At 36.0% G+C, this 72089-nt stretch overlaps 1 long non-coding RNA gene and 1 pseudogene across 2 annotated transcripts; both read right to left on the bottom strand.

The window, feature by feature from the left end:
• Window positions 1–40937: 40937 nt before the first annotated feature.
• On the bottom strand, window positions 40938–41060 carry LOC128593091 (uncharacterized; annotated as a pseudogene).
• Window positions 41061–56723: 15663 nt separating this feature from the next.
• On the bottom strand, window positions 56724–69952 carry LOC128592010 (uncharacterized). Of its 2 annotated transcripts, none has more exons than XR_008381739.1 (3): window positions 67688–69952; window positions 58682–58892; window positions 56724–56945 (listed from the first exon to the last, which is right to left on the bottom strand). It is a non-coding gene; the product is annotated as an uncharacterized LOC128592010 (long non-coding RNA). The 2 variants fall into 2 exon arrangements; XR_008381740.1 differs by lacking the exon at window positions 56724–56945 and adding an exon at window positions 58203–58581.
• Between the last annotated feature and the right edge of the window lie 2137 nt (window positions 69953–72089).

The raw sequence follows: 72089 nt of genomic DNA, 5'->3' as shown, positions 1-72089 counted from the left end.
CATTTACTTAGAATGTTATGTGTGTAAATAAAAAAATTAATGTGCAATAAGCCAGAATGTCAGGGAGTTCTAATCTATCTAGGAGTGACTATAGGGGCAAGATTTACCATAATCATGATTTATAGTCAGAGGCCTGAGAGATGAAAAGGAAAAATGTGCCAAGAGAAAAGGAAGGATCAGTTGATATTGCATGGAGACTTTAGAAGAAGAAGGGCAGAAGTAGGATCAGAGGGGAGAAGTAGGCAAGCATCATATCATGGAAGACTTAGGTGGGAAAATGAAAAGAAAAATACATAAAAACATTGGGAGAGGGCAATCACAAAAACCAGTTTTGAGCAGTATTAAATAGGATATAGTTGTCTTATAAAATAAAAGGAAGTCCTGATAAGGAGTAACCGCTTGAATAAAGATGGTAGATTAGGGGATCTTCAGAAATTAGCACATACAGAGCACAGGGAATCTGGGGAAAGATGGGGAGAAGTTCTGGAGGGAGAGGGAGGAAAGGTTGCTTGGGTAAAATGGCTTTGCATTACACCTGGAGGAATTGGAATGCAATCCTCATGGCAATAGGGGGCCACATATGATCAGATCTATTTCAGAGAGGCCACTCTTTTAATTTGGATCAGATGCTGGAAAAGAATTAGCAGGTAGTGGTAGTCACAGTCAAGAATGGAGATGATAATAGTAGAGCACAGGCAGTGGAGATAAATGGGCAAAAACCTATTTGTGGGCAATTTTAATATTTGGAGTTGTAAAACTTTGTAATGGCTTGCATTTGAAGGAATGATGAAGTTATATTAACTTTGTTTTGTTCGTCTTTCTTTTCCAGGAAATGGTGATCCTGGAAAAATAATTTTTTTTTTTTTTTTTTTTCAGTTTTTGGCTAGGGCTGGATTTGAACCCGCCACCTCTGGCATATAGGGCCGGTGCCCTAGTCCTTTGAGCCACAGGCGCCACCGAAAAATAAAATTTTTTAAAAGCCTCTCTGTACCCCTAAAGGGTCAATTTTGAGAGTAAGAAACAAATGATTATTTGCTACAACCCATATCAGCATTTGCGCATTCACAAATAGAATATTGGAGAAGCATCTGGGAACTGGGTGAAGCCAAGTTCCTGACTCTATGAATAATTGATTTGTGTTACAGACAAGTGAGCATAAAAATTGCAACACTGACCTTGGTCAAATGGAAGCAGCCCTAGTTGTTGAACCTTCTGTCATCATGAGCCTTTGTGATCACAGATAGGAAAAAAGAATTCCAGCTTATTGCCTACACATTCCTCTCCATCCAGCAAGGGGCCCTACAATCAGCCAAATATTCATATGCTAATATGTGCCATTTCCTAGCAATATTTATTGGCTTTGGAACCCAACTGAAAAGTATACCTATTTGCTGTCAGATATTCTCAAGATTTCTTATTGCCTAATACACCATTGTACTTGTTTGGTTTTTATTTTCTTCTGAGATGAAAACTACCAAATTTCCATGTTCTCTGAAAAAGCTGCCACTGCACAAATATCATGAGAAGAAACTTCACTTGCCATTTTTCTTTAACTAAAATGAGGCATTTATCTCTGAGAATGTACATACTAAGTGAATGAGACAATAGCTTGAAACCATGCAATTTGGAACAGGAGAGGAAAGACCTTCTTGTTATCAACTCATAAGACCAATTCTAAAGTTATATTCAAAATCAATAGCAGGGCTGGTGAACAGAGAAATAAAGAACAAAGAGTAAGGAAAGATTTGAAAGAAGAAGAATGCAAGAATTTTCCTTAGTAACAGCAAGGAGAACATTTGGAAAAGAAGTGTGATAAGGGGAGACATTATCTTTTATGGTTATGGTATAATAACCGTAACTTACACTCTAAGTGTGTAAGTTAGAGGGTAAGTTTTTGTGGGGAAGCTCCAGATCTCTCTCATCTTTAAATTCCATTAGTACCATTCACAATTCAATGAATAAATAAAAAAAATCAACTAACAAGTAAAGCAAATGAAACAGATCCAAAATATGAGTACTATAGAGCATTCTACTTGAAATTAAAAGTAGAACCTGGCTTACTTCTGCAGCAAATGCAAAGTTATTTTGTACTAAGCTAAGTCTACTGAGATCAGCCTTGAGCAACCCTAGAAATTCAGTCTTATAGTTTTCCATTTATATATACATAAAAAGTAATCGGCACTTTGCTATATTGTGTATCTATTGTAAGTTTGTAGTGATGATGCCATTTTGTTTCTAGAAATTTCTATGAGTAGATTTCTATTAACTCACCAGTTGAGAAATGAACACAAAATTAATGCTCAATTACCAACTCTATTCTGTTTGGTTCCTGAAGTCTAATCTAGGAATTCAGGAGCAGAGATATCTAAAGCTACGTATTTAAGTGTATATTTCAGAGCCTTCTGCTCCTTCTTACCAGCCACACCCAATTAGCTAAGAATTCGTATATTCTCATATTTATGTTACCTTATGTTTAGATTTGGAAACTTTTTGATTCATACTTTCATTAATTTTGTATATTTTATATTTATATTTCAGATGAATTTTATACATCACTGACAGTTTAACAAAGTTAACAGAGTTTCCCTCTGATTATGACATGTACTTGCTCAGCATCTGCTGACAGTTGCCACAGTGCTTCATGTAATGTAACATTCTTTTTCGCATCTGAGCCTGTTGGTCATGGAGGAATTCTTTCATATCCCCAGGTAAACTCCCCTTTGTGTTTTAACCAATGCACTGTTCATGGCTTTTCTTCATGTACTATTATTTTTTTCAATTTATTTTATTTTTAAATTTTTTATTGTGGTAAAATACACATAACTATAAAGTTAACCATTCTAACCATGTTTTGGTGTACAGTTCAGTGGGACATTAACCTTGTACAACCATCACTGCTATCTATCTTCAATGCAAATGGAAACCAAAAGTGAGCAGGAGTAGCTATATTTATATCCGATAACAGAAACATTAAGTCAAAAACAGTAAAGAGACAAAGAACATCATTATTTAACTATAAAGGGATACATTTACCAAGAGGACATAATAATTCTACACATATTTGCACCCAACATCAGAGCATTCAGACACATAAAGCAAATATTATTAAATCTGAAGGGAGAGATAGACTCCAATACTATAGTAGTTAGGGACTTCAACACTGCACTCTCAGCTTTGGGCAGATCATCTAGACAGAAGATCAATAACAAAAGTATCAAATTTAAGCTTCAGTTTAGACCAAATGTACTCAACAGACATATACAGAACATTTTATCCAATGCTACAGAATACACATTCTTCCCATCAGCACATGGAACTTTCTCTAGTATAGACCATATGCCAATCCACAAAACAAGTCTCAAAAATTTAAAAAACATTGACATTATACTATCTATTTTCTCATATCACAATAGAATAAAACTATAAATCAATAACAAGACAAATTTTGCAATCTATATAAACACATGGAAATTAAACATGTTTCTGAATGACTATTGGGTCAATGAAGAAATTAAGAAAGAAACAAAAAATATTCTTCAAATAGATGGGAATGGAAACATAACATATCAAACTTATGTAATATAGAAAAAGCAGTTCCAAGAGGGCAGTTTATAGCAATAAATGCCTACATCAAAAAAAAAAAAAAAGGCAGGAAAATTTCTCTTACATTTTGATACTTTAAGGTTTGGTTAATACAAATTCTGATTTTTTTATGCAATACAATTGACGATCCTTTTTGTAATGGCTATTTTTTGGTCCTATTACAATGTGAATATATTCCCCTGTGTTATCGCTTTATAAAAGTTATTGTTTTACTTTTCACATTTAAGTGTGTACTCTATAATCTACCAGAAATTATTTTTCTAGAGGTATGAAGCAAGAGTAAAGGTTTTTTTCTCCACATATATCTCTCTGTCCAACATTATATAGGGTGGCCATTAAAAAAATTGCACACAAACTTCATGACCACATTGTATATTAAAAATGGTGTTTGTTTTCCCATTATTTTATAGTATTGCGTTTGTCATAAATTAAATGGTTACCCGTGTTTTATCTGTTTTTGAACTCTCAATTCTGGTGAACCCTCTATTTACCCATCTTTGAATAATGCCTTACTGCTTTAATTACTGAAGCTTTACAATAGTTTTGATATTGTTGGGGAAACATAATTGAAAACAAAAGTTTTTCCCAGACAGAAAGTCATCACCACAATGGTAGTGGAGAAAGAAATTAGTTTTCTTATCAAATACAAATTTAACGAGACTGTGTTGTGAATCATAGACAGTTCTCTATGAGACAGCAAAGACAGAAAGAAATCTCATCCTTTTACATAGTCAAGTAAATACAATGCACTGTGTGCATGTTTTCTAGATAAATAATAACTAGTCCTCAAGTAGAAGTCTTAAAAGCACCATTTGTCACACATGGTTCAAATTTTACCTGGTACTTGGTGTGACCATCTTGTAAATTCATTTGCTTTATGCAAAGGAAAAATGATCTTCTTATGTTTTTATGACAGAGCTCACAGAAGTTAGGGTCCTATTTTTCCAGGTAAAAATAGGGGTACTATCTCCTTTGATGTTTGCATTTCAAAAAATGGCTTCCTATTCCTTGATAGAGACATTCCTGTTTGTAAAATTGGCAAGAGGCTTTTTAAAAAAAATAGATCTGCCATTCAATCCTGTAATTCCTCTACTGGGCACATACCCAGAAGACCAAAAATCACATCATAACAAAGATATTTGTACCAGAATGTTTATTGCAGCCCAATTCATAATTGCTAAGTCATGGAAGAAGCCCAGGTGCCCATTGATCCACAAATGGGTTAATAAATTGTGGTATATGTACACCATGGAATATTATGCAGCCTTAAAGAAAGATGGAGACTTTACCTCTTTCATGTTTACATGGATGGAGCTGGAACATATTCTTCTTAGTAAAGTATCTCAAGAATGGAAGAGAAAGTACCCAATGTACTCAGCCCTACTATGAGACTAATTTAGGGTTTTCACATGAAAGCTATAACCCAGTTACAACGTAAGAATAGGGGGAAGGGGGAAAGGGAGGGGAGGGAGGAGGGATTTGGGTAGAGGGAAGGGGATTGGTGGGATTACACCAGCGGTGCATCTTACAAGGGTATATGTGAAACTTGGTAAACGGTCTGTGAAGCTAGTGAATGATGCCCCATGATCATATCAATGTACACAGCTATGATTTAATAAAAAAAAGAAGTAGAAAAAAACAAAAGTTAAAAAAAATTGTTTACATGCATTTATAATTACAAAAGAAAATGCTTTTAAAAAAGTGAGGCAGGAAAATTTCCCTCCCTTGTTTTTTTTTTAGTTATTAGGGATTTTTTGAGGGTACAAAGAACCAGGTTACACTGATCGATTGTGTCAGATAAAGACCCTTCCATAATAGTGTTCTGGCCCTAAAAGGTGTACCACCCCCATGATCCTCTACCCCTCCCTTCTTCCCTCTTTCTGCTCTCCCTACCCCCACCACCCACCATGTGCTAAGTCATTAATTGTTCTCATATCAGAATTGAGTACATAGGATTCTTGCTTCTCCATTCTTGTGATGCTTTGCTAAAAATCATGTGTTCCACTTCCATCCAGTTAATACAAAAGATGTAAAGTTTCTGTCTTTTGTAGGAGCTTAGTATTCCATGGTATACATATACCACAGCTTGTTAATCCATTCCTGGTTTGGTGGGCATTTAGGCTGTTTCCACATTTTGGCAATTGTAAATTGAGTTGCAATAAACAGCCTAGTGCAAGTGTCTTATGGTAAAAGGATTTTTTTTTCTTTCTGAGTAGATGTCCAGTAATGGGATTGCAGGATCAAATGGGAGGTCTAGCTTGAGTGCTTTGAGGTTTCTCCATACTTCCTTCCAAAAAGGTTGTGTTAGTTTGCCATCTCACCAGTAGTGTAAAAGTGTTCCCTTCTCTCCACATCCACGCCAGCATCTGCAGTTTTGAGATTTTGTGATGTGGGCCGTTCTCACTGGAGTCAGATAATATCTCAGGGTGGTTTTGATTTGAATTTCTCCAATAATTAGGGACGATGAGCATTTTTCATATGTTTGTTAACCATTCGTCTGCCTTCTTTTGAGAAGGTTCTATTCATCTCTCTTGCCCAGTGGTATAACGAATTGTTGGCTCTTTTTAAGTTGATTAATTTGAATTCTCTGTAGATCCTAGTTATTAAGCTTTTATCTCATTCAAAATATGCAAATATCCTTTCCCATTGTGTAGGTTATCTGTTTGCTTTGGTTGTTTTCTCCTTAGCTGTACAGAAGCTTTCCAGTTTCATTAAGTCTCATTTGTTTATTTTTGTTGTTGTTGCAAATGCAATGGGAGGCTTCCTCATAAAGTCTTTCCCCAGGTTGATAGTGTCCAGTGTTTTCCCTATACAACAAATGGAAGAACATACCATGCTTATGGCTAGGAAGAATCAACATTGTCAAAATGTCTATACTTCCCAAGCAGTCTACAGATTCAATGTCATCCCTATTAAAATACCACCATCATACTTTCAAGACTTGGAAAAAATAATTCTTTGTCTTGTATGGAATCACAAAAAGCCTCATATAGCCAAGGCAATTCTTAGTAATAAAAAGAAAGCTAGGGGCATTAGCCTACCAGAGTTTAGGCTGTGCTACAACGCCATAGTGATTAAAACAGCATGGTATTGGCACAAAAAAATAGAGAGATAGACATCTGGAGTCGAATAGAAAATACGGATATAAAGCTAACATCTTACAGCCACCTAATCTTTAATAAACCAATCAAGGACATACACTGGGGGAAAGAATCCCTATTTAATAAATGGTGCTCAGAGAACTGGATATCCACCCATGAAAGACTGAAATGGGATCCACACCTTTCTCCACTCACAAAAATTGATTCAAGATGGATGAAAGACCTAAATCTAAAGCATGAAATGATAAAAATCCTTCCCTTATTTTTAACAAGGAGAATTAAACTTCTTATGTTTAATTTGTATTTGCATTTACAATATCCAGCAGAGTGAAAATATTTTTAAGTCTATTTTTTATCTTTTAAAAGAACATTTTTTTTATTATTATTTGCAATTACCCATAAAATTTAGGATCACTTTATCAGTTTTCAAAATGTGGGCTGAGATTATGAGTTGGAATTTAATTGAAAAAATATATTGAATGCGCAGCTTTCCAATATAGACTTATTTTAACAGCACCTTTTTATCTCCCTCCAATTATTTGTCTTCTTTAACAGCTCTCAGTAATTTGTATGCATCTCTGTGCTGCTTAATTATAAGTCTTTTTGTTAGATTTATGCCTACATATATATGTTTTTCTCATTTAAATAGCCCTTTTGGATGTTATTTTTAATTATTTATTACTGGTTTGTAGAAGAACAATTATTTTTATTTCATTTAACTCACGTTAACAATTCTATTAAAGCACTAGATTTCCTAGTGCATGTAATAATGATAGCACAAATGAATAAGGATCAATTTATCTGTTTGCTTTGGTTGTTTTCTCCTTAACTCCTTTCTGACCCTTGCACATGCACATTTTCTTTATCTTATTTTATTTATCAGCTAAGACCTCTAGATATTATAAAATGTGATCTCTTTCTTAATTTCTGTGAAACTTACAAATGTCTTAGAATCTGCCACTACAATTGTGGAAATGTCAATATTTTCCCTTTAAATTTTATAAATACTTTCCTTTACAAAATGTGAGAATTTACAAATTTAGATTTGCTATATCTTCCCAGTGAATTGAAATTCTGTTTTATCAAATATGATGTTTGATCTATAAATAGGCATCTAGTAAGATACCAAGTGTACTACCAATTCCAGTTTACCACAAGAGGGTCTGCTCATCCCTTACCTTGTTTCTCTGTAGGGCCCTTTCTTAAAGACCTTCAAGAATAGATTTTCTTTTTTTTCAATTTTAGATTAATATAAGGGTACAAATTATTAGGTTATGTTATTTGTATTTGTTAGGTAAAATCCAAGTTGTAGTTGAGCTCTTCACTTAAGAACACTGTATACCCCTATATTATATCCATTAGGTGACAGGCTTACCAAACCCTCTTTTTTGTCCTTTCTGACCCCTTCTTCCTCCCTGCAACTTGAATTTAATTATTCTTTTTCTCTTACATGGGCATGTAGATTACTGGTTTCATAAGCCATAAAGAAAGACCAAGACTTTACTTTTGTATCTACCTGGATGGATTTGAAGAAGAACAGAATTTTCTACTTGAGTGTTTGTTTCTGTTGGTTTCTTGGTATTTGTTTTTTCCTTTTCTCTTTTTTCTTCTCTTTTAAATTTTTCTTTCTTATTCTTCTCAAACATTGTCTCGTGTATCGTTTTTTTCTCACATGTCAAAGAATCTCAAGTGTTTAGGTAAGACTCTTTCTGCTAGAGCTCCTGCTTGAGTATTCTAATTGGGTGGGTGCTGCATGGAACAGGAATGTAATTTCAATTGGCAGGCTCAGTTTTAAAGTGAGAAGACATACAGCTAAATATCATAATGTAAATCCACTCAATGCAAAGTGAGGTTCCCCCCACCCAGAGGCACTGACATCCCTAGCTTTCTATAGTGAATTTTACCATTTTTATTCAGTTTCATTCTAGAACTTTACATTTCCCCCCCCCCCAGATACTCACTGTTCTATGGTAGTAGTAGGGAACACCAAGGTTGCTAACACAGTGTACTCTGTAAAATTTTTGCAGTGTTCTCTGCAAATATTATCTGTGTCGCAGCCGTGTTGTACCTGCCACCTTTAAGTTCTGAGCTCCTCTACAACAGATATATTCTCATCTTTTCTGGTGGCTCCTCCTATGCACTGCAGGCCATCTTACTCAGTCTATCATATGTATCAACTCTACAACTGTTTTTAATCTTAAAAAAGTTTATCCCTTCAAGAGCTTTCCCTGCACTTTCTTCAAGTATTTTTATAGTTTCATGTCTTAAGTTTAAATCTTTTATCCAGTGAGAGTCTACCTTAGTTAATGGTGAAAGGTGTGGGTCCAGTTTCAATCTTCTACAGGTTGCCAGCCAGTTCACCCAGCACCATTTGTTAAATAGAGAATCTTTTCCCCACTGAATGTTTTTAATTGTCTTGTCGAAGATCAAATAACGGTAAGTAGCTGGATTCATCTCTTGGTTCTCTATTCTGTTCCAGACATCTACTTCTCTGCTTTTGTGCCAGTACCATGCTGTTTTGATCACTATTGATTTATAGTACAGTCTCAGGTCTGGTAGCATGATTCCTCCTGCTTTGTTTTTATTGCAAAGTAATGTTTTGGCTATTCGAGGTTTTTTCTGATTCCATGTAAAATAAAGTATTATTTTTCCAAGATTTTTAAAATATGATAATGGAGCTTTAATAGGAATTACATTAAAATTATATATTGCTTTGGGTAGTATGGACAATTTAACAATGTTGATTCTTCCCAGCCATGAGCATGGTATGTTTTTCCATCTGTTAACATCTTCAGCTATTTCTTTTCTTTAAGTTTCATAGTTCTCTTTGTAGAGATCTTTCACATCCTTTGTTAGGTATACTCCCAAATATTTCATCTTCTTTGGCACTACTGTGAAAGGAATAGAGTCCTTGACTGTTTTTTCAGCTTGGTTATTGTTGGTATATACAAAGGCTACAGAAAACTCTTGAAGGAATTGGCCTGGGTGAATATTTTATGAGGAGGACTTCCCAGGCCATTGAAGCAGTATCAAAAATACACTACTGGGATCAAACTAAAAAGCTTCTGCACAGCCAAGAACATAGTAAGTAAAGCAAGCAGACAGCCCTCAGAATGGGCTCCGATAAAGGTCCAATAACCAGAATCCACAGAGAACTCAAACATATTAGCAAGAAAAGAACATGTGACCTCATCTCAGGGTGGGCAAGGGACTTGAAGAGAAACTTCTCTAAAGAAGACAGACGCACGATCTACAAACACATGAAAAAAAGCTCATCATCCTTAATCATCAGAGAAATGCAAATCAGAACTACTTTGAGATACCACCTCACCCCAGTAAGAGTAGCCCACATAACAAAATCCCCAAACCAGAGATGTTGGCGTGGATGTGGAGAAAAGGGCACACTTCTACACTGCTGGTAGGAATGCACACTAATACGTTCCTTCTGGAAGGATGTTTGGAGAATACTTAGAGACCTGAAAATAGATCTGCTATTCAATCCTATAATTCCTTTACTAGGTTTATATACCCAGAAGACCAAAAGTCATAATATAACAAAGACATCTGTACCAGAATGTTTATTGCAGCCCAATTCATAATTGCTAAGTCATAGAAGAAGCCCAAGTGCCCATCGACCCACGAATGGACTAGCAAATTGTGGCATATGTACACCATGGAATATTATGCAGCCTTAAAGAAAGATGGAGACTTTACCTCTTTCATATTTACATGGATGGAGCTGGAACATATTCTTCTTAGCAAAGTATCTCAGGAATGGAAGAAAAAGTATCCAATGTACTCAGCCCTACTATGAAGCTAAATTATAGCTTTCACATGAAGGCTACAACCCAACTATAGCACAAGAATATGGGGAAAGGGACAAGGAAGGGGAAGGGAGTGGGAGGTTTTGGTGAAGAGAGGGTAATAGGTGGGGCCACACCTACGGTGCATCCTAGAATAGGTAGAGGCGAAACTTACTAAAGGCAGAATACAAATGTCTACATACAGTAACTAAGAAAATGCCATGAAGGCTATGTTGAACAGTTTGATGAGAATATTTCAGATTGTATATGAAACCCACACATTGTACCCCTTGATTGCACCAATGTACACAGCTATGATTTAACAATAAAAATAAATTTTAAAAAAAGTTTATTACAATTGCTGACACATTGATAGCTTCTCCAGCATCCTCCATTCTCATAGCAATTATTAGTTTATTTTTAAATTTATTCCTGCATTTCTATTTCAGTGGAGTCTAAAATAACACAAGGGGGAGTTTGTATGCTCAATTTTCCTTCTTGAAGCTATAGCCTTTTTGGAAATTTTTCTATTATTACAATTGTAAAGTTAATACCTAATATTACTGTGTAAGGTAAGGCTCTTTGTTTCTGCACCTAACCCTTGTATTACTGGTCTTGGACTGAATGTGTACCCACCTTTCTCATGTAGGGACTACATTTCCATCTTGGCATTTTACAAAGAGAATAGCTTTTAGCATAAGTTTATGTATCAGATTCTATTTCCAGCAAAGTATATATGGTTGAACCTCCCCATAATTATTTTACACTATTGTCAAATAAATCCTTCACAGAGTTCCACAGGCAGTTGGGCCTTCAGGATCATGTTCTTGCATGTGGAAGAGAGGCCTTGAAGAGATAATCCAGCCCTATGATCTAGGACTATGTATTTCTATAGTAAATTGACAAAGGAAAAATAAATAGGCTTTGAGTAAGTTAAACCTGTGTAACAAATCTTGACTCTGCCATTCTTTGGGCAAATATACTTGAGAGGTTCTTTTTTCTGTTTCTTTAAAAAATGAGAGGATACCTGACCTGACAAAAGAAAGAATAATTTATATAAAAATCATGGTCAAAAAATGCCTTTAACATTCAAATAGTGTCATGCCTACCTTTGAGACAGGTATGACTTGGATTGAGAGACTAGTTAGGCCAGGCCCTGCTATAAATGATTTTCCATCCCTCTTTCTGCTTCCCCCCCCATGGAGGGAGGGGGGTGGGGCCTTGGTGTGTGTCACACTTTATGGGGGCAAGACATGATTGCAGGAGGAACTTTACCTAACAATTGCAATCAGTGTAACTGGCTTATTGTACCCTCAATGAATCCCCAACAATTAAAAAAAATAAATAAATAAATAAATTGTCGCGGACCGCCAGTCGATGGGCCTCAGTCCGAGGGTGCTCAGGGTGAACGACACAGGTTGGTTGAAAGGTCGACGCAGGATGAAATGACAAACTGTCACACACCACGAGTGATGATGAGAACAGTTGTACTTTACTGATTTTTAAGTCTGGTATTTATACATTTTCTTCCCAGGGTTTAAACAATGTAATCATTATTTTGCTTATGCTTGTAAATTATCTTTGTGTCTCCATATGTGGTTTATCATGCACTATATATTTTCAAGGTTTTGCTCTCTGGAGGGAGGTGGTTTTATCAGCAACACCTGGTTGCTTCCCCTTATCTAGGAATGTCAAGGTTTGTGACTTCTCTTAGTTCTGTAATTGGTCTCAGTTTCTTATGATCTCTTTTAAAAACAGCTGAACATATTCTTTTATGTATAATGTTTGACTACTTCTATATATATTCTATGTATTTTTACTCTAATTAGTAACTATATTTTGATTCATTGTTTGTTAAACATTAAACTACTCTATTGATTTGTGTTACATATGAAAATTAGTGAAGTAAGATGTTTTTCTAAGTAAAGTTTTACTAATTAGTGAAGTAAGATGTTTTTCTAAGTAAAGTTTTACTGCAGGAGGTGATAGTGTATGTCATGTTGGAACATCTTGTTTGCCGTGCCTGCATTGTCTCAAGTCACTGACATTTATGGTAGGGACGTGCTGTTGTGCAGGCTCTCTTGGAGCCACTGAGTTCAGCACAGCCATTCTTGCTGTGTTTAATTGTGGATCAGTAAGTCATTATGTTTATTCTTAGTTTCACAAAACAAGCAAGCATTCAACTGAACAAACAGGTTTCAGAGCAAAGGTTTCTTGGCTTTTATGCCGCATCTCGTGAGTCATTACGTTCAAACAAAGGCATGCTAGGCAACTTATGCGCTGCTGTCGCAAACCAGGGGTGCTGGGGGTTTCGCTCCGGGGAGCACATACCACCTACTCACGCATTTTATAATGCGGACAGCGCCACCTCACCGCTGCTTGATGCCGGGGGTGCGGCAATGAATAAATAAAATCTTTGAATTATCACTTTGACTGAAAGAAAAAAAAAAAAGACTTTCTCCAGATCCCAAATTGGGGGGATAGATTTGAGTTGTAAAAATAATAAATAAATAAATAAATGATTTTCCAGTATTTGTTTATTTAATCCCCACAAAACTATAAAAGGGACATACTAATATGATCTACATTTTGAAAAATTAAAACCATAAAAATCAAGGCACAGAAAGATTAAATCTCTTGACTACATATAGGTAGAAGGGTGGCAGAGCAGGGATTCCTACAAAAAGCCCTGCCCTCACCCTGGTCCTCTCACCCTCCATACTACATGGCCACTAGAAACACCCCACAAGAATCCTGGGAAAGGGCTGGGCTTGGCAATAGGCAAACATACAGATTGATTATCTGTTTTTTATCCCAAGTGCTTGGGACCAGAAGTTTCATATGTTGGATTTTGGGGGTGGGGAATTTTGAAATATTTCCATATACATAATGAAATATCTTGGTGATCTGACCCAAATCTAAACACAAAACTTATGTTTCATATACACCTTATACACATAGTTCGAAGGTAACTTTGTACAACATTTTAAACAATTTGTGCATGAAACAGAGTTTGTGTACATTAAACCTTCAAAAAAATCAAAGATGTCTCTCACTATCTTAGTTACTCTGTGGCCAATCTGTGGTTATTTGGCATGGCTATTATTCCTGATTATGAATTTATATGCTACTGATAAGCAATAATTTTCTTACACTTTTCATGTGTAAGAACTTAACAGAAAAAATATGACATACCATTAACACAGTGACAAAATAATGTGGTTTGGGTAGCTCAGAAGCAGAGCAACATCACCAGAACACCTGTGTTACCTGTTAAACAACAGCAAAATTAGTAAACAGTGGCAGACTTTCAGTCTCTACCTACGATGCTGTGCTTTTATTAAACAATAACTGTACACTGAATTTCATCTTTTTAGATAGGAAGAGACATCAATTACGGGATCAGAAACAATTTTTTTTATTCATGATACCATGTTGGCACTCAAAAAGTTTCATATTTTGAGGAATTCTGAATTTCAGGCTTTTTAATTAGGGTATTCGTGTGTAGTCATTGCCAAAGGCCTTAACAATGATACTCTGAACTCTGTTTTTTGTTTGTATTTTTCTTCGTAAAAGGAGACAACAGGGAGTGGACCAAATGTGTGACACATTTGGGTAGCTCTGATTAGTGCTACTCAAGGTGGGATCTGTAGACCTCATCATCAGCATCACCTGAAGTTTATTAGAAATGCAAATGTGTAGACCCTTTCCCAGCCCTTCTGAATCAGCATCTATAGAGGTAATTGCTAGACGTAGGAATTTCACAAGTTCTCTGAGTGATTCTGATGCTAATGTGCTGTGGTATTTGAGGGTTATAAAGTTTGCAGCTACTCCCACATACATTATAAGAACCTTACCTCTGACTTACAAAGTAGACATGATTTGACCCATTTTAGACTGGGAGTAAAAGAAGGCACAGAGAAGTACATAAGGTAAAAGGTGAAGTTCTAATTTATCACTACCCAAAATTCTTTTATCTCTACCTTCTGGTGGAGAATTCTCAGTCTCATGTTCAATTTCCACTTACGGTCGTAACATTTTTGTTTGTTTGTTTGTTTGTTTCTGGAAGGGAAAGAGGGTATATCAAAGAATTGAATAATAGGATGAAATAGTTGAGGGCAGAAGAAAGACAGCCCTGTATGAATATTGTTTATTTGGAACACAGTGGTTCCCTCTCTCTCAAGACTTGCTAATGTGTCATTACTGATGAGTGTTCCCTACGTTGCCCCTCACTTCTAAAGTCATTATTTTTAGAGACTGTAGAAACACGGGCTTTTGGTTAAACTAAAAAAACTGTTTTAAGATTTTACCTTTTCTGTCTTTTTCCTCCTTTGAGATGCACCGATGTGGAGGTAGTCCAGTTGAGCACCTTTGTGTTGCTAGATCGCAGATAATTTGCACAAAGACAAGCACATTTTCCACTTTGGCCCACTTTTGAAAGCTGCAAACCTCTAAGAAGAAAACATCCTCGGTAGAAAAGTGAAATAATCTCACAGCTGCATTAAGAGGAAAGGGAAGGGTTTAGGATTTTAGTGGACAGAGATGCCTTTGGGAGAGTCTGTGTGTTCCTAAAGAGAACTAGGCCAGGAGAAAGAAAGCAGAGGGCCCTGAAGCAATTATAATCAAGGGATAATCTAGGGATAATCAAGGCCTGCAGGTCTCTGGGTTTAATTATGCTTTCCCAAATCATGCTATCAGTATCAACACCTTCCAATCATAGTAATATTGAAAGTGGAATTATATTGAGGGCTTATTGCAGGCAACTGACTTTAAGCTCAGAATATGTATCGCAATCCTAAATTGTAAACTTACCTCAGGGCACACAACTGGTGAAGGCAGATCAATGTAGTGTTGAACCCTCGCACTAACATACATAACATAATCCTCGCATGTGCCCTTTTCCTCCTCTCAGTGCTGTGTTTAGACCTCAGATGGCTTTGGGCAGACTTCTTTTTTATCAACTCAGCATCATTTCTTGTTTCTCTTTCTTTTTTTTTGTAGAGACAGTCTCAATTTATCGCCCTTGGTAGAGTGTCGTGGCATCACAGCTCACAGCAACCTCCAGCTCCTGGGTTTAGGTGATTCTCTTGCCTCAGCCTCCCCAGTAGCTAGGACTACAGTGATTATTGTACATGTATATCTATGAAAGTAGATTCTGTTCAGTGGCTCTGGAGTGAGGCACAAGGAACTGCAATCTACCAAGCTCCCTGGTGTTGCTGCTGCTGACACAGGCCCATGCTTTGAGAAAGTAGGAAGGCTTTCCCGTTAGTAACGCTTGTGAAGTTGGGCTGCAGTCCAGAAGGTTGCATCTATACCTCCTTGCCTGGAGTGGCTGGACACTTTCAGGTCAGTGCATTACCCTTCAGGGGTCAGCTCGATTAAAGAGCTACATAAGCTGTTTCATCAATTTGCCAGCAATGAACAGAATTACAAAAAACCCAAATCTGCCTCTCCTTTGATTTCTTTCATGCTCTGGAGAAGGCTGTGAAATAGGTAATTTGTGCCAGCAATTACAGATTACACGTTTATTTAGCTGACTTAATGGTAAGACCCCATAGGGGGTGAAATGATTTTTTTTTGTGTTTTATTTTTTTGTCTTTGGAATGTTGAAAATCTGTCTTAATGTAGCAATTATGTTGTTTTCTTTTGTCACCTTATATTATACAGTATCAGGAAAAAAAAGCAATCAATCCGTCTGATATTAAATGGGGATCTGGCAGTGACCTGTTGGCATCCTCTTCAAAGACTGTGGATCTTTTAGATTTTATTTATAGGCACACCAAAGAAGTTGAACCTTGTAATTAATACAATAAGTTACATGCTAGAGAGGCGATGACACCCCTGACTATCTCCTTAACTCTGCGTGGGATTCAGGATGGAGGCAACATTGTCTTCATCGTCTGCAAGGCTCTGTTGGCTACTTTTTCTTTTCTTAAAATTAAAAAAAAATTATAGGTACATAATGATTGGATATTTTTGTAGCGTACACGTGATGTTTTCATACAGGCATACAATGTGAATTAATCAAATCAGGGTAATGAGAGCATCTGTCACTTCAGGCATGTATCATTTCCTTGTGTTAGGAACACTCCAATTCTAATCCTTTATTTATTTTAAATTATACCTATTGTTGACTATAGTCACTTTGTTGTGTGATCAAATATTGTTCATCCTATCTATATTTTTGCACCCATTATCTACCCCTATTTTATTCCTGCCCCCCTCACCATTATCCTTCCCAGATTTTGGAACTGTTATTCTATTTTCTGTCTCCAGGATATCAATTGTTCCTAATATTTACCTTCTGCATATGAGTGGAAACATGTGAGATTTGTCTTTCTGTGCTTGCTTTATTTCACTTAATATGATGTTCTGTGGTTCCACCCATGTCGTTGCTAATGGCAGAATTTTATTCAATTGTGGCTATATAATATTCCACTGTGTACATGTACCAAGATTTCTTTATCTAAACATCCACTGATGGGCACTTAGGTTGATTTCAAATCTTGGCTGTTGTGAATAGTGCTGCATTAAACATGGGAGTACAGATATCTTTTTGATATGTGGATTTCATCTCTTTTGGATATATACCGGGAAGTGGGATTGCTGGGTCAATTACTTCTATTTTTAGTGTCCTGAGGAACTTCCACAATGTTCCTCATAGTGATTGCACTAATTTACATTCCCACCAACAGGGACAAGTGTTCCCTTTTCTCCACATCCTAACCAGTTTTCATTATTGCCTCACTTGAGGCATATTGCTAAAATTTATTCATTTTGATAAAAAGCATTTTTAACTGGAATCATGTAAAATAACACTTTAGTTTTGATTAGCATTTCTCTGATGACAATGATGTTGAGTATTTTTCATATACCTGTTGGGCATGCATACGTCTTCTTTTGAGAAATGTTTATTCAGATTTTAAATCAGATTACTTGATTTTTTTCCTAGTGAAGTGTTAGAGCTCTTTATATATTCTAGTTACTAATCTGATGATAGATGAGTGGTTTGCAAATATTTTCTCACTTTATGTGGGGTTGTCTGTTCACCCTGATGATTGTTTCCTTTGTTGTGAAGACGCTGTTTCCCTTGATGTGACCCCCCTTGTCCAATTTTGCTTTAGTTGCCTGTACTTTGGGGATATTACTCAAGAAATCATTTTCCAGACAAACCAATGTCTTGACACATTTCTTCACTCTCTTCTTTTAGTAGTTTCATTGTGTCAGCTCTTAGATCTAAGTCTTTGATCCATTTTGATTTCATTGTTGTATGTGGTGAGAGATAAAGGTTATTACTTCTTCTGCATATGGATATCCAATTTTCCCAGCACCGTTTATTGAAGAGTTGTCCTTTACCCACTGTATGTTTTTGGCAACTTTGTTGAAGATAAGTTCACCATAGATGAGTGGGTTTACTTCCAAGTTCTCTGTTCTGTTCCATTGTTCTATGTGTCTGTTTTTATGTCAGGACCATGCTGTTTTGATTACTACAGCTCCTTAGAATAATTTGAAGTCAAGCAACATGTTTCCTTCAGTTTTGTTCTTTTTGCTCAGGATTGCTTTGGTTATTCTGGGTCTTTTGTGGTGCCATATTCATTTTAGAATTATCTTTTCTATTTCTATAAAGAATGTCATTGGTATTTTGATGGAGAATGCATTGAATCTATGGAATACTTTGGATAATATAAACATTTTAGCAATAGCAATTCCTCAAATTCATAAGCATGAAATTTCATTTCATTTGGTATGGGACTTCTTTATTTTTTTCCAGCTATGTTTCATAGTTTTAATTATAGAAATCTTTCACTTCTTTGTTTAAATTTATTTATATGGATTTTATTTTATTTGTAGCTATTGTAAATGGGATTACTATCTTTTTTTTTTCAGATTATTTATTGTTGGTATATAAAAATGTTACTGAGGTTTTTGTTGATTTTTTATTCCACACTTTACTGAATTTGACTTCTTCCTTCCAGTTCATATGCCCTGTATTTTTTTCTCTTTTCTGATTGCTGTAGCTAGAATTTTCAGTACTATGTTGAATAAAAGTGGGCATTTTTGTCTTGTGCCAGGTTCTGGGGAAAAGGCTTTCATTTTCCCCCCATTTAGTATGTTAACTAGCTGCAGCTTTGTCACATAAGGTTGTACTGTGTTGAGGTAAGTTCCTTCTATTCCCAGGTTTTTTCTGAGAGTTTTATATTGGACACAGATGTTGAATTGTATTGAATGATTTTTAAGCATAAATTGAAATGATTATATAGTTCTGTACTTTCGGTTGATATGATGTATCATGTTATGTATTTTTTTTTTTGAAAATTTCATGTATTTCTTCTCTGATATTTATTATGTCTTTTCTTCTAGTACCTTTGTGTTTGGTTTGCTTTTCTTTTTCCAGTTTTTTGGATGCATCATTAGGCTATTTGAAGCTTTTCTACTTTTTTGATGTAGCCATTTATTGCTATAAACTTTCCTCTTACTACTGCTTTTTCTGTATACCATAGGTATTGATAAGTTACATTTCCATTTTTATTGAATTCTGGAATTTTTAAAATTTGTTTCTTAGTCTCTTCATGGATCCACTAGTCATTCAGGAGCATACTGTTTAATTTTCATGTGCTTATATAATTTCCAGTGTTTTCCTTGTTATTGATTTCTCATTTTATTCCATTGTGGCCAGAGAAAATACTTGGCATGACCTCTTTTTTTTTTTTTTTTCCTGAGACAGAGTCTCACTCAGTGGCCCTGGGGTACAGTGCAGTGGCATCACAGCTCACAGAAACCTCTGACTCTTGGGCTCAAGTGATTCTCTTGCTTCAGCCTCCAGAGTACCTGGGACTACAGTCACACACCACAAGCCTGGCTATTTTTAGAGATGGGGTCTCACTCTGGCTCAGGCTGGTCTCAAACTCCTGAGCTCAGGCAATCTGCCTGCTTCAGCCTCCCGTAGTCCTGGGATCACAGGCGTGAGCCACCACATTGGCCATTTTTTTTAACTTTTAAGACTTGTTTTGTGGCCTAACATAAGGTCTATCCTTCAAAATGATCCATGAGCTGAGAAGAAGCATGAGTATTCTGCAGCCATTGAATGAAATGTCCTGTAAATATCTATCAGGTTCATATGGTTTATTGTGCAGATTAAATCCAATGTTTCTTTGTTGATATTCTGCCTGGATGATCTTTCCCATGAAAAGTGAATAGTTGAGGTCTCTGATAAGTATTGTTTTGGAGTCTCTCTCTCTCTTTAGCTCTAATAATATTTGCTTTATATTATATGTGAGTGCTCCAGTGTTGAGTGTATGTATATTTAGAATTATTATTGTCATCTTTCAGAATTGGCATATATATGTACATGTGTGTATAATGACCTTCTTTGTCTCTTTTTACAGTTTTTGTCTTGAATCTATTTTATTTGATTGAATTATAGGCCACTCTTGCTGTTTTTTGGTCTCCATTTGCTTAAATATTTTTTTCCATCAGTCTACATGTGTATTTATAAGTAAAGTTTGTTTCTTTCAGGCAATATATAGTTGGATATTGCCTGTTTAATCCATTCAGTCACTTCGTCTTTTGATTAGAGAGTTTAGTTTATTCAAATTCCATGTTATTATTAATAGCTAAGGCATTACTATTTCTTTTTCTGATTCTTCTGTAGTAGTCATCTCTTTTTTCATTTTTTCTTCTTTCCTATCTTCCTTTGTTAAAACTGATTTTTTATGAGTGGAGAAAGGTGAGAGTCCAGTTTCAGTCTTATACTTGTAGATATCCAGTTCTCCCAGAACCATTTATTGAATAGTGATTCTTTCTTCCAGTGTATGTTCTTGTTTGGTTTATCAAAGATTAGGAGACTGTGAAATGTTAGTTTTATTTCCTGGTTTGCTATTTAATTCCAAATGTGTATGACTCTATTTTTATGCCAATACTATGCTGTTTTGACCACTATGGCCTTTTAGTGCAGCCTAAAGTCTGGTAGGCTGATGCCCCCAGCTTTGTTTTTATTACTAAGAATCGCTTTAACTATGCCGGTGTTTTTTTTTTTGTTTTTTTTTTGTTTGTTTGTTTTTTCTGGTCTATACAAAACGAGAAATTATTTTTTCCAAGTCTTGAAAGTATGATGTTGATATTTTAATAGGGATGGCATTGAATCTGTATATTGCTTTGGGAATATAAACATTTTAACAGTATTGATTCTTCCCAGCTATGAGCATGGCATGTTCTTCCATTTGTTAATATCCTCTGCTATTTCTTTTCTTAGGGTTTTGTAATTTTCTTTATAGAGGTCCTTCACCTATTTTGTTAGGTATATTCCTAGGTATTTAATTTTCTTTGGAGCTATGGTGAAGGGGGTAGTGTCCTTAATTAGCCTCTCATCCTGGCTGTTATTGCTGTGTACAAAGCTACTGACTTGTGGCCATTGATTTTATATCCTGAGACATTACTGTATTTTTTGATGAATTCCAGGAGTCTTGTGGTTGAGTCTTTGGGGTTCTTTAAGTATAAGATCATATTGTCAGCAAAGAGGGAGAGTTTGACCTCCTCTGCTCCCATTTGGATACCCTTATTTCCTTCTCTTGCCTGATTGTATTGGCTAGAACTTCCAGCACTACGTTGAATAGTAGTGATAACAGAGGAAAACCTTGTCTGGTTCCAATTCTATGTGGAAAAGCTTTCAGTTTTACTCCATTCAGTAAAATATTAACTGTGGGTTTGTCACAGTTAACTTCGATCAGTTTAAGAAATGTGCCACCTATGCCAATTCAAGATGTATAAAAGATCTAAATTTAAGGCATGAAATGATAAAAATCCTCAAAGAAAGCATAGGAAAAACACTGGAAGATAATCACCTTGGGGAAAGACTTTATGAAGAAGACTTTCGTGGCAATTGTAACAACAACAAAAATAAACAAATGGGACTTCATTAAACTGAAAAGCTTCTGTATAGTTAAGGAGACAATAACCAAAGCAAATAGACAACCTACACAATGGGAAAGGATATTTGCATATTTTCAATCAGATAAAAGCTTGATAACTAGGATCTATAGAGAACTCAAATTAATCCACATGAAAAAAGCCAACAATCCCATATATCAATGGGCAAGAGACATGAATAGAACCTTCACTAAAGAAGACAGGTGAATGGCTAATAAACATATGACAAAATGTTCATCATCCCTATCTATTAGAGAAATGCAAATCAAAACCACCCTGAGATACCATCTAACTCCAGCGAGAATGGCCCACATCACAAAATCTCAAAACTGCAGATACTGGCGTGGATGTGGAAAGAAGGGAACACTTTTACACTGCTGGTGGGACTGCAAACTAGTACAACCTTTCTGGAAGGAAGTATGGAGAAACCTCAAAGCACTCAACCTAGACCTCCCATTTGATCCTGCAATCCCATTACTGGGCATCTACCCAGAAGGAAAAAAATCCTTTTATCATAAGGATACTTGCACTAGACTATTTATCGCAGCTCAATTTACAGTTACCAAAATGTGAAAATAGCCTACATGCCCACCAGTATAGGAATGGATTAATAACCATAGTATATGTATGCCATGGAATACTATTCAGCCATTAAAAAAGATGGAGATGTATTGACATGAATGGCAGTGGAACACATCATTCTTAGTAAAGCACCACAGGTATGGAGAAACAAGAATCCTATGTACTCAATTCTGATATGAGGGCAATTAATGACTTAGTACACAGTGGGAGGTGGGGGAAGGGGAGAGCAGAGAGAGGGAAGGATGGAGGGGGCTGGGGGATCAGGGTATGACACACATTTGGGGGGGTGGGACACAAGTGTAAGAGTGACTTTACCTAACAAATGCAATCAATGTAATCTGGTTCTTTGTACCCTCAATAAATCCCAAACAAAAACAAACAACAACAACAACAAAAAAACAATTTTTCCCTGGTAGTTTTAGTTTCTTGCTTTTTATTTATTTATTTGTATCTATTATAGGCTTTTTAGATTTGAGGTTACCAGGAAGCTTGCAAAAACCATTTTGTAACCAATTATTTTAAACATATAACAACTCTGCTTACAAACAGACAAATAACCAAGCAAAGAGAAATCTAACAGAAATTCTACACTACAACTCCACCCCTACCATTAAAGTTTTTGTTTTTTCCATTTATATTTCTTTATACTATCAATCTCACACAAGCTTGCTGTGGTTATTTTTCATGGGTTTGTCTTTTAGACTTCCAACTGAAGATACAGTGTTTCATTCACTGCAAATTATAGCAATAGAGTTATTCTGCCTCTGCACTTACAGTTAGCTGTGAATTATATAGCTTCACATGAATTCTTATTGTTTGTAATTTACTCCACTTTCATTTTGAAGAACTACTTTTAGTATTTCTTATAGGACAAGTCTGGTGTTGGTGAAACCCTTCAGCATTTATTTATTTATTTATTTATTTATTGGTGGGGGTGGTTTGTGAAGGTCTTTATTTTTAATTCATGACTGAAAGGTATTTTCACAGGATAGAATATTCAAGAGTTAAGGTTTTTTCCTTCAGCACTTTGAATATGTTATGCTACTCTCTCCTGGCCTGTAAGCTTTGCACTGAGAAATCTGCTGCCAGATTTATCAGAGGCTCTGTTATATGTTATTATTTTTCCCTTTTCTTGCTTCACTTAGTACCTTTATTTATCTGTGATATGTGGGAGCTTGACTATTAATTGATGTGAGGTACTCCTGTTTGGGTTAAATCTACTTGATATTATTCTATGGCCTACTTGTACCTGAATAATTAATATCTTTCTCTAGATTTGAAAAAAGTTCTCTGTTGTTTCTTTGAATAAACTATCTACCCCAAACTTCTCTGTTTCTCTTAGATTTGCCTTTTTGAGGCTATTTGTTGGTGTGCTATGCTTTATTTTTTTTGCTTTTTCTTTCCATGAATTTTCAAATAGCTTGTCTTCAGGCCCATTAATTCTTTCTTCTGCTTCGTCAGTTGTCCTATTGAGAGATTCTGATGCATTTCTAAGTTTGTCAATTGATATCTTCAGGTCCAGAATTTCTGCTTGATATTTTAAAACTTATTTTCAATCTCTGTTAAATTTCTCTGGTACTCTGGTAATAATAGAGGAGAAACCTGGAGAATTTCTGAATTCCTTTTCTGTGGTGTCTTGAAGTTCACTGAGCTTCTTCAGGAGAGCTATTTTTAATTCTTTGTCTGAAATGTAACCTATTTACATTGCCCTGAGATTTATCACTGGTATCTTATTTATTTTATTTTGTGAGCTCATGTGTTCCTGGATGTTCTTGATGCTTGTGGGTATTCATCAATGTCTGGACATTGAAGAATTAAGTATTTATTTTAATCTTTGCATTTGGGGTTTATTTGAACCCATCCTTCTTGAGAACTTTTCAGATATTCAAGGGGCATTGAGTGTTGTGATCTAAGTCTTTGATCACTGTGGCCATATCAGCGCTGTGGGTGACCCAAGCCCAGTAATGCTATGACTCTTGCAGACTTCCTGTGGTACCACTTTTGTGAAATTAGATAAGAAACTGAGTAATTTTCTGGAAAACTAGGCAAATTCTTTGACTCTCTTCCTTCACTCTCTGAACTGAGATGCTGGACTTGGGGGAAGAGTGATGTGAGTACACCACTGGCTTGCAGCCACCTCAGCTAGGACTGTGCAATTTCAGACCTAAAGCTACCCTAGTTTCACTCGACATCTTTGGTGACTGTTGCCTGGCTACCTCTGATGCTTGTTTAAAGCTCAAGGGCTCTTTAGTCAGGAAGTGATGAATCCTGCCAAGAATGGGTCTTTCCCTTTAGGGTAGCATGTTTCCTTCTGGCCCAGCTTGGGTCTAGAAATGCCCTGTAGGAACCAAGACCTGTTTGTACTTTATTTTTACCATGGATAAAGTGCACTGTTTGGTACTTTATTTTACTGAGAGTCTATTCAATAATTTATTTTACTATGGCCGAAGTGGTACTCAAGTTTCAAAACAAAGTACTCTGAACTATTTGCTTTCCTTTCCCCATGTGGAAGAAGACTCCTTGAGCTACACTGTCTATAAGTGGTGCAGGGAGTGGTGACATGGTCACTGGCTTGGTTGCCACTGCTGGCATCTCTTTGGCTCACCTACACCCCAAGTCCATTGGCTCTAAGGCAGCATAGGCACAGTAATGGCCAGAGGACGGCAGCCTTGTGGCCCGACTGTCTTACAAATTTGTTCTAAGGTGCCTTTTTCATATGGTGGTGTGGCTAGGTGGAGTTCAGGTTTGGGGGTAGATAGGGTGGACAATTTCTCTCTAGCTAGGCTGGTCCAAATGCTCCCTCCATGGGCACTGTGCTGTGTTCCCTTGTGCCAGGATGTCTCTGAGTTTTAATGTAGAGTCCCACAATCACTTTACTCTCCCTCCTAGGCACACAGATTCTTTCTTCAGTATCCTGGCATGGCCCTGCTGGAGTATCCTGGCATGGCCCTGCTGGAGTCTGTGGGAGGGGTGGTGTAGGTAACGCAGGACTGTCTTTTCTGCCCTCTTCAGTGACTCTTTTCTTGACATAACATTTAAACCATTATGCTTGCTCTTCTAATTTTCCAATTCCTGGTTCTTCTGAAGTTGCTTGCTTGTGTGGATAGTTGTTGAATTTTGCATTCATGTGGAGGGAAAATCACTGAAAGTTTCTATTCCACCCTGTTGCTCCACCTGCCACACCCCCACCCAGTTTTGGCTGTTTCTTTTGTAAATGTATTTTCTCACAATCCCTGAAACAGCCTTTATTTTGTACTGACAAAAAGCGGGGGGGGGGGTGTGTGTGTGTAAATGAAACTATGGGAGCAATATGTGAACCATGGGACATAGAGAGATTCTATGATCTCTCTAGGTAATGCCCTAGGGGAGACAAAACTAAATAGAGGGCGCATGTAATGCCCTTGCTTTCAACATAAACAGGACAAAAAAATTTAAAAGGGAAAAAGAAAAAGACATGCCTAGAGTGGAGAATAGACATAGGGCTTCTCTGTTAGGTTTATAAAATTTGGGGAGGTTACCTTTATGAAGAAGAATACAAAAACTGGCACAGATCCTTTGATGGGTTTGTGCATGGGGGAGTGTCATCTGAAGATTAAATGTCATTAGCTCCCCAGTCAATTCACTTCTACCTGTACTATTTCTCTTTGATTTCTCTCCACCTTCCTGGCCTTATTCTTTTGTGACCCTCTGCCACTCCCAGTGTTAGCTAAATGTACTTTCTTTGCTTGTTCTGTCTCTTCATGAATCCTGTCTTCTTCAGCAGTTTTTTAGAACTTCATCATCTGAGGCCATTGGATGGCTTTCTGAGATTTTCTGTGGCTCTAGAGACCATTAAAAAACCTGAATTTTCTCAGGCTTCATTACCACTGCAAATGCACTTCCCGTTGTACCAAGATATGTTTTTGTTTTATCCCCCCCCCCCCACTGCCTTTTATTCACAAGCTGAGGAATCAAGGAAAAAATATTTTATTTACTCATAAACGTGGATATAGTGGAGCAATATTTAATTTTTTTTTACTTTAGTTGTTTCTGTGTTCCATCTTGCACCCAGCAAGGTGCCTTCCATCTCCATCCTCTGCTTCTCCCATTAGTTAACAGATATGTAGTCCACAATAGGGGAAAGGAACTAATTATCCCAGGGATTCATGTGCAGTATCTCATTTGATTCTGTTTTATCAGATTCAAAGAATGGTTATTCATGCTGACTATCTTCTTTATGTTCCCTTGTGGACCTAAATTGGAATTTCTTGGTATCTTCCCAGGAGAGGAATTGCTGTGTCTCAGTGTTTGAACATTCTCATTTCAACTGAAGAGGGACAGATTTTTTTTCTTTCTTTCTTTCTTTTTTTTTTTTTTTGAGTTTTTGGCTAGTGCTGGGTTTGAACCCACCACCTCTGGCATAAGGGGCTGGCGCCCTACTCCTTTGAGCCATAGAATTTTTTTTTTTCCAGTAGATTAGTACCAGCTTATAGTCCCATTAAGGGTGCAGAAGTATCATATTTTTTATAACTCTGATAGGATCTGATATCATTTCAGTTGTTTAAATCTTTGCCAATTTCTAAGTACATAAATTGCCACCTTTTTTCTTAGTCTACTTCTTTTACTTTTCAATCCCTTTTAAACTTCTTATTGAAACATAATGAATATAAGGAAAGCATACATAAGTGTACAGCTCAATATATGTTTACAAATAACACACTGAGTAACCTATCCAGACCAATATAGTTTTGTGTTTCTTGGCCTCCTGATAACTCTGAATCTTCTCATTCTCATTAGCCACTTGAATCCCTTTCCTATTTCATATCCTTTGCCCATTGTTCTATTGAGCTATTTTCATCTTTCTGCTGTGCAAGGGATTCTTTTACATTCTAGAACTTAGTTATTAATATTTTGTTTAGATATGACAAATGTCACCAGCTTGGTCTGCCTTGGGTCTTTAGTGGTTTTTAATATAAACTTGGGATGTAATATGTGGAGAACAAAAGACATTTGTGTTTCAAAACAGTGTGTACAGATAAAGAGCCAGGGGCCTGGTAGAATTTTTTTTTTCACTCCATCATAATAAAGAAGAGCATAAACTCTTGCCAGTGGACAGAGATTACATAGTGTCGTATTTGGTCTTAAAAGTAAAAAAGAACATCTCTATAGACTTTTTAAGAAAAGTTACAGGAAAAAATATATATCCAAACACAAACTTCAGCTGATCTATTGGTATTGCTGTTTCTTTTCATAAAATAAAGTCTTCTGATTGGCAAATATAATTACTTCTCTTTAATCCTATTGCTTTGCCTTTTCTTCACTCAGGGTCTCTGATTGACAGCTTTATGTGTCTTCTTGGGATTAGATTCAAGCGAGTGCACCAAATTAATTGAAAGGGCTATGCATTTTACACCACCTGTTCCTCAGCTGTCATAGTGCTATATGCATGTCAGATAGTCAACAGAGTATAATTTGCTGTATTTCTTAAAACTAAGCTATCAATCAAATCTGCAGAACATAGTAAAAGAAATACAACATTTAATTGGAAACTGAGTGAAGACAAACCTCTTGGATTCCAGTGTAATTTTTATTCTGAAACTTACAATCAGATATTAACCAACAAAAAACAATTATTTCAAAGAACAGCTAACAATTACTAAGAAACCTCTGCCTAAGAACACACAAATAGTTTTGGCAGGCTCTAACAACCAGGGCTTGAGTAGCACTTGAGCATTTCTAACGTATTTGCATATGGAAGGCTGTTGGCAGATAGATGCACACTGCACCAGGGAGGCAAGAGATCCCACAGTTGCCAAAGAGTAAAACTATTTCTGATGTTAAGGTCTATGTGAGTCCTTGGGTTGGGCTCCCATTTGTTTCAGACATACCCATAGACATAGGTACACCTGCCTTATAAAGTGCCAGTGACATGGGGCTCCAAGAAATGAAGGGAATTGAAATAATTAAATAAACTGCAAGAGAAAGAACAGAATTTCAAGGGATCCTTGACGTTTGAGGCTACTAATGTTCCATGTTCCTGACATTGAAAGAAGACAGTGATAAAGGTTTAGGTGGGTTCCCCGTCCCCCATTCTCATACCTTTTAATTCCATAGAGGCAAAATTAACCTTCTAAGGGTAATCATAAATGAACCATTATAGGCAAAAAATAAATGTTTGTTGAATAAGTCAATAGAATATTTCTTTTAATAAAACTATATACACAAGTAATATACACAGAATATCTGTTTTATTCATAGGCATATTGATAGGATTGAAAGCAAGAGAGATCTTCTGTTCATTATTCTTCACCTAAATAGCACTAATTATTTTCCATGACTTTTAGAACACCTTAGTACTGGAATATGAGAAAATAAATTTCTGTAATTATGTTATAGACTGAGAGTTACCTAGCTTTCTGAATTTGTAAATTGGAGACTGGGTGTTGTGATGATTTTTGTGTTATGTTATCTCTTTGGACTCTTCAAATGGAAAACTCTGAAAATAATAAAGGAACTAATGCAACATTCATGGCCCTCAAGAACACATATGTATTCCAGTTTAGAGATCCCTGGCTTCACCTGCCAAAGGGTCTTCCACTTGTGATTGTGATTAGTTCCAGTGGAATTACCCAGGAATTAAAAACTTGTCTGGCTAGAAATAGTCAGAATAAGAAATTAAAGAGGACCTAATTTCCTTCTTCTTCTTCTTTTTTTTTTTATTATTTTTTTCTTTTTGAAACAGAGTTTCACTATGTCACCCTAAGTAGAGTGCTGTGGCATCACAGCTCACAGCAACCTCAAACTCTTGGGCTTAAGCAATTCTCTTGCCTCAGCCTCCCAAGTAGCTGGGACTACAGGTGCCCTTCACAGCACCCAGCTATTTCTTTTTTTGCAGTTGTCATTGTTGCTTAGCTCTCCTGGGCTGGGTTCAAAACCACCATCCTTGGTGTACGTGGCTGGTGCCATAACCAATGTACTATGGATGCTGAGCCTTCATTTTCTTCTTGAAAAATGTTTTAACTGTGCTAAAGTATAACATAAAATTATTATCTTAACCCTTTTGGAGTATACAATTTAGTTCTATTAATTATATAAGAATACTGTGTAAATATCACCACTATGGATTTCCAAAACTTTTCTACCACTATAATAAGAAACTCTATACCTCTTAAGTAGCAATTTCCTATTTGATCTCTCCCATTCCCCTGTTAACTTTTAATCTCCTTTCAGTCTCTGTGACTTTTATTTTTGTAGATGTTTTATATAAGTGGAAGTATGCAATATTTATCGTTTTGTGGCTGGCTTATTTCCTTAGAAGTTTATAGGCATCGGAGAGTTCATATCCCTGGAGTATCATGGTAAAAGTAGGCTGATATCTCACCAGGGAACAGTAACTCCTGCAATTTTCTGCTTATCTATATAAAAATTTGTAGTTGCACATCAGGCTGTGTTGATTTGCTTAAGAAAAAAAAAAACTTTCTAAATAGCGGTGATCACTGGAATCCACACATGTTTAAGCTTCCGCCTCTCGTTTATTCTTCATGGTCTATTGCCACCCGGTCCATGAAATCAGTGCCTCCGTAAGCACTTGAAGTATGCCATTCTTGTCTGCAACCAATTCTACTAACAAATACTTTATTTATTAAGAGTTCATTTGTAGATAACAACAACAAAGACGTCTTGAGAGTTTAAGAAGACATAAAAAGTAATACATAGAAATAAAGGCTTACTAAATTATTGAAAAATCCAGGGCAGCAGTCTCTAGGCCGAGCATCTAGGGATTAGGCTTTACAATGCAACACTTAAGTATCTAGCTCATAAAGAATACTGCACCCTCCTACGTCAGCTAGGAAGCTGGGAGTTACAAAGCAACTGTGCCAACTTGTAGAAACCAACCACTTTAGCTAACATTTGGGCAAACTATCACCAGATAGTTTGGTTTTACAAACGTACTTTGTATCACCTTATTTGCAATCTGAGTTACTTGATTGAAGCTAACCTTGTTAGATTCTGAGCCAAGCTGTTCCCATTTTAAGTAGCATGTGCAAAATGGACACTTTGCATACTATCAGCACATTTCCAAGTTCAAGTAAGAGCAAGTATATCTAACTGATGGAAACTAAATTGTAAGTAGACTACTGTCTACCAACTACAAGCACAAGTGTACCTCCTATTTTTTCATATTCTGCAGCAACATGAAGTTATTCCAGAATGTCTGGACCATCAGTCAGTGAATGAATCTGCCATCTTCTCTAAAGTAGGGGATTCTAGCTCTTTGCAATGTTTCAAAAATATTCTAATGTATACAAAAAAGTCAAACTTTCTAGTGTTTGTATACAACAAAGCAATTAGATATTAACTGGACTGTGATCATAATGATAAGACACTATAAGCAGCAATGGACCTTGCTGAATCCCAATAAAAGAATCATCAGAAACTATGTAAGTGATATTTTGTTTTAATAGTCATTTTAAAAATGTTACTATTACCTAATATCTCCCCAAAAGGCATTGAGGTACTACATGATGTAAATTATCTAGGACAATACTTTTAACATCCTCTTAAGAAATATATGTAAGTAAAATGTAACCTGGGAAATATGTGAAAATAAATATACTTTTTTTGTTGTTTTGTTTTCTCTTTGGTTTTTATCTTCCTTTGGATTTTGTGAAAGTGTCTTTATGAAGGAACTTAAAGTATCTTTTTATACGATTTCTGTTAGGTAATATAAGCTAAATAATGACCAAAGCGATGATTTTGATTATTTGGAGGAAAGTATGACAATACTAAATTCAGATGAAGGCAGTAAAGATTTTATCCATGTAAAGAGCTATTTGCCTTCTAAGTAATCTTTAAGATCATCTGATAAGTATTTTCAAGCTCAGATTTTCTACAGAAGACCAGAGATAAAAGTTGAAAAAGATATGACTTTTATTGGCAAAACCCAAAACTTACTTGTCACCTGGAAATCGTTAACTTAATCATAACTCGATAACGTCTTAAATCAATATCCAGCTCAAAGCTACCTTTATAATGTCAAAGAAAAGCATAAACTAAGTTAAATGTGTTAATTTTCATAATAAATTTCAAATTATTTATCAGCTCAATTTCATTTTTTTCTTGTGTATTAACAAATTGTATTATAACTCTTACGTGAGTGATTTAAAACAGGAAAAATAGGTTACACAAATGTGAAGTGAACATGTTTGAAATTTAGGTCAAACTACAATTACATCCTCAGATGGTCACCTTTGTGTGTGAAATATCAAATGACTGACTGGTAATCATAAGAAGTACTGACTATAAGAAAACCAAAACCATTTATATTAGCCATTTAATGCTCACAGTAGTGCTAGTTGGTGGGTAGTACAGATATAGAAACTTCACACATGATGGAAACAAGGCACTGAGTAATTGGCCTGAGGCCACACAGATAGTGAGTGGCTAACACAATTTTTTTTTTTTTTGAGATAGAGTTTCACTTTGTCACCCTTGGTAGAGTGCTGCAGAATCACAGCTCACAGCAACCTCCAACCCCTGGGCTTAGGCAATTCTCTTGCCTCAGCCTCCCAAGTAGCTGGAACTACAAGTGCCTGCCAGAACGCCCTGGTATTTCTTTGTTGTAATTTGGCCAGGGCAGGGTTTGAACCCAACACCCTAGCTAAATGGGGCCAGCACCCTACCCACTGCGCCACAGGCACCACCTGGCTAACACAATTTGAACTCAGAACATCTGGCTCTAGAGTCCTTACTTTTAAGCATTAAACTGTTTCAATTCACACCAGCTACACTAAAGAGAAAATGGGCTAAAATACAATGAATGGAAGAGTGAAAATCTTCAAGACTTTCCCCCTTATTTCTACTCATATTCATTCCTTCAAGTAGTCTTAGGCTTGTCAGGGAAGAGAAGGCTGATGCATTTTTCTTGAACTGCTCCCAACTCAAGAAAGGAATTGCTACAGGTCACTTCTTCACAGTGGCGGTCCCAACTTACACCCATAAGCTAAAGTAGAATAAAAAATATTTATGTTCTACCAACAGTGTAAAAGTGTTCCCTTCTCTCCACATCCCCACCAAAATCTGCAGCTTTGAGATATTGTGATGTGTGCCATTTTCACTAGGATTAGGTAATATCTCAGGGTAGTTTTGATTTGCATTTCTCTGATGATTAGGGATGATCAGCATTTTTTCATATGTTTGTTAGCCATTCTTCTGTCTTCTTTAGAGAAGGTCCTATTCCTGTCTCTTGTCCACTGGTATCTAGGATTGTTGTGTCTTTTTGTTGATTAATTTGAGTTCTCATTATCAAGCTTTTGTCTGATTCATAATATGCAAATATCTTTTCCCGTTCTGAAAGTTGTCTGTTTTCTTTGGTTGTTGTTTCCTTAGCTATACAGAAGCTTTTCAGTTTAAGTTCCATTTGTTTATGTTTGTTGTTGTTGCAATTGCCATGGAAGTCTTCTTCATAAAATCTTTCCCCAGACTGGTATCTTCAAGTGTTTCCCCCATCCTTTGAGTATTTTTATTGTTTCATGCCTTAGATTTAAATATTTTATCCATCTTGAATCAATTTTTATAAGTAATGAGAGGTGTGGTCCAGTTGTCTTTTACATGTGATTATCCAGTTCTCCCAACACAATTTATTAAATAGGTATTCTTTTCCCCAGTGTATGTTCTTGTTTTATTTATCAAAGATCAGGTGATTGTAAGATGTTAGTTTCATCTCATGGTTTTCTATTAGGTTCCAAATATCAATGTATATTTTTGTGCTAATTCCATGCTGTTTTGATCACTATGACCGTGCAATATAGCCTAAAGTCTGGTAGGGTGATACCTCTAGCTTTGTTTTTATTACTAAGAATTGCCATTGCTATAAAGGGTTTCTTCTGGTTCTATACAGAACAAATAATTATTTTCTCCAAATCTTGAAAGTATTATGATAGTATTTTAGTGTGGATTGCATTGAACCTGTAGATTGCTTTGGGTAGTATAGACATTTTGACAATGTTGATTCTTCCCAGCCGGGAGCATGATATTTGTTAATCACTTCTGCAATTTTTTTCTTAGGATTTTGTAATTATTTGTATAGAGGTCCTTCACCTCTTTTGTTATATATATTACTAGGTCCTTCCTTCCTTCCTTCCTTCCTTCCTTCCTTCCTTCCTTGCTACTGTGCAGGGAATTGTGTCCTTGATTAGCTTCTCATCTTGGCTATTATTGGCATATACAAAGGCAACTGATTTGTGGACATTGATTTTATATCCTGAAACATTCCTGTATTTCTTTTTATCACTTCCAGAGGTCTTGAGATTGAGTCTTTGGGTTTCTCTAAGTATAAGATCATGTACTGGCAAAGAGGGAAGAGTTTGACTTCTTCTGCATCCATTTGGATGCCCTTTATTTCAGTAGTGGTAATAGAGGACAATCTTGTCTGGTTCTAGTGGAAAAGCTTTCCGTTTTACTCCACTCACTATGATATTAGCTGTGGGTTTGTCATACATGGCTTCAGTCAGATTATGAAATGTGTCACCTATGCCTATATTCTTCAGTGTTCTAATTAGACAAAGTGTTCTAAAATTCAAAGTGTTGAATTTTATTAAATGCTTTTCCTGCATCTATTGAGAGGATCATATGGTCTTTGTTTTTGCTTCTGTTTATACATGGTGAATTACATTTATGGACTTATGTATGTTAAAACAGCCTTGCATCCCTTGGGATGAAACCTACTTGATCATGATGAATGATTTTTTTTTAATGTGTAGGTATAATTATTGGCTAGAATTTTATTGCAAATTTTTGCATCTATATTCATTAGTGAAATTGGTCTGAAATTTTCCTTTTTTTTTGGTTTTTGGCCGGGGCTAGGTTTGAACCTGCCACCTCCGGCATATGGGACCAGCGCCCTACTCCTTGAGCCACAGGTGCCGCCCGAAATTTTCCTTTTTATTAGGGTCCTTTCCTGTCTCTGGTACCAGGGTGACGTTTGCATCATAGAACGTTTTGGGAAAGATTGTTTCCTTTTCAATGTTTTGGAATAGATTCTGCAGTAGGGGTATAAGCTCTTCTTTTGAAAGTTTGATAGAATTCGGTGTGAAGCCATCTGGCTTTTTTTGTTCAGAGATTTTTTTTTTATTGTTTCTTCAATCTCAGTTCTTAAAATTGGTCTGTTCAAAAAAAAGTATAATTTTTTTTCTGACAAAAACCCTGTTAGTGGAGACACATGGGAGGCATCAGTTCTAAACTTGAAGGCTTAGTAAAATCGATTTTATTTACAACCCATATCTGTTCCTGTATATCACCATTTGTTAATGTAAGTAGATACTAAATAAATAAATAATAAATACTCTTTTCAACTCAACTCCAACACTTTATTAAGAAGAGTTTCCCTTCCTGAGTTTCTGACTGATTCTATCTTATTCAGGGGTGTCCTTTATCATTATAAAAATGTCAGTTTGAGAAAGGATCACTAGGAGAGTTAACTACGCACCTCCATCTCATGTGAGTCGTAGATTCCTTTTGCTACAGCACCTAATTGCTCTTAGCACTACTGTACTTTGCAAAGATGCCAACATGCTGCAATCTTTCCTATCTATCTCCTACATTCTTTCAATATCTACCTTTTAAAAATGTTTCATCTTCTCTCTTTTCTTGCATTTAAGTGACTTAATATTTTTTATATTGTAATTTTTTTAATGTTTTCTAATCTATACACTCTTTTTCTTATTTCAGTTTAGACCTTCCATTTTAACATGAATATTCTAAAGTTAATAATTTTCACACTCTTCTGTGAAGAACACTTTGACAACAGTTATTGATTTGATCGGTCAGTATTTGTTGCTATATATCTGTATGTACTGCTCTCTCTGATTTTCATTTCCGCATGTACCTCAGATCTCACAGCTCAGACCACACTGTTCTGCACTCTCAATGAGTGTTTTATTTTATTTTATTTATTTCTAGAATTATTTCTTAAAAATTTATATGTATGATGCTTATAGCCTCCCAAGTAAAATTTTAAAAAGACACTAAACATTTTATTTTTGAGTTGCATAAGTCCACTATTGTTAATTTTCAGGCTCTGATTTGGACGACATTGCTTTTGATGACTAGTTTGTGTGCCTAATTTTTCTGGATGAGTTTTCTATCTGTGAGCTAATTTTTCCTTCAACTGAATGCATAGAAATTTTTTGAGGCCTGGAATAATGTCAGTTTTTCACTAGAGAACTTTCATGTGCTTCTGTAAGGTGCCTTTAAGGAACTATGTATCAAAACCATCTTTAAATTAAATGCATAATTTTTTATTAGACCACTTAGGCAGTTTATTTAAATTTCCTCATCTGTAAAGCCTCTGCTTATGTCATTTCCCTATTTTTCTAGTGGATTTTTTTGTCTCTTTCATATGGAGACTCTACCAATTTTAGATAAGAATACTAACTGATTGAATACGGTACAAATACTTTTATGGCTTTCACATGAAAGCTATAACCCAGTTATAACCTAAGAATAGAGGGAAGGGATAAAGGGAGGGGAGGGAGGGGGGAAGTGGGCAGAGGGAGAGGGATTGGTGGGATTACACCTGTGGTGCATCTTACAAGGGTATATGTGAAATTTAGTAAATGTGGAATGTAAATGTCTTAGCACAATAACTAAGAAAATGCCAGGAAGGCTATGTTAACCAGTGTGATGAAAATGTGCCAAACGGTCTATGAAACTAGTGTATGGGCCCCATGATCACATTAATGTACACAGCTATGATTTAATAAAAAAAATACTTTTACTAAGTCTGTAATATGTCTTTTCATTTTCACTATGATAAGCTTTTACATATGAATGTAATTTATATTAACGTAGTCAGATTTATTGAGTATTTCTTGGCATTTTGTCAGTCATATATTGGCCTTTCTATTAAAATTAGATTAATACTTGGATTAGTTTGGGGAGAGCTGATATCTCTACTTGAGTTCTTCCCATCCATATGCATAGTAAGTTTCTCCTTTTATTTAAGTTTACATTACTGTTTTTCAAAAACACAATTTTATCCACAAAGTGCTATACATCATGTATATTTTTTATTCATAAATATCTTATATGTAACCTAACCTTCTTTGAAACACTGCTTGGTGCTGATAATTAAAACATGATTTCATTCCTTTGCTTCCTGCTTACCATATTTTGGGGAGCTTTGATTTTATTATATCTGATTAATTATTTATCGCATTTTAATCTCTAATGGATTCTGATGATTTTTTTCCTCTGTACAGTCAAACATTTTTCTACAAAATATTTCAGCAAACAAGCATAAGTAATAACTCAAAAAGATAATTAAGAAATGAAATGGTGGTTGTTTGCACAAGAGAACAGTAGAGTCTTAGTAAAAATAACCTGACTGTCTCTTCTTCAGTTGTGTTTAAACATCATTTTTCCTATGACAATTTCTAAGAATAGTCAAGAGAATCCTGGATGTGAAGTTGTTACTGAGAAAAGTCTAAATCCAGAATGATAACCAATTTTCCAGCTTAGGCTAGTGATTCACATTGTCTATAGGTAACCTAGAGTAATAAAAGATAGTAAAATAAAAGAGAAACTTAAGCTCTGCCCCAGACATCCCATTTATGGCTTTGCCTAATTTTCAATCAGTTGTTTGAACCAAAGAGCAGAACCAAAATGACATTGTGCTATTTCCTCCAGGGTTTCCAAATTTCTACATTTTCAGTTTTAAAGAAGAAAAAGTAAAGTTGTCATTGGTTTGGCATGTATTTTTTTCCTTTTCATTTTAAAATAAAAAATAAATCAAAACATGTACTAGGTATTCCACATTGTGTCTTTGCCTTCTTTTCCATCATATTTCCCTTCTTTATCTCTATTATTTGATCTTTTCATGTGCTCAAGCATTCATGAGTATATATTTCTGGCCCAGAAATTTCTATTTGTCTATAAGTAGACACTCTCAGGTAATTGCCTTCCTAAAATAGCTATACCTGTTCTTAAATTATTGAAGTTTATGGCTAAAATGTCTAAGTCCATTGGATGTTGTGGATCCTGCTCAGCAAGGACTTAAATATAAAACATTAGATGGTAATGGAAATAAGATTGTGTATTATGTGCATGAATTAAAGAACTCTGGTCTAGGAATCCTAAGGGGAGTTACCACTTCTCTGAGACTGGATCTTGCTGAAAAATGAACCCTAATTTATTACTTCCAATCCTGGGTTCCCTGTTGTATTAGAGGGCTAATAATAGCAACATATCAAAATCCCAAAACCAAGCTAACACTTTATGCTGCAAAAAATTTAGAGTAGATAAATGTAGTACAAGGATATTTAGCAAATATTCAACATCTAAAGAAATTAAAGTACATATTATTTCCAAGAGCAGCGTAACTCTAGGTTAAAATTTTTATAACTATTTCAGTAGCTTCAATTCATCTCAGAACATAGATCCCCCCCCCTTTTATTTGTGGAATAAATATAGGTCAGCAAATTTTTGTCTGGGGTAAATTTAAACAAGAGTATTTATTTATTTATTTTCTGCTTTACAGATACAGTGTAAACATAGATTGTGACTTTAAGAAATCAAATTTGTCAACTCAATTTTGTACTAATGATCTCCTTTTAATGTTGTATTTCTACTTATATTCCAGCAGTCTTTACTGAGTACCCCTTTTGCATCAGGCACTTCTGTAGATGTTAGCATTAGAGAAAAATGATACCCATAATTTTTTACTCTCAAGATAATGAAGTCTAACATATGAAGGAACAATCAACCTCTGGTCTTCACTTAGTCAGAATTTTGGGTGAAATTATCTCGATATTAAGAAAAAGACCAATTAATTAGATACTAAACTCAGCATGTGCTTAAAATTATTTTAAATATTCTTCAGTAATTAGGACTAGCCACCCACCATTCTAGGTTCTGGGGACACAGAAATAAACCAAAACACTCTGTCTCCAATGAAGGAGAAACTCATTTTTAAACACTTTATTGTTAAATAACATTTTATAGCTGTCTGCTAGTATGTATGAACTGTCAGCTCTCATTCATGTTTCCTTGATCCTTGGAGTCTCTCTCTTTTTTTTTTTTAGATATTGTGAGCCTACAAGCAGTAAACTTCTACTAAGGAGAATGAAGATCATTTGCCAACTGGAGAATGTATGAGTACTTTTGCTATCACCTACTGTTGATTTTATTTAAATTAATAAAACTTTTCATTCCAAAGAAGACACTTTGACTACTTAAAGTCTCCAATGAGAGTAAAAATGACATTTAGACATTGTGTAGATACAGTAAATATATTTGGCCCGGTCATAACGAGTATGCCTGCAGCATTAGACCATCTTCTTAGTCAGGCAAGGATCCAGTTGTTTTTGAAACCCCACTTTATTAATTAACTGGAGAAGGAAAGAAGAGGTAAGCAAAGGCAAAGGAATCACACGGTAAAGAGCAGAAACAGAGGGGTTTAGAAGACACTGTCTAAAGTTATTCCTAGGGGAAGAGTCACACTGACTTAGGATGGATGAATTGGCAAGACTAAATGAAGCTAATTCATAGCAAGCTTTTTATAGCTTTCTTTAAGTTCACTTTTTTCCCCACTCAAATTATTGGCATGATTCTTACACAATAGTCAAGAATGGGATGTATCAATATATTGATCAAGTAAAATCTATTAGCACTTCAAAATGATGAATTTATTCAATACTGAGAATCTGTGATATTCCAGGCGCTGTAGATAAATGAAGCAAGCCTGTATTTCAATAGACTCATAGCTTAGTAGAAAGAGAGACATTTACTCATTCATTCTTTTCATAAACATTTATTATACCTACTAAATTCAAGACTGTGGTTTTAATTAATGAGAATATAGCATAAGAGCTTACATCCTATGAAGAAACAAAGCGAAACAAACATATAGCCAAACAAATAAGCATATATGTAATATATCTACAGATTGTGACAAATGCTATCAGAATAATAAAGAAAAGAATTAAATAGATGTAGGGGAGGTTCCTTGAGGTTGCGTTGGCCAGGAGATAGCCATTGAGGATATATTTGAACTCTGACTTGAAAGATTACAAGGAATTACTCACATAAGATTCTCAGGAGGGTGTCTCAGGCAGAGAAGCTGGTATACTAAGAGTAAACTAGCTTGGCATGTTTGTAGAACACAAAGAAGCCACAGAAGCTGAATTTAGTAAATAAAGAAGAGAGTTTTATGAGAATTTCTGAGAAGTAATGATGGATCTCTTCATTTAGAATCTGCAAATCAATGGTAACAATTTTAGATTTTATTCTAGTTACAGAAACAGACAGCTAATGATTTTAGACATGTATTGATATGTTATCAATTACATTCATAAAAGATGACTCCAGCTACAAGGACTATAAGGGACTGTTATGAGGCAAGAATGGAAATAAGTGAGAAAGTTATTTTAGTAACTCAGGCAGAGTCCTTAATAGTAGAAGTGGAAATAATAATAAGCAATCGGACTGAGGGTAAGTTAGAAAATAGTGTAGATAGATCTTGTACTTTATCTAATGTAGCTAGATCTTGGCTTCAGTATGGGAGTAGAGGGAAAAAGAAATAAGAACAATTTTTATTGTGTGGAGGCAGGCTTAAAAATAGGGTAATGGTATAATACTAATACCATTTACAGAAATCAGGATGACTTTAGAAGGCACATATTTTTTTTTGTTTGCTTTTTTTTGTTTGGAAGGCATATATTTTGAGAATAAAAATAAGAATTTTGTTTTGACTTGTTCAAATTGAAATATTTCTTGAAACATTTAAGAGATATCCAGTAGGCAGTGAACTAAACCACAATGATACATGTATTTTAATGCATTTTTTTTTAAAACAGAGGCTTCTAGTTTTGAAATGAGATGGCTTATATTCACTTTTCACTGTTGTTTTCCTCCAAAACAACTAACTCGCTAGATATAATTCAATAGACAACCAAAATATGACCCTGGATAAGCATGTGAACTGGTTAGGGATATTAGGACTTGAGGAAAGAACACTGAAAATTCTTTTTTTTTTTTTTTTGAGACTGAGTCTCAAGCTGTCACCCTGGGTAGAGTGCCATGGTGTCACAGCTCACAGCAACTTCTAACTCTTGGGCTTAAGCGATTCTCTTGCCTCAGCCTCCCAAGTAGCTGAGACTACAGGCGCCCACCACAACACCTGGCTGTTTGTTGTTGTTGTTGTTGTTTTGGGTTAGTTGTCATCATTGTTGCTTGGCGGGTCTGGGCTAGATTCAAACCTGCCAGCTCTAATGTATGTGGCTGATGCCGTAGCCGTTTGAGCTACAGGAGCCGAGCCTGAATTCTTCATATTTTTGCTTTTTCTTCCATATATTCTGGAGTAGCAACCATAGGGCCATGCAATCACAAACCACCAACAGGCATAAACAAATTTAACAAGCATACAGAGAAGAAAAGCTTGCTCTCTTGCCAAAGACTGAGAAGCTGAAGCACATCAAAGAGCCAGTGGAGTGTAGCCAGCCTTCTCCACAGCAGTGGAGTGTAGCCAGCCTTCTCCTCAGCCAGGCCCTGGGGGCAACAGTTCACCCATATATTCACTGGGGAAGCTCCGGTGGACAAGCAACCCGCACAGTGCTAGCAAAAGCCCTGGCCACTCCACAACCAGATCTCCAACCTAATTCCAAAACCATAACAGCAGCAGGAACAAAGTCTTTGGTAGCAGGACCTACCTAACCACTAGTCTACAACCAGGAACTGGTGTTGGGGGCCATCCACACATAAAGACAGCATCGCAGCTGCTCAGCACACTCTGGCTCTTTCCCTACTAGCATAAAAAGACTCTGGCCCAATACTCCAGCCCCCATAATAGCATTGCAATGGGGCTGAAATCTAATGTTTATGGATTACAGGCCACACAAAGCAGCCAAAACTTATGCCAGAACTAAACTTAAACTTACGTCAGAACCAAGTATAAGCCAGAACTAAAACTAGACAAAGTAATTATCTGCCAAAATAGAACAGTTAAGTAGGATTAAACTGATAAGAACAGATACTACACTTGATCTTAGCCAAAAGGCTGAGAAGCGATGAACATTTAAGTAGGATTAAGAGTATTCTCATATAATGAGCAAACTGTCTTGGACACACTTGACACATAAAGAACTAAGAATCACAAGTTGAATGGCAAGAGACAATCAGTGGAATCAGTATCAAGATAAATCAGTGGTAACAAGAATTTTAAAGCAGCCATAAAAATGCTGCAATAAACAATTACGATTTTTTTCTTACAAATAATAAAGACTCATAAAAGAAATACATATTATAAAAAATGATCAAAAAATAAAACTAAAAAATATAATAGTCAATATTTAAAGAAAACTTGGATCCTCATTGGTGGAGAGGTAATGACAGTAAAGACTCAGTGAGTTTGAGGCACATCGGTACAATTGACAAGATCTGAATGACAGAATAAATAGGAAAAAATAGAACTCAGGAACCCGATAATAAAAAAAGATTCAATATTTGCATTATTTAATTACCAAAAGGAGAAAAGAAAGGGTGTAAACTGGAAAGATATTTGAAGAAATAATGGCTTAATGCTTCCCAAATTTGCTGGAAAGCATTAACCCACAGATTGTTAAAAACAGGTAAACCACAAGTAGAAAAACCAAAATAAATCCACAAGACACAATATAATTGCACTTCTAAAAAGTAAAGACAGAAAAACTTATAAAAAGAGCCAAAGAGAAGCAACATATTACTTATAACACATAGACATATAAAAGAACACCAATTTGAATAATAGCAAATTTCTTAACTAAAATCAGGATTGGTAGAAGTAAGTGCCATGAGATTTTAAAGTACTGTTGAGCGTATATCCAGCAATACTATCCTTCAGGAATGAAGGGAAAATAAAGATAGTGTAAGATTAAAAAAAAAAATCTAAGATAATTTTCTTCAAAAAAATAAAAAATAATAACAGGAGAAGATTGGTACCTTCAGATAGAAAATGTAATGGGTAAAAATAAACTTAACTGTAATGTCTTATCACGTCATGAGTTTATTTGTACAGTTATATCTTGTGTTATTATGCTTTAACGTATTGCATTTCACAGATACTGCATTCTTTTACAAATTGGAAGTTTTACAAATCAGACTAACCCTGCACTGAACAAGTTTATCAACACTCTTTTTAAACAGCATGTGCTTACTTCATGTCTCTGTGTCACATTTTGGTAACTCTCACCATATTTCAAAGTTTTTCATTATTATATCTGTTTTGCTGATCTATGATCAGTGACTTTTGACATCACCATTTTAATTATTTAGAAGCACCACAAACCATACACATATAAGACAATGAACTTACCTGATAAATGTTGTGTGTTCTGACTGAACCACTGATTGTCTGTTCCTCCCTTGCTTTCCCTCTCTGATGGCCTCTCTTTTTGTCAGGCACATAGATACAGAAATTAGGCCAATTAATAATTGTATCATGGCATTTACATGTTCAGGTGAAAGGAAGAGTCACACATCTTCTGCTTGAAATCAAAAGCTGGGCAGGCCTAAATCTAGGTCTCTGGTGCCAAGCAGGAAAATTGTCAAAGTAAAGGAAAAGTTCTTGAAGGGAATTAAAACTGCTACTTCAGTGAACAAGCAAATAATAAGAAAATTACACTGTCCTATTACTGATATGGAGAGTGGTTTAGAAAGGAGATCAAACTAGACACAATATTCTCTTTTTCTATTTTAACTTTTTTTTTTGGTTGCAGTTTGGCCAGGGCCGGTTTGGACCCACCACCCTCAGTATATGGGGCTGGCGCCCCACTCACCGAGCCACAGGCACCACATTCTCTTAAATCCTAGCCAAATCCAGTGCGGCCCCTAACTATCTTCAATTCTGGAGGGCTGAGGGAGGGGAGAAAGGTGTAGAAAAAAATATTGGAACCTTGAAGAGGTTGGTTCATGAGGTTTAAGGAAATAAGCTATAACATAGAAACACAAAGTGAAGCAGGTGCTGACGGAGAACCTGCAGCAAGGTATTCGGATCTAGCTAAGATGACTGATGAAGGTGACGACATTACACAACAGTGTTGGATGCAGATGAAATGGCCTTATCTTGGAAGAAGATGCCATCTAGTTCTTGGCTAGGGAAAAGTCAATGCCTGACTTCCAGGCTTCAAAGGAAAGGCTGGATCTCTTGTTAGGAGCTAATGCACCTGGTGAATTTAAATTGAAGCCAATTCTCATTTACCACCTAAATCCTACGGCTCTTAAAAATTATACTAAATCTACTCTGCCTGTGCCTTATAAATGGAATTACAAAGCCTAAAATGACAGCACATCTGTTTATAGCATCCTTTATTTAATATTTTAAGCCCACTGTTGAGACATAATGCTTAGAAAAAAACATTCCTTTCAAAATATTACTGCTCAGTGACAAGCATCTAGTCACCCGAGAGCTCTGGGGGAGCGGTACAAAGTAATTAACTGTTTTAATGACTATCAACACAATATTCATTCTATAGTCCATTGATCAAATAGTAATTTTGACTTTCAAATGTTATTATTTTAGAAATACTTTTTGTAAGGCTTTAATTGTCATAAATAGTGATTCCTATAATGGACTGGGGCAAAGTAAAATGAAAACATTCTGGAAAGGATTTACCACATTATATGCTGTTAAGAACGTTAATAATTCATGGGAGAAGGTCAAAATATCAACATAAACAGTAATTGAAAAATGGCGATGCCCTCAGGGATGACTTTGAGGGGTTCAATACTTCCGTGGAGAAAGTAACTATAGACATGATGAACGGCAAGAGAATTAGAAGTGGAGACTAAAGATGTGACTGAATTGCTGAGGGTTCATTATAAAACTTGAATAGATGAGAAACCGCTTTTTATGGACAAGCTCAGAATGTGGTTTCTGGAGACAATATAAGGACATATAAGGACAATATAAAATATAAGGACAGTGAACAACCACTGAATTTTGAACCAAGTTATGACACAACTCGATTTATGTTTTTTAAAAATCACTCTGGCTCAAGACATGATTGCAAGAGGGACTTTACCTAACAATTGCAATCAGTGTAACCTGGCTTATTGTACCCTCAATGAATCCCCAACAATAAAGAAAAAAAAAAGAGAGTGAAAAAAAAAAAGAATATGCTGTGGGCATTGTTGAAATGGCAATAAAATATTTAGAATAGTTCATAAATTTAGTTGATAGAGCAGTGCAGGGTTTGAGAGGATTGACTGTAGTTTTAAAGAACTTCTTCTGTGTGTTAAATGGTATTAAATAGCATCACGTACTACAGAAAAATCTTCATGAAAAGAAGAATCAATCAACGCATTGCTGTCTTATTTTAAGAATTTGCCACAGCCATCCCAGCCTTCAGCAATCATCATAGTAATCAGTCAAAGGTTAGAATTTGCTGAAGGCTGAGATGATCATCACCAAATTTTTAGCAATAGAGACTTTTAAACAAATATTGCACATTTTTTAGACATAATGCTGTTGTATATTTCATGGACAACAATATAGCATAAACATCATTTTTGTATGTACTGGGAAACCAAATATTTTGTGTGACTTGCCTTACTATAGTATTTACTTCATTACAGTAGTCTGGAACTGAGCCTGCATTATCACTAAGTATGCCTGTGTTTGGTGGTTATATATAACAAACCACAGCTAGCATATTAAATGGAGAAAAGTTGAGAGTTTTTCTCTAAAAGTAGAAACAATAAAAGGCCGCCCACTATTATTACTCAGAACAAATAATAAGAGAAATAAAAGTTATGCAAACTGGAAAGGAGGAAGTCAAATTGTCCCTGTTTGGAGATGACAAGACCTTATATGTAGAAAACTCTGTAGACTCCGACCAAAAAAAGTTAGAACCGATAAAGAATTTAGAGGAGTGTGGGGGGTGGAGGGAGGGTAATCGGTGGGACCTTACCTACTGGGCATATTGCAAGTGTACATGTCAAATATATTAATAGTATAGTATATATGCCTAAACACAACAATTAAATAAGTGAGGCGAATGAAATGTTAACCAGTTTGATGTAAGCATTCCAAATTGTATATAAAATCAGCGCATTATACCCCACAAATGCAGTAATGTATGCAGTTATGATCTAATTTTTAAAAAAGCAATTATTGAAAAAAAAAAGAATTCAGTAAAGTTGCAGGATACAAAATCAATATTCAAAAATCAGTAGTGTTAGGCCAGCTACAGTGGCTCATGCCTATAATCCTAGCACTCTGGGAGACTGAGGTGGGAGGATTGCTCAAGCTTAGGAGTCCAAGACCCAGCTTGAGTGAGACTGAGAGCCCCATTTCTTCTAAAAGAAACAAAAACAAATTGAAAAAATCAACCAGACAGGAGCTTGTGGCAAGCTCCTGTAGACTTAGGTACTTGGGAGGCTTAGAAAAGAGGATTGCTAGAACCCAGGAGTTTGAGGTTGCTGGGAACTGGGCTGATGCCGTGGCACTCTGGCCTGTGCAACAGAGTGGGACTCTGTCTTTAAAAACAAACAACAACAACAAAAGCAAAACAAACAAACAAAAAAAAGTATTTCTATATGCTAATAGTGAATTATTTGAAAAAGAAACCAAAAAAATAATTTCCATTCACAATAGCTACAAACAGTAAGATACCTACAGGTAAATTTAACCAAGGTGGTGAGAGATCTTTATACTAGAAAATATAAAACATTGATGAGAGAAATTTAAGAAGACAGAAATAAATGAAAAGATATCAATAGTCATGTATTCGAAAAATCAATAATTTAAAATTCTTAAAATTTTATTCTTAAAATGCCTTTATTACCCAAAGCAATCCATAGACACAATGCAATCTCTATCAAAATGACAATGATATTCATCATTGAAATAGAAAAACATTCTCAAATACAAATTAAACCAAAAAAGATTCTCAGTAGCCTAGCCAATTCTGAACAAAAGCACAAAACTAAAGACATCATACCATCTGACTTCAAAATATACTGCAAAGCTATTTTAACCAAAATATATCTGTATAACAGAATCAGACCAATGAAATAGAATGGAGAATCCAGAAAGACATCCCCAGGCTGACACTCCAAAGTGCCTATAACACATATTGAACACATATTGTGGATATGATAATCTCTTCAACAAATGGTGCTGCAAAAAGTTGATATCTACATATGGAGGAATAATATGAGATTACTATCACTTACCATAAACAGAAATCCACTCAATTTGATAAAAGATTTAAATATAATGTATAAAACTCTATAACCACTAAAAGAAAACATAGGGACAACACTTTACTACATTGAGCTTAACAAATTGGATTACTTCAAGCTGCAAAACTTTGGACAAGAAATGAAAATACAGAGTGATGAAACAACCTACAAAATGGAAGAAAATGTTTCCAAACCATACATCGACAAGGAGTTAATACATAAGAAACAGTTAAGCAACTCAACAGCAAAGAAACAACACAATTATAAAATAGGCAAAATACATTAATAAACATTTCTCCAAAACAAAGACATACAAATAAACACATAAAACACGCTTAACATCACTACCCATCAGAAAACTGCAAACCAAAATTATAATGAAATACCACCTCACTCTACTTAGAATGGCTATAAACAAAACAACTTTTGGCAAAGAAGTGAAAGGAAGAGAATATTTACTCAATTTGGTAGGACTGTAAATTATTACAGCCATTATGCAAACAGTACAAAGTTTCCTTAAAAAAATTAAAAATACAACTACCATATGATTCAGTAATCCCACTACTGAGTATATATCCAAAGGAAAGGAAACCAGTATGCCAAAGTGATACTTCTACTCTTATGTTTATTGTAGTACTATTTACAGTACCAAGATACAGAGTCAACCTAAGCATCCAATAATACATGAATGTCTAAAGAAAATATGGTGTGTGTGTGTGTGTGTGTGTGTGTTGAAGTACTATTCTGCTATAAAACAAAATAAAGTCCTGCTATATACAACAGTATGGGTGAACCTGGAGACATCATGGTAAGTGAAGTAAGACACAGAATGATAAATATTAGGTCATTAAATATGAAATGCTCACTTTTGAATAAAAAGTTTATTTTATCTCAAACAGGAAGCAGTACAATTAAACAAAATATGTGTGTAAACTATTGACTCAGTTTTGCTGTTTTAATGGTAGCTTGTTTATGCCAACAGAGAAGAATCCTGGAGAACAAGAGGATTGTCCACAGCTCCTTGAGAACATTTTCCATTGTAAGAAGTGGATTAGAGCCTGGGAGAAATGGTAGTCAGTGGTGCAAAGTCTGAATAACACAATGGATGACAAAGAGTTTTCAAGTCCAGCCTCTGTAGTTTGAGCAGCTTTATTTGTGTGACCTGTAGTTGAACACTGTCTTGCAAGAGGATTGGCCTGTCTCTATTGACCAATCTTTGCTGCTTACTCACAAACATCCTCAGCATTTCATCCAACTTGTTGGCAATAGACATCTGCTGCAATGGATTGACCAGGTTTCTTGAAGTTGTAGTGGATAATACCAGTGCTGCACCACCAGACACACACTGACACACACTGTTAGCTGGTTTTGGATTGTGTTTTGGCACTTCATTTTTATGCAACCATTGTGTTGAATGCTTGAAGTTGTCAAAAAAGAATCCATTTTTCATCAAATGTAATAATACAGTATAGAAATGGCTCAACTTTAGTCATGACAGAAAAGAAAGGCAAACTTCAAGACAATGTATCTTTTGACTCTTGTTTAATTCATGAAGAACCCAACGATCCAGCTCTTTTACCTTGCCAATTTGTTTCAAATGGTCCCACATTGTTGGAATAATAACATCAAACCTTGATGCTAATTATCACATAGGTTGAGATGGATTTGCTTCCACTACAACTTTCAGCTGATCATTATCCACTTTGGTCTCAGGTCACCCACGTGAGTCATTTTCAAGATTAAAAGCATGAATATATAACTTCTCAAACCATCCATGTGTGCTTATTACTCCCATCCCCCCCAAACACTCCATTGATATTTCAAACAATCTGCACTGCATTGGTTCTACAACAGAACATATATTCAAAAATAACACAAATTTTTGACTTATCCATGGTTTCACAAAAATTACTATTAAAAAAATTGAAAGATTATCACAAGATTAACACAAACAAAATATGTGTTTCAAAGAATGAGGACGTACCTTCACAATAATGCAAAAATCTCAAGAAGTGTCAAAGTGAAATGTCAGAGACATCAACCATCAAACTTAGTATTAAGGAAATAAGACATTTCATACTTAATAACCACAATCTAACTCATAACTGGAATTTTAAAAAGAGTGTAAATCTCATAGAAGCAGAAAGTAGAACAGTGGTTACAACAGACAAGGTAAGGAAATGAGAAGAAAAGTTTGGGGAGAAAATGACCAATTAGTACAGGGTTCCAATCAGACGGGAAGAATAAGCTCTGGTGCTCTCTGACACGAAGGGTGATCATGGTTAACAATAAGGCAACATATACAGGGTGGCCATGAGATCTGTGTGCAATTTTAAATCAGATGCAGAATATAAAATCATATATGTAGACATTTATATATCTTTTAAAAACATTCTCTTTATAATACATTTTAGAAGTAATTTTAAATTGCATACAGACTTTATGGCCACCCTGAATAACAAAACAGCTAAGAGAGCAGCTTTTGAATGTTCTCACAACAAAGAAACAATAAATACATGGGGAGATGAATATATTAAATACATGTATTTGATTATAACACAATATATATGTTTCAAAACATCACATTTTACCCTATAAATATGCATGATTATAATGTGACAGAGATGCTAAGAACACACAATGCAGAAAAAATATTTTTTTGTTTTTTTTTTGCAGTTTTCACTTGGGCCGGGCTTGAACCTGCCACCCCCAGTATATGGGGCTGGTGTCCTAGTCCTTGAGCCACAGGCACCTCCTGAAAGAATAATCGTTTTAATAAATGGTATGGGAAAATTTAGATTTCCACATTCAAATGAATGAAATTAGACAGTTATTCATACTAAATTAAAAATCAAATAAAATGGATTAAAGTCTTAAGCATAAGCCTTGAAGTTGTAGAACTACTTGACAAAAATATAGGGAAAAGCTTCTTGACATTGGTCTGGGCAATGTTTTTTTTTTTGATGTGACACCAAAAACATAGGCAAAAAAGTGAGAATGGACATATGATATTACAGCACCCTAAAAAGCTTTTGCATCAGCAAAACATAACAAAGAAAATCAACAGAGTGAATTGTCAACCTACCACCAAAAGGAAGTGGGAGAAAATATTTGCAAACCATCTATCTGCTAAGGGGTGAATAGCCAAAACATGTAAGGAACTTGTACAACTCAATAGCAACAAAGCAAATAACTTGCTTTTAAAATGGGAAAAGTTCTTAAATAAACAGTTCTCAAAAGAAGACATACAAATGGTGTACAACTAGGTGATCAACATCATTAATCATCAAGGAAATGCATATTAAAACCACAATGAGATAGCACATCATATTTTTTAGTATGGCTATTATAAAACAAAACAGACAAAACAGAAGACGAAAGATAAATGTTCTCCAGGTTGTAGCAAGAAAGGAACTTTCATACACTGTTGGTGAGAATGTAGAATGGTGTAGCCTCTTAAAAGAAATATGGAGATTCCTTGAAAAACTGAAAACTAGAATGTCCACTAGCAATTCTACCTCTGGGTATTTGTCCAAAAGAATCAAAATGAAGACCTTGAAGAGATATTTGCACTCTTAAGTTCACTGCAGCACTGTTATAAAAATAATAGTGAAAATCTGGAAACAATCTAAATGCAGACAAATGGATATAGATTATGTGGCAAATACCTATACTGAAATGTTATTTAGTCTTAAAAAAAAAAGAAAGAAAGAAAGAAAATCTTGTCATTTGCAGCAACATAGATGAACCTGGAGGACATTATGCTAACTGAAATACAACAGTCACAGGAGAACAGATACAAATTATTCCATTTATATGAGTTATCTAAAATAATCAAACTCATAGAAACAGAGTAGTGGTTATCAGGCACTGAGGGGAGAGGGAAACAAGGAGTTGGTGTTCAGCAGGCATGGAGTTTCAATTAGGGGCAAAGAATGTTTTAGACATCTGTTCTTTAACATTGTGGCTATTGTTAATAATACTTTATTGTGAACTTAAAGTTTGTCAAGAGAGTAGATCTTATTTTATGTGTTCTTACCATAGGAAAACAAACAAAAAGCAACCAAATTATTGTATCAAATAGTCTGCTCAAAACCCCTGAAATCATCCTATAGAATAATTTGCAACAGAAGTGAGATCATGATAAACAGAAACACACTGAGAAAAAGTCACTAAGAATTAAAATTACCAATGGCAACATATAAGAGAAACAGATATAAATAATGAAGATACTGAAATTATCAGATGCAGGATATAAAATTATATATGTAGATATGTGTATATCTTTAAAAAATATTCTTTTTATAATACACTTTAGAAGTAAAGAATTGATATTGTAACAAAGGAAATGACAAGGGATATTTGCCCACAAAATGGTACTTACAGAAATCAAAAGTATATTTGTTGAAGTAACTCAGAGGAGTTAAACAGTAGATTGAACACAACTAAGGACAAAGAGTAGACAGGAAGCTAGAACCAGAGAAATAATACAGACTGTAATATTTGGAAACTGTAAAGATGACAGAAGTTAAGAATAATTGGGGATTGAATAGAAGGCCCAAAACATACCTAATCAGAAAATTATGGCAATCATGGCGGAAGGAAATATATAAAGTAAGAGTTAGCAAATGTTGCTCTGGAATTTGAGCCATAAAATCTCACATTAAGAAAGCACAAGAGGAGTCTGTTGTTATTTCGTCTTTGTCATTTCTGATGATGAAATTAGAGATTTTACTCTTTTTTTCCTGGTTAGGTTAGCCAAAGGTTTATCTATTTTATTGACCTTTTCAAAAAAACACTTAGAGATCTAAAAATAGATCTGCCATTCAATCCTATAATTCCTCTACTATGTATATACCCAGAAGACCAAAAATCACATCATAACAAAGATATTTGTACCAGAATGTTTATTGCAGCCCAATTCATAATTGCTAAGTCATGGAAAAAGCCCAAGTGTCCATTGATCCACAAATGGATTAATAAATTGTGGTATATGTACACCATGGAATATGATGCAGCCTTAAAGAAAGATGGAGACTTTACCTCTTTCATGTTTACATGGATGGAGCTGGAACATATTCTTCTTAGTAAAGTATCTCAAGAATGGAAGAAAAAGTATCCAATGTACTCAGCCCTACTAAGAAACTGATTTATGGCTTTCATATGAAAGCTATAACCCAGTTATAACCTAAGAATATGGGGAAAGGGGAGAGGGAGGGGAGGGAGGGAGGGAGGATAGGCAGAGGGAGGGTGATTGGTGGGATTACACCTGCGGTGCATCTTACAAGGGTACATGTGAAACTTAGTAAATGTAGAATATAAATGTCTTAATACAATAACTAAGGAAATGCCAGGAAGGCTATGTTAACCAGCGTGATGAAAATGTGTGAAACGGTCTACAAAACCAGTGTATGGTGCCCCATGATTGCATTAATGTACACAGCTATGATTTAATAATAAAAAAAAGAAAGAAAGAAAAAGAAAGCACAAGAAATCTCAACCATGAAAAAGAAAAAGATAACCACACCTAACACACAATAGTGAAATTATATTAAGCCAAATAAAAAAAGAAAATCTTATTAGCAAGTGATAAAGGTGACTATATAAAAATAGAAATAAAACAGCTGATTACTTGGGAGTAAAATTAGGACTAAAAAAATGTTAATAATATCTGAGATCTCCCAGGTCCTGGGCCATGGACTGGTGTCTGTCTGTGGCCTGTTAGGAGCAAGGCTGCACAACAAGAAGTGAGGGGCCAGTGAGCCAGAGGTGTTTCATCAGTATTTAGCCACTACCCATAATGCTCCCCTTGCATTCCCATCAGAGCTCCACCTCCTGTCAGATCAGGGGCTGCATTAGGTTCTCAGAGGATTAAAAACCCTACGATAGACTGTGTATGCAAGGGATCTACATTGTATTCTCCTTATGAGAATCTAATCCTCCCATACCCTCTCCTAGCCCTGTCCGTGGAAAAAAAAATTTTTTATTTTTTTATTAAGTCTTTTGTATATAGATCATAAATACATTTATGCCAATTTCAGTGTGTTGATTATTTGTACAAATTGGAGCGCTTACATCATACTAATCAGCATAGCTTTCACCTCATTTACCCAATTATAGCATTAGGACATTTGTGTTCTACACATGATAGAACCAACTTGTACTTGCAATGTGCTCCATAGTTGTGGTCCCCCTACTATCCCTCCCACCCCATCCCCATCCCTCTCCCCCACTTCCCTCCTTCATCCTAGGCTAAATTTGTGTTTCATTTTTCATATGCAAGTGTGAGTTATCATAGATTGGTTTCACAGTAGTACCAAGTACATTAGATACTTTTTTTTCCATTCCTGAGATATTTTACTAAGAAGAATATTTTCCAGCTCCATCCATGTAAACATAAAGGAGGTAAAGTCTCTATTTTTTTACTGCTGCATAGTATTCCATGGTACATTGCATTAATGTACACAGCTATGATTTAATAATAAAAAAGAAAGAAAGAAAAAAAAAGAAAGCACAAGAAATCTCAACCATGAAAAAGAAAAAGATAGCCACACCTAATACATAATAGTGAAATTATATTAAGCCAAATAAAAAAAGAAAATCTTATTAGCAAGCGATAAAGGTGACTATATAAAAATAGAAATAAAACAGTTTATTAATCTATTCATGGGTCGATGGGCACTTGGGCTTCTTCCATGACTTGGCAATTATGAATTGAGCTGCAGTGAACAATCTGGTGCAAATATCTTTATTGCCAAATGATTTTTGGTCCTTTGGATATACACCTAGAAGAGGAATTACAGGCTAAAATGGCAGGTCTACACTTAGATCCCTGAGTGTTCTCCAAACTCAGGGGGGTTGGGGCAAGATGGCCGACTAGAAGCAGCCTCCAACAGAAGCTCCTGCCCAGAGAGAAGGATAATGTTTAGAAAGTATCCAATTAAGCTGAAGACATGAAGCCCAGCCAAGAGAGAAGAGAGATAACTGCATGTCACCCCTGCTGAGGCAAGCTGCAATTCCAAGACAACTATCTTCAGGTACAAAACTCAACCAAAAGGAAAAGTGTCCGACCCCTCCCCCAAGAAAGCGTGGAAAAATTATCTTCCATGAAACTGGTCCCTGGTGCCAAAAAGTTGAAGACTGCTGAGCAATAAACATAAAAGTGGTTGAAATAAACCTAAAGATTTTTTAAAAGGATAAAATAAATGTGTCAGAGAAACAAAAATAAGTTTTCTACTCAGAGAACTTCATTAAAAGGACTTCAAAATAAAGAAAAATAATCCCAAAGCTACTCTGAGATGCAAAAAGAATTGTAAGCAAGGAAAAACAGGTAAATGTTAACAAGCACTGACAGTATAGAACAATTTTAATGTCTAATTTATAGAGTTGTAAAAATACACAAAAAGTATTTTTTAATGTCTAATTCATAGGTAACCTAAAATAACACAAGCTAAAACATGAAAGGCAGTGTAACTCTGCTGAAAGGCAGTATAGAACTGTCAAAGATTCTTAGATCGTTTTAGAGAAGTATAAAGATATGATTTGATTTTTATAATGTTATGTAAATTATAATTTCAAAAATCACTGCTAAAGAAATGTACAGTGAATTTAAAAATTTCGAACTAGTGAAGAAGAAAAATGAGAAATGAAAAAAATCTTCATTAAATTAAAAGGAAGAGAAAAATTTAAAAAGTGAAGGAAAATGAAAAAAGAAAAATGTAAATTTTGCTGTTGTCAGAATAATAAAAATGGATTCAGATATCCTATTAAAAGATATCATTTGTAAGATTGGTGTCTTTGTACATTTAGTGTTGCTATAAAAGAATACCTAAGGCTGGGTAATTTATAAGACAAGAGGTTTGTTAGGCTGACGGTTCTGCAGGCACCATAGGAAACATGGCACCAGCATCTGCTCTGGTGAGGGACTCAGGCTGCTTTCACTGATGGTGGAAAGTGAAGGGGAAACCATTGTGTACAGAGAACACAGAGATTATATGGTGAGAAAGAAAGCAGGAGAGAGGGAGAAGGTGCCAGGCTCTTTGTTATAACCAGCTCCCATAGGAACACAGAGAGTAAGAACCGACTCATTCCCTTGAGGATGGCATCAAGCCATTCATGCGGGATCTACTCCAAGGACCCAGCCACCACCCATTAGGCCCCACCTCCAACACCAGGGATCACATGAGATTTGGAGTGGTCAAAAAAGATTACCCAAACTCTAATATTGCTATATATAGCGCAAGATATTCTCTCTCTGTGTGTCTGTCTCTCTCTGTCTCTCCCCTCCCCCATACATGGAAGTGACTGCAGTGATATTCAACAATCAGGCATGTAGTCCTTTTGTAGGATGAGTTCATGAACTTAATTATCTGTCCTTTGTGTGTGTGTGTGTGTGTGTGTCTGTGTGTATAAACATAAGGACAATAGCAAAAGAAGAGGGGGAATGTGTAAAAAGGCATTTAGAGGTGCTAATAAGCTAACTAACTTAGACACACAATCACAGAAATGATAATTCAAAAACCTATAGTCTTCTGACTTGTGGCATAATGAAATGAAAGGCTAAAAATTCGTGTCTCAAAAATGCCCCTAGAAAGCTAAACAAAATGCTCAAAAAAAAAGCCATTTTAATACTTAGGTACTTAACAAAAGGCATACAACAAACTAGTAAGTGTTTGCTCATAAGAGTTACTGAACTTCAGTATGAAAAATATGAGTACATGATATTCTCTCCTGAGGCAGCTGCCTCCATCCTCCACCCTTCTCAGTCGGCATGATTTTTCATTTGACAATATATAAAAACAAGTTTCACTGTTATTACCAGATGGGAGTGCATTTGAATTGAAGCACTGTCAAGCCAAAGTGACAGTCCCAGAGGCAAATGGGAAAGATGGCTAATTTTTTTTCTCTTTGGGGGCAAAAAAACAGACTAGTGGACTGGCCAGGGATTTAACAAGGAGTTTCTGAAGGTGAAACAGCCCTGGGAGACTTGATAAACTCATTACACTTCCTGAGATGACTGGAGGCAGTGTCAGGACCCTGGTCACTCACATTTCCCTGATTGATGCAGCAGGTACTTGTGCAGAGTAGATATGAGCGTTAAACACGCAGCAAAAGCCAAGCAAAGCTTGGAAATCACTGAAGTTTGATGCAATCCCAACACACAACAATTCCATTAGTAGAAAATGGAAGTCTTAATGACTTGAGATATTTGAGCGTAACATCTGACCAATCTTTAAGACAAAATTGTTTAATTTCAATTATTTTCTTAAGACTAAACATATGCTTACCAAAACTTAGTAATGGAAATTGCATTCCTTGTACTTTATCTCCGAGAAATAAAACCTCATGCTCACACCAAAACCTGCAGTGAGTGTTTATAATAACTTTGTTTGTAATAGCTTAAAACTAATGTCCTATTACGGGTGAAAGTTTAAAAATACTGTGCTACATTCATACCACAGAATACCATCCAGCAATTAAAAAAAAAACAACACACATTATTGATATACACACCAATGTGAATGGATCTCAATGTCATTATTCTGAGTAAAAAATCAATTTCAAAAGAAGATGAGCTAAATTGTGCCCCTCTCAAATTCATATGTTATAGTTCTAACTTCCAATACCTCAGAATATAACTCTATCTAAACATAAGTTCTTAAAAGAGGTGGTCAAGTTAAAAAGAAACCATAAGGTAAAGTCCTAATCCAATGTGACTGGAGTCCTCACGTGGGGAGGGAGAGATAATAGGTGTGCACGCACAGAGGAATGAATGACCAGATGGTAACCTAGGAGGCAGCAGCCATCTACAAGCCAGAGAGAGAGCCCTCAAGTGAATCCAAACCTGCCAACACTTGATCTTGGAGACTCCAGATCTGTGAGCAGATAAATTTCTGTTGTTTAAAGTAACCCTGCCTATGGTATTTTGTTATGACAGCCACAGAAAATGAATACAGTTACATATTATATGATTCCTCTCATTTAGTATTTTAAAACTGACAAATTTATAGAAATGGAGAATATTTTAGTGGTTGTCAGGGATTAAAGAGGGGTGAGCTAGTAAGGTGGCTGTGTATACAAGAGGGTAGCACAAGAAACACTTGGAGATTTTCTGTAATGTGACTGTGGTGGTAGCCATAGGTATCATTGCAGTGAACACATGTGAATTAATGAATATGCACAGACTATGAATGGATATAAAACTCATGACATCTAAGCAAGGGGAATTGTGTCACTGTCAATTCCCTAGTGGTGATATTGTACTACAGTTACACAAGATGTTACCATTGGAGGAAAGTGTTGAAAGAAATACTGCATCACTCTTTATTATTTCTTAACACTGTGAGTAAATACAAAATGATCTCAAAATTAAAGGTTAAAAAGTTATACAGATGCATCAAGGTCTTGCATTATATCTTCCTCCAGATGTGATTTGAATTTTTTTCTGGCAAGTGCCCAGGATCACTACCATCCACAATAAACTTAGTCCAGTTTCAGGGCTGGTTATGAACTGAAGCTGAGATATAGTCTTTGTGAAAGCACTTCTATTTCCACTTTACTCTTTCTAGTATAGTATTCTTTATAGTTATAATCAAAGGGTTGGCAGGAGACCTATTGCTTAGCTTCATAATGAAGTTTTATCGGGACACACACACACCCATTTATGAAGCATCTACAGCTAATTTCACGTTATGATGCCAGAGTTGAGTAACTGCAATGGAGATGGTATGACCTGCAAAGGCAAAAACCTTTTCAATTTGGTCCTTTACAAAGAAAGTTTGCTTACTCCTATTTTAATTCAAAATGTGAAATTTTATACTGGGAAGCCTTGTTATCCAAATTTTATTTCCATGAAACCCATGAGGTTGTCTGATGTACTCACTCTTAGGTTCTCTCTTTTTCTCTCTTCTGAATTCTGCTGACAACTTTGGAGGAAAAGCAGCCTTGAACCACACGTTGATCTTTCTGGGTTCTCATCTTTCCTGAAATCTTTTTTTCTGGAAATTCTTCACAGCCTTGTTATCAATCCTGTGTGTTCAATCAGGCTTTATTGCCAGTGATTTTAATTGTTCTCAGCAAGATGGCTGGTCTAATTTGCCTAGCCTGCCATTAGCAGAAGCATAAGCAACTAATCTCCCTATTGTCAGTCTCCATAGTACCTAATAAAAGAGCAACTACTGCATTAACCACATGAGCTTGACTTTTCAAACAGAGCACTCAGGTCAGATCTATCTAAAACATCCAAATTGTGGGCTTTCACCATTTACTTGGGGTTTTAGTCATGTTCATGATGAGTCCCCAAAGAACTCAAGAGCGACTGGCCATGTGAATAATTTGAGAATCATTAAGTTAGAAATAGTCATTGGAATATCTATGATCTACAGGCACCACTTTGGAGTAACCAGAAAGTGCAAGGTCAGGGACCTTCAGGTTTGAAGCTATTTAAGGGGAAAATTTAAAAGGCTGTGAGAGAAGTGGCTTTTATAAGCTTTAAAGAGGTACTTGAAAGACATGGGAGGCATGCTGACTGGGCATGTGAACAGAGGTTTCATGGTCAGGAAGGGCAACAGTGAGAAATCCAGGAATATGGAACTCCAACAGAGAGGCAGGAGTAAAAGGAAGAAAGACATCCAATTGGATTCATAGAATCTGTTTGCTATATATAGAGAGCTCTTTCCATTGGCTGGTGGTCAAACACTGTCCCCTTTATAATGGCACCTCCAGATGTTTTACGCTATTTTGGTGCAAGCCTTTCGTCTCAGAATATGTTGCCATGAGAGCATGAATTCAAACAGACATTTTTTTTTTTTTTTTTTTACAATGAGATGAAAGAATTTTTATTTCAGGGCATGATGTGAGGAAGTTCTCAAAATTCTCCCACTGCGAAGTTCCAAGTCACAATTCATTTATAGCTTGAAAATAGTGGCAAAGATATAGATAGAGAGAGAATAGGTGTAACAGTGGACATTTTTATTGTTATTAATAACAAGTAGGAGCAAAGTGATAGCATTACAGTGACAAGCTTCACTCTGATTCACCAATTCTATTTGTTTATTCATTCCTATCCATTTGGTCACATCTTGGAAACTTATAAATGGTCAAAGGCAAATGGTTTAGAAATCATCAGGAATCTAGCATATACCTCAATTCTTACAATTTGAAAATGTATTTTTATCCACACTTAGAATGTTAACCTTTATAAAGCTAATCTGAGCTGTACTCCTTCATTAAGAAACTACAGGGCCAGAGGCCACAGGAAGGCACCCAAAAGAGCTGTGGTCATCCCGAGCCCACAAGGCAACTTTGGAAGCATTTGGAATAACACTCCATCTCTTTGGTGGGACACAGCTGCATCGATATGTGGTTGGCTAGGGAGAGAGGACAGTGAAAAGGGAATGAAGGTGAAAAAGTAACTATGGATTTATGCTTGGTGAGGGCAAATTGGACTAGATTTCAGCTGCTACTCACCCTTCAGCCAGATGTCTTTGTGAAATGTATCAAGCATGTGATATCCCTGAAATCAGTCTCATATAAATTTTGGAAATGGTGAATGTCACTTATCTGGCAGGTAGCTCTGGAAAAGTCTCCTGTCTTTGCTGTTACAAAGCCACATTTTGATGTCCAATTATGGGCTAGAAGATGTATTATTTAGCTTCTCATTTTTCCTCTCTTCTGAATTCTGCAGAGGACATTGGAAGAAAATAAACCTTGAATTACAGTCTGACCTTCCTGGGTTCTCATCTTTTTGTAAAACTTTTCTCTGGAAATTCGTTATAGCCTTGTTATTAATCCTTGTCTTCAATCAGGCTTTGTTTCCAGTAATTTTAATTGTTCTCAGCAAAATGGTTGGTCTAATGATTCACAGTTTTCATTATAAATGTGGAATTTTCAATATGAGTATTAACACATTAGTGTTTGAATGTCTATTACTTATTCAACTGCTACCATTCTTACTACTAATAATAGCTAACATTTATAACAGTTCGTAACAGTCCCTCTGGCAAGAGTGGAGAGCACATTAATGAATGTATACTCCAGGCAAAAGATGGCAACTTAACAGAAATCTGTTTCCCCTAGCTGAAATAGTCTGAAAACAACATCTTGCCCATATATAATATGCTTTCAATAAGTGTTGTTGAATAAATAAATTAATTAATGAGCATCAGTTAGAGCAGGACAAGTACCTCTGTGACATATCTATCAAAACATCTCATTGCCCGTGGTAGAATTACAGAAATCAAAATTGTTCTGAAATCAGACAAATCTGTGTTTGAAACCTCTATCCATGATTTCTTAACTTGATGACTTCAGAGAAATTAATCAACCTTGTCAAGCTTTCTTTTCTTTGCCTGCAAAATGGAGAAATACTCCATGGGATTATTGTGAGGATTAAATAAAAGCAACTATGTAAAGGATTTTACCCATGGTCTGGCACCCAATAATAATTTGATAGATGGTAACTATGATTTTTAGTTTTCTTCAAAAAAATAAATCAATTTGTCTTTTTATACGTGTATCTGTGGTATACCATTCCATATTGTAAGCCATAAATGTAGAATTAATGCTCATACATATCTCTTTGCCAAAACCCCATAGTTAAACTCCAATTAACACCTCTGCAATACATTTTTAATTCACCTCTTCCTTTCCATTTCCAATGTCATTGCCATAGACCTTCCCTTGGCTTCTCCTGGACACTCTCTTGGTTTGATTATTGTCAGAGGCCCTCATCTTATCTTTTGGTTTCTGCCACGCAACATAAGAAAATGCTTTACATGGACCAATATAAGAATCTTTCTAAATTCCAACCTAAGCATGCCGCTCTTTTGCTTGCATTTTTTCAAGCTGCCCACCACCCATTCATCTCCTGAAAATTAATTGAAAACTTTTAAAATGAGCATTCAAGGCTAGTAACATTCTTGTCTTGCCTGTTTCTACAGACTAAGCTTTGCCTTTATTCCATTCCTATACCAGCCTTAAGCCAAGAAGCTTTCATATAGCTTTAAAATTGAAGGCTTCATTATAAAAAAGCAACAGTCACATTAAATGAACATTTTAAGGTAATCCTTTAGTGATATTCTACACCAAACCACTTTGATTGAGATTCGTGTCCAATAAGTTTTGCTTGTCTAATGTGCTTTCCGCCTGAAATAGCTAGTTAGATTAGCATAAAGCATGCCCATTATGATTATAGGATGTTACCTTAATCTGGAGACTCTAAATACAGTCTTTCTGCTAAGGAGCTAGGAGATACATGATTTAGCAATCCAGATTGACTATTCTTTGTCACAGTAAAGTGCTTTTGAGAGCAGGGTTTCTGTCCCTTTACATGTGTGTCTAATCTGTACATTGCTAGCTAAGTGATGTATCGAGCACAACTTAGATTGAATGGCATACCTGCCTGAGACTGCACTGAATCTTTTCAGACAGTCCACAGGCATATCTATATCTTTCTATTTCTAGAAAAACAAATTTCAAAAGAGTAGCTGGTTATATCTTGCAGTTTAGACTTAGTGAAAGTTTAGACAGGCACGTCTAAGGAGCCAAATCTGGGCCCCCTCTGTCATTCTGGCATCCCAGAGACACTGTCAACATCAAGAATATGTTTGGGTTCTGAGTTGCTTTATTCCCACTCAATTCATAAACATCTTCCTAAATAACGTTTAGCTCTGCATATTTCTTTGCTTCCTTGTCATTTTGGATTCTGTTGAGAATAATGCCAAAGTACAGATAAAGGACAGATGCTGCGTAACATCTAGGACCTAAAAAAGAACTCATTTTAGGACAATGCTGATTGGTCTGTGGCTCCTTCAAATGAGAAATCTCTGAAAGAACAGTCGTTGCACATGCAGCAGCTGATCATTCTAATCAGGGAATGTGTTACTTTCTCATACTCCTATTTGAATTCCCACTTCATCTGTATAGCCCATAAGTTGAGAAAACTACCCTTATTACCAATCGAGCTATATAATAAAAACATATATTTGTGACTACTGTCACTCACCTGGAATTTCAGTGAAGGGTTGTGTCAGCTGGTGATCAAACATACCTGCATTTTTTTTTTTTCCAATCGTAAGCCAGAGACCCAAAATCAGTAGCATCAAGAAGGCTTTCAATAAAATTGGTGGTTCAGGCATTAGCATTTATGTCCTGCCCATGTCAGTAAAGTATTTTATTCATCTTCTAGAAACAAGATATATTTCTCACTCCCCAAATTTGGTCCAGATCTTGTCACTGATTATACCACACATACACCAAGAGAGTATGGAAAATACATAATGCGACTTTCTGGAGATATCAAGGTGCAACTTTCTGGAGATATCTGAAAATGGCTGGTGATATTAAGAAAAGGAGACTTGCTTAGGTCTTTTATTGTGGCTTAGGAGGGGGCTAGAGTTAGAATTCCTGCATGTGGTTTGAACTTCACCTCAGTGGCAAAGGAGGGGACACTCTGGTTTTCTTATCATATTGTCTGGATGTGGAGCAGAAAGGCAAGAGGGGTGAGTCTTAAAGACTGTTATTATCAAAAAGAAGAAAACTGAACCAGAATCTTTATTACATAAGGGAGTTTAAAAGGTATAAACCTGTAAGTTTCAAATAATCAGAATGAAAGCATTAATGAATGAAAAATCCCTCCAAAAAATGTCAGAAAAGAAAAGCAATGGAGGCTTTGACAAGGAGGATAAAGGCATAAGGTATAAGTATGTGTAGAAGTGGTCTGGGACATAAAGAGGCTCAATTTAGCCTGCAAACTCTCAGAACATTGATAGTCCAAGAATCTGATACTATAAGGTATTAGAGATAAGGTTCAAGGAAGGAAATGGATATTGATTGAAATCCTAAGTGTAAGTGCTCCTCAGTGAAATTTCCTTGAGTGGACCCTTTTTGCTAGGACCACTTCACCATTCTTATGACTTTCAGTATCACCTACATGTTGATAATTCACAGACCCATAGCTCTAGTCCTGTTCTCTCCCATGATGCACAGGCCTAAACACCTGCTTGCTTACAGAAGGTCTTTGACTGTATGAAGGCCCCTTCAACTCCACTGCCTAAACTAGAATCCATCATCTTCTCCTTCAGCTTATTCTCAATTTATATTTCTCACTCCCATGAATGACTTTGCAATACATCCAGTCACCTTTTGAGACTCATCTAACATTGCCTCAGCTGAGAAGGCTTTCCTTTCCTACCTGTCTCTAACTCATTTCCTTCTTTCTTTCTTTGATACTGACCTCTATTTTCGTAGTGACCCAATCACCCAATATTTCAATTGTTGTTTCATCTTCCACTGTACTGCAAGCTCCTTTGGTGAAAGAGAGTGTATAATTTATTGTATTACTCACATGGATCTGCATGGATGCAAAATAAATCCTGTAACTACTATAAATTTTATTCCACAATCTCAGTTGTGAAAAATGTCGCATTCTTTTATTTTATTAAATCGCATAAAGCAGGTCTGAGATGTCCACATGGTTCAGCTGGGGGAAAATTCACAGTCATGAACTATGGGAGCTTTTCCCCTATTCAGGAATACTAACACTTTATAGACTCCTTGTATTTGAGAAACCCTAAGGAACAACCTTCTATATTCATTCTATACTTGATACTGTTGCTACCCTCAGAATCCCAGTATAGTATTTATAATTTCATGTAGGAGGGAAATTCAGACTAATCTTAAATATGGAGAATTTCAACTCCAGATTCAAGGACCTCAGCCATGTCTGTTCATTCCCTCTCTATATACTTAAGATTCTCTTATTCCCCTATAAATTGTCCTGGAAGAAGCACTTCAGTGGAACTGGTTGAATGTCTCTTACAGAAAATAAATTAAACTTGTTTTTTTCCCAGTCTTAGAGAGCCCTCAAAAATGTTTTCCTGCCTTGGTTGGCCCATCTTTGTGCCCTTAATCCCAAGGAACCATTTTCCCTTCCCACCCTCAATGAAAGCCTTCGTGTATTGCTACATTTGGAGTGTCTGCCAATGATTGCTTTTGGTCCTAAAATGTGTGTCATGAGCTGCTTCCTGTAGTGAGGAGTGAAAATCTCTTTCAGAAAGTTTGGAGGAATGTGGGAGGGATGATTATTACTATTATCTTCCACAATTATAATAATAAAACAAATTAATAATAAGTACTTCAATAGATATTCCTTCTGCTAATAGAATAAAGGATAGAAACTAATTATAATCCACAAAGGAAAATGCCATCAAAATTAACAAAATATTTACTAATATTATTCCTACATCATCCATGACTTATATATGTTTTCTGAGATAAGACAAATGCTTCTCAAGTCTCTTGATCAAGTGTCCTAATGTTGGCTTATTTAGCTCAGTAAGTATTACAGGGCATCCAAGAACCTAATCCATTTGTTCTTTTGTAATCATAGAACCCTTTCAATTAAATGTCTTTCTCAGGCCTTAAGACAATCAAAAAAGTAATGCATTTTAATCATGTGAAATACTTTTTAATATGATTTATCTTATATCCGCATGCACCTCTCTCTCTCTCTCTCTACACATACACACACACACTTCACAGAGAACCACCAGTAAGGGCTGTTTTTATTTTTAAAATTATACCCTCTGCTACAGTGTTTTGTTTTGTTTTTCCCCCCTCATCAAATAGCTAAATACAAAAAAAGGCAGGAATTTGACAGCATCTGGAAAGGAACAAGAGTTGACATTAATTCATGGAACACATTTGTACTGCATAAAGATCAAATTGGCACATTTTTCATGTAATATATCCAGGTGAATCTAATTCTACCTTCTATGCAGTGCTCCACCTTGAACAAACAAAATGGGAATGTAGTTGGATTAAATTTTCTGTGTTTTACCCTGTGACCCTGTATCTGTCATGTTGTCCCTGTCCTGTTGATGTAATCATTGTTGGTTTGGGTTTATACCACAGTTAGATTGTAGGTGGGTGTGTTTATATCTGTATACATACATATGCATGTGCATACACATAAATATTCATCCTAGTTCTTCATACAATATTATTACTTTTGCTTTTCTATCTCCATCTCTGTTTCTTTTTCTCCCTCTCTGCACATACACCTTACAAAGATGTGAATGAATAAACACACACACACACCCACACACACATGCACACAAGCATATCTTATTTTATTGTGCTTTGCACATATAATATTTTTTATAAATTGAAGCGTCGTAGCAACCCTGCAATGGGTCTTTTGGCTTATGGGTGCAATTTCTTCCAATGGTATGTACTCACTTCATGTCTCTGTGTCATATTTTCATAATTCTCACAAAACTTCAAAGTTTTTCATTATCATTATATCTGTTAAGGTGATCAGTGCTCTTTGATATTACTATTGCCATTGATTTTAGGTGTCATAAATCATGCTTAGTGCTGTGTGCGTTCTGTCTCCCATCTCTCTCCCTCTTCTCAGGACTCCTTATTGCCTTGGGACACACAGTATTTAAATTGGGCTAATAATTAATAACCATACAGTGGCCTCTAAGTGTTCAAGTGAAAGGAAGAAGCATCACATGTATTTCACTTTAAATCAAATGCTAGAAAAGATTAAGTTTAATAAGAAAAGAACATTAAAAGCCAAGATAGGCCAAAAGTCTCTTGTGTCAGCTTATAAAATTGTGAATGCAAAGAAAAAAACTATAAAAAAGAAATTAAAAGTGCTATTCCAGTGAACACATGAGAAAGTAAAACAGCCTCAGTACTGGTGTGAAGAAAGTTTGAGTGATTTGGACAGATGAACCTACCAGCAATATCCCCTTAAGCCAAAGCCCAATCCACAGTGAAGTCCTAACTCTTTATTTCTATGAAAGCTGAGAGAAACCAGCAGAGGTTGGTCTGTGATACTAAGGAAAGAGGCCCTCTCTGTAATATAAAAGTACAAGGTGAAGCAGCAAGTGTTACAGATGCTACAGTAAGTTACCTGGATCCAGCTAGGGTAATTGATGAAGGTGGCTACACTACACAGCAGTGTTCAATGTAGAGGAAGCAGCCTTATGTCGGAAGAAGATGGCAATCTAGTCATTTCCCAGCGAAAGAGAAGTTAGTGCCTGGCTTCAAAGCTTCAAAGAATGAGCTGAATCTCTTGTTAGGAGCTAATGAAACTGGTTGAGGCCAATCCTTACTCATTATTCAGAAAATCCTAGGGTTCTTAAAAATTATACTAAATCTGCTGTGCCTATGCTCTATAAATGGAATAATAAAGCCTGGATGACAGCGCATCTGTTCACAACATCATTTACTAAATGTTTTAAGCCCACCTTTGAGACCTACTGCTTAAAACTAAGGATTTATTTTAAAATATTCCTGCTAACTGACCTAACTCCCCTAAGGTGCACAATGTAAGGGTATACAAAACATCCCTTGGGTGGAGGGCTCAGCTATAACTGGAACTTTATTTTAGAAATTACAAACAATGTAACCTAATCATTCGTAACCTCAAATTAATCTAAAATTTAATAAACTGCAACAAAAAATAGCTGGGTGTTGTGGGGGGGCGCCTATAGTCCCAGTTGGGAGGCTGAGGCAAGAGAATTGCCTAAGCCCAGGAGTTGGAACTGTTAAATTTATAGTCATTCGGGTCAGGTGTGGTGGCTCACGCCTGTAATCCCAGCACTTGGGAGGCCGAGGCGGGCGGATTGCTTGAGCTCACAGGTTCGAGACTAGCCTGAGCCAGAGCAAGATCTGGGTGCCTGTGGCTCAGTGAGTAAGGCGCCAGCCCCATATACCGAGGGTGGCGGGTTCAAACCCAGCCCCGGCTGAACTGCAACCAAAAAATAGCCGGGCCTTGTGGCAGGCGCCTGTAATCCCAGCTGCTTGGGAGGCTGAGGCAGGAGAATCGCGGAAGCCCAAGAGCTAGAGGTTGCTGTGAGTCCTGTGTACATCATGGCACTCTACTGAAGGCGGTAAGGTGAGACTCTGTCTCTACAAAAAAAATAAAAAATAAATAAAAATAAATAAACTTTTTGTAGAGACACGTTCTTGCTGTGTTGCCCAGCCTGCTTTCAAACTCCTGGCCTCAAGGTATCTTCCCACCTCAGCCTACCAAAATGCTGGGATTACAGGCATGAGCCACCATGCCTGGCCAAAATTTCATTTCTTTTAAAGGCTAAATAATATTCCATTGTATGTAATGCTGTATTTTATTTCTAAATATTTTATTTTATTTATTTTGTTTATCTGTCGATAGAGACTTGAGTTGTTTCTGTATTTTGGCTATTCTGAATAAAATTTCAGTGGATAAAAGCAACAACAAAATGAAAGAAGTGAAACTTTAAGAAGTGACAGAATTGCTGCAATCTTTTGATACATTTTGAATGGATGAGAAGTTGGTTTTAGTGGATGAGGTAAGAAGAAAGCATTTTCTTGTGCTGCAAACTACTCCTGGTGAAGATTCTCTGAACATCGAAAAAAATCACAAGAAATTGAGACTACTATATAAACTTAGTTAATAAAGTGGCAGCACTGCCTGGGAGGATTCCCTCCAATTTTGAAAGAAGTTCTGTGTGAGTCACATAGCAGCATTGCATGCTACAGAGAAATCTTTTGTGAAAGGCAGAATCAATCAGCAACTCTGGGCAAACCCTATTGTTGTCTTAAGTTAAGAAATTGCTATAACACCCCAACTCTTGGCAACCACCATCCTGTTTATCAGTAGCCATAAACATTGAGGAAAGACCACCAGCAAAAAGATCATTCTATTCAGATGGTCATTAGCAGTTTTTAGCAACAAAATATCTTTAATTAGTATATTCATTTTTTAGATACAGTGCTATTGCACACTTAATGGACTATGCTATATTGTAAACATAACTTTTATGTGCTCTCCAAAAAAGATGTGTGACTTCCATAATTAGGATGATCTGAAATCAAACTTTATACGCACACATATACACACGTATGTGACAAGTAACCTAACTAGAGTATGAATGAAAAAGAATTCCAAGTCTTACATAAATTTATTCCCAGGTAGAATAGTTTATTACATTTTATAGTGGAAAACAATAAGTATCAGAAAGATTGCCCATGATGAACTGAGTGGTCTTGAAGTCACAGTATTAAGTACACTCCTTTCTATAATATGGGGGAAAGAATTGAATTGGGAATAACAAGAATTCTTGGTACTATATTGTAATGTAAGAGACATTAGAACAATATCTCAGAGCTAAGAGCAGAATGGAAATACTGTAGCTCCTTTTTAATAGGAAGAGGAGAAAAGTCATCATTAGTTGGCCTTATAAAATGTTAACAGAGCTGGATCACAATGCATTTTTCTTCTTGCCTGTAACTCATTCTCTTTTGTTCACCCTGACAAGTAATAAGCCCAATGAAAAAGTTTCTTTCTCTTTGATCTGTTTTGACAAATCAGTTTTGGATTTCTAAAACAGAGGAGGATAAGGAATGAGAAAAGAATCAAGTTGAAAAAGTAAATTTAATTCTCCACTAAGACTACTACAGTTAAAACTATCTTACCTGTTTAAATTTTTCAAGATTTTAAACAGGTTTAAATATCCTCTTTGGACAATCTTATTTCAGTTATAACCAGGAACCAGTACTAGAAGAAGAAACAAAAATTTTAAAAGGTGGAGGAAGATAAGGAGGAGAAAAATACAATTGAAGCCATTGACATCTTATTTTTATATGATACCGAGCTGATTGTTCTAATAGACTACATCATCTGGGAATTGTTATTAGTATTATTTTTTTAGCAACAGGGGATGGAGTAGGAATTTTCAGTACTATTACAAGAATATGAACAGACTAGAAATCTTGTTGCTTTCGTCTGTCAGATTTCATATGAAAAATGCATGAGAAGTAGATGAAGAGTCCTCATTGTTGGTCACTTAGGGGCCTGATACAGTTTTATTCTAAGGTGGACAAATATACTATAGTTTAGGAGAAAGTAAAGTTTCCCAGAACCCAATTTCTCTTTGATACACTCTGTGGCTTCTGATTCTAATTCAAGAAATGTTTGAGAATCAGGAACCAAAGATACAAGAAGATTCTTTACTAAATAAACATGTTAATGTAAACAAATATAGTTACCTCACCTCCTCCCTAAACCCCACTAAAATTGCTTGCGGTATAGGAATAAAGAGGTGGACAATGTGAAGGGATAAAGCATCCAACTGGAAAATTAGTAAAGAGATAAAAGTCGATTTAAATGTTAATTAATTATAAATGCTGCAAAGAATATAGACAAGTGGTAACTGACTCAGTATATATGACAAAGCTAAAAGTGTGTAATGGAGAAACCTTTAGGTAGCAAGTTGATTCATGCACAGATGCCTGGAAAGGCTCAGAAATAGACTACTACATTCCAGGGCTAATGTCAGCCTGTTATAGACAATCCTAGCCTTGAATTCCTGTGATGTTAGAATTCACAACTATAAAAGGTTTCCAACTGTTGTAGGTAAATAAAGAACACATGTGAAATTGAATATCAGAGCCAAGTGCAGCAGGGTTATATGTTCACCTTTCAGTGATACTTCCAAACAGGTGCGAGCAGAGCTGAAACTATGAACATCCATCAGCATGGCTCATAGCTGGGTCCCCAGGATCCCTGCCACCAGTATGACATGCAGACAAGATTCTGCAGCTGTCAGAACATCTGGTGCTCGAAGCTGCATTCCATGACTTTTTACTGATTGGCAGGTCTCTTTAGGATGCCTTGAGATTTTGTTACCATGTACCATTGTTTCATATCCCTTATCTTCTAAGTGTTTTTTGATGGCTAAATGATTAAATTTCAGAGAAGTAGCAACGAGAGCAAGCAGCAATAACTTCCACTCAGTTACAGATAGAGAAGTACTCAATCACTGCGATGGTAGATGACTCATACAAGGTCATAATGTCACATATTCTGAAGCCAAATTATATGTTCACTTATTAATTCATTATTGAGCAATTTTATGAGCTGGGAACTAAGAAAAATAAGACAAAGAATGCCAGTGTGATGCCCCAATTCTTATAGAGGAGACATACATATTCTCAAAAAGTTGCAGGAGAGAAGAGTGAAACAGCAAGTGAAAATACATGGGAGATTACAACACAGGCTTCAAGGAGGCAACGTCTCCCTTTAGTTTTCAAGCATAAATATGAATTTGCCTAATAGTTGGCATCAATGCTCATATAGGATGTGAAAAGGATGGAGAGAAGCAACTTCTAGTGTTTAGAACACTTAAGCATTATGCAAAGAAACACAGGGATATAAAGTAGCATATTATTCATGTCTGCACATTCTTTAGGGTAAAACGAGGTCTGTGTAGCTGGAGCAACATACCAATTATAGTTTGCATTTCTATGAGCCACATGGGCTAGGCCAGAGTCTTCTTATAGAATGTAAGGAAGAAAAGCACTAAATAAATATGACAATTTTCATACCTACAAATAGCTATGTCACTTCTAAAAGTCAAGGTAAAATTTCTTCTAAAAAATAAGAGAAAGTTGAATTAAGAAATCTTAATGCTAAGAAGCACAGAATAAGAGGATATATGGTTGGGTTCCTGGAGTTTTCTGCAGTCCAGACTCAAGTGTATTGGGAAAGTCTTTTGAACAACTCTAAGTTAAACTGGAGATGAACAAGTGCTTCTTTTTTTTTTTTTTCAGTTTTTGGCTGGGGCTGGGTTTGAACCTGCCACCTTTGGCATATGGGGCCGGCGCCCTACTCCTCTGAGCCACAGAACAGGTGCTTCTTAATCATCGGCTCTCTACAAGCACACCCCCCCTAACTTGTTCTGGCCTTCTTCTTCTTCTTTTTTTTTTTTCTAGAGACAGAGTCTCACTTTATCACCCTCGGTAGAGTGCCGTGGTGTCACACAGCTCACAGCAACTTCCAACTCCTGGGCTTAAGCGATTCTCTTGCCTCAGCCTCCCGAGCAGCTGGGACTACAGGCGCCCACCACAACGCCCGGCTATGGCCTTGTTCTTCTTTCCAAGAAGATCCACAAACTCAATCAAGTCCTGATTCATAGTAGATTGACTTTTGCACTTTCACTGCTCAATCAGTCATCGCAATCATCTTCCTTCTTCTCCCTCCACTCATTTTCCTTAATCCATTGTCATATGACCAGCCACCTATTTCCCTATTTCTGCCTTCAGATCCTAACAGGCATACACATTATATCAGTTTTCTATTGTTGGTATAATCAACAGAGCCAAACTTGGTTAAATTAGAACAAAAGATATTTATTATGTATCCCAATTCCATAGATCAGTAATGGGCACAGGGTGCAGCACAGTAGTTCATCTGTTTGCTGTGTTGTTGACTAAGGTTACTTAAATAGCTACAACAGCCAAAGGGCTCAGATGGGAACAGAACATCCAGACCGACTCTTCATCCAGAGTCCTCTTCCTGTGGTCTCTGCTCATTCAGTTGTTTAGCTTAGTCTCCCCTGGAGCATAAGGGATTAGCTCCAAAGAAGCAGCAGCAGAAGCTGCTTGTCCTCTTAGGGCTTAGTTTTGGAGATTCCAGAATGTGACTCCATTCTATCGATCAAAGAAAGACAAAATACTGTAGCCCCTACCCCTTGATTCCAGGAGTAATACTTGCTGAAAGCGTTAAGAAGAAGTGTTGGCAACAATCTGGACCTGCTTAGTAAACACATACACTCTGAGAAATATGGTCTCAATGATCACAAATGATGAGCTTTCAAACAAACAGTAAATCTCTTTTCTCAGACTATATGAATCCAAGTTAACTCTTTTCACATTGTTTAGTTTCCTAGGGCTGCCATAAAAAAGTACCACAAATGGAAAGCTTAAAACAGTGTAAATTTATTTTCTCGCAGGTCTGGAAGCCAGAAGTCCAAAATCAAGGTGATGGCAAAACCACTTCCTTATGCAGTGCTCCGAGGGAGCATGTGCGTCTCTCCCACCTCCTGGTGATGACCAGCAATCTCTGGAATTCCTTGGTTGATGCATCGTTTCAATCTTTGCCTCTGTCTTCAAATGACATTCTCCTGTGTCTCTGTGCCCAAATTTATTTCATCTTATAATAACACCAGTAATATTGGTTTAGGACCCGCTCTAATAACCTCATCCTAATTTGATTACATGTGAAAAGACCATATTTACAAATAGTGCCTTTTTTGAGATACAGGGAGTTAAGACTCCAAAAGCTCTTTGGGAGAGATACAATTCAACTCATCACACACCTCACCAGGAATAACACCACGATGCTGATGTTTCAGCACTGTCTGCTTCCATCAGGCCCATTATTTGGAAACTATTTTCTTTTTTAAGTCACTCTTGAGAATCGAGATGGTGATGTCTCATTTTATGTTGTATAATTTCTAGCTTGGTGCTAAACAAATTACAAATAACAATTGCATGTAAGTGGATTTTATTAAGTGACCTCCTGAGTTCATATGTAACAAAGAGAATGAGATCATCCACATTACAGCTGCGTAAATACACAGACACAACATAAAACCCCATATATTGTGAAATTTCCTGAGAAGGAGCTGTTACAGAGCTGTAAGTTCAAAGATGCACTGTGGATTCTAAAAAAGCAGCTATAGCCTTGCTGTCCGCCACTGTCCTAGTAGTTCATCTTGTCAATATTTTATGGAAATATTTTCCTAGATTTATTAAGGTATAATTGATAATACTATATATATTTATGGTTATTGATGTATTCCTTGCAAAATGATTAAATCAAACTAATTATCATACCCATCATGGTAACATTTCAGTCTCAGGTTAGAGTCTTTTTATTATTTCAAGGCCTCAGATAAGGCATAAACACTTTAAAATGTCTTTTTCCCATTTTCATCTTAAGATATATAAACTTATTTATGAAACTTTTCATACAAAAATGTATACAAAAGAAATAAAATATGCACATCGACCACTTAGATGCTGCCTATTTTAA

This window comes from Nycticebus coucang, chromosome 8, assembly GCF_027406575.1.
Source record: "Nycticebus coucang isolate mNycCou1 chromosome 8, mNycCou1.pri, whole genome shotgun sequence".
NCBI classification, from domain to species: domain Eukaryota; kingdom Metazoa; phylum Chordata; class Mammalia; order Primates; family Lorisidae; genus Nycticebus; species Nycticebus coucang.
The sequence above is the reverse complement of the archived record's forward strand: the minus strand, read 5'-3'. Positions and strand labels throughout refer to the sequence as shown.